The following is a 72,089-nucleotide window of genomic DNA, read 5'->3' as shown; positions in this document are numbered from 1 at the left end:
AGAAAAAGGCACAAGAACAAGGAACACAAGGAATAGAGGAGAAACCAATAGAGACTTACACACCTAAGGCTCCCTTTCCTAGTAGACTACAAGACTCAAGAAAAAAATCTCAGTACGATGAAATCATGGAAGTCTTTAAAAATGTTCAAATAAATTTACCCTTCCTAGATGCCATCAGACAGATCCCCTCTTATACAAAATTCTTAAAAGACCTAACCACGGTGAAAAGGAAAACCAGTATTCCTAGGCAAGCTGTGATGGCGGCACAAGCCTCATCTCTTATTCAACAACAGATTGCCCCAAAATACAAGGACCCTGGTTGCCCCACTGTTAAAATTAAAATAGGAAACACCATCATTCGGAGAGCCCTACTAGACTTAGGAGCAAGTGTAAACCTATTACCCTATTCTGTCTACACCGAACTAGGTTTGGGGGAATTAAAGTCCACAAACATTACCTTGTCATTAGCAGATAGGACTGTTAAGTATCCCAAAGAAATTGTGGAGGATGTGATTGTAAAAGTTAATGAATTCTACTACCCTGTGGATTTTGTAGTCCTTGAAACTGAACCAGTAAAAAATCCAGAAAGTCACATCCCGGTGATCCTAGGTAGACCATTTTTGGCCACTTCAAATGCTGTGATTAGTTGCCGAAATGGAATAATGACTCTAGCCTTTGGGAACATGACTGTCCAGCTCAATGTTTTTCATAGTAGTAGTCAGTCAACTGAGATGGACGATTTGGAAGAAATTCACATGATTGAGAATATAATTAGCAGTTCTTTTGAAGAGTCGAGTTATTCTGACCTATTAGAAAGATGTTTGGCTAATTTTGGTCAAGATTGTGAGTCAAGTCAAGAGGTTAATGCATTGTTAGATTCCATTCCTGTGATGGATACTAGCAGATGGGCCACCAAGTTTGAATCATTGCCTATTTTGGAATCTCAGCTAGTGTCATCCAATATCAAACCTCCACAACTAGAACTCAAAGACCTTTCCGAAAACTTGAAGTATGCATTTCTTGGAGAAAATAAGACCTTACCTATTATAATTGCATCGAATCTAACTAAAGAACAGGAAGAGAAGCTGTTAAGTATCCTTCGGAAGAATCAGGAAGCTATCGGTTGGTCTATAGCTGATATTAAGGAGATTAGTCCTTCTGTGGTCCAACATAAAATCCATCTAGAAGAAGATGCAAAAATTTCTAGAGAACCACAAAGGCGACTTAATCCAATCATGAAGGACGTAGTTCGAGCCGAGGTCATCAAGCTTTTAGATGCAGGGATTATATATCCTATTTTTGATAGTCAGTGGGTAAGCCCAGTTCAAGTCGTACCTAAAAAGTCTGGCATCACTGTGGTGAAAAATGATCACAATGAGTTAGTCCCTACTCAAGTCCAAACGGGATGGCGAGTATGCATCGACTATAGGAAGCTTAATGCCATGACTAGGAAAGACCACTTTCCTCTACCCTTCATCGATCAAATGCTAGAACGGCTAGCTGGCCACTCCCATTACTGTTTCCTCGATGGTTATTCTGGATATAACCAAGTCCCTATCGCACGTGAGGATCAAGAGAAAACCACATTCACCTGTCCTTATGGCACTTTTGCCTATCGTCGCATGCCTTTTGGGCTATGCAATGCACCAGCTACATTCCAACGGTGTATGATAAGTATTTTCTCCGACATGGTGGAGAAATTTTTAGAAGTTTTCATGGATGATTTTTCTGTATTTGGATCCAATTTTGAGGAATGCCTACACCACTTGACACTTGTTGTAGAACGCTGTAAACAGAAAAACTTAGTTCTTAACTGGGAGAAGTGTCATTTCATGGTAGAATCAGGTATTGTTTTAGGACACATTGTGTCACAAAGGGGAATTGAGGTGGATAAGGCCAAAGTAGAATTAATTGCTAAATTGCCACCTTCCAAAACTGTTAGGAAAGTCAGATCCTTTTTAGGGCATGCGAGTTTTTACCGCCGCTTTATCAAGGATTTCAGTAAATTGTCGAAACCCTTATGCGATTTGTTGGCGAAAGATGCTACTTTTAATTTTTCGCCAATTTGTATAACTGCTTTCGAAAGACTAAAGTCTGAACTAACTTCAGCACCCATCATAAGGAGTCCTGATTGGAGTCGTCCTTTTGAAATCATGTGTGATGCATCCGATTATGCCATAGGTGTTGTCTTAGGTCAGCGAGTAGAGAAGCTTCCCCATGTTATTCATTATGCAAGCAAAACTCCAAATGACGCCCAACTCAACTATTCGACCACTGAAAAAGAATTGTTCGCAGTTGTTTTTGCTCTAGATAACTTCCGCCCCTACCTGATAGGATCTAAGGTTCTTATTTATTCTGATCATGCCGCCCTTAAGTACCTTCTCACAAAGAAGGATGCTAAGACAAGGCTCATTCGTTGGATCCTATTGCTCCAAGAATTTGATCTCGAAATTCGAGACAAAAAGGGATCTGAAAATGTAGTAGCTGACCACTTGTCCAGACTAATTGTTGAGTCATCTGCAGAATCATTACCTGTATCCGAAACTTTTTCGGATGAACAACTAATGATGATTTCCCATACCAATGTTCCATGGTATGCTGACATAGTCAACTACCTCGTTACTGAACAAATGCCTAGCTCTTGGACCAAACAGGAGCAATGTCGCTTCCTAGCTCGTGTGAAGTGGTATTTTTGGGATGAACCATACCTATTTAAATATTGCCCTGATCAGATCATCCGACGGTGTATTCCTGTATACGAACAAAGGAAAGTCCTTTCCTTTTGTCATGACCATGCTTGTGGTGGTCATTTCAGTGGTAAAAAGACGGCTGCAAAGGTTTTGTAGTGCGGATTCTGTTGGCTCACACTATTTCATGACTCAGGCAAATCATGTGACCGATGTCAAAGACTAGAAAAAATTTCAAGAAAAAATGAGATGCCCCTGAACCCGATCTTAATTGTAGAAATCTTTGATGTTTGGGGTATTGATTTTATGGGTCCTTTTCCTATGTCATTTGGGCACCAGTACATACTCCTAGCTGTTGACTATGTGTCCAAGTGGATTGAGGCTGTCGCATGTAAGACCAATGATCACAAAGTAGTGATCAAGTTTCTTAAGGAGTCTGTCTTCGCTCGCTTTGTGATAAGTGCTAAATACTGCATAAATTCATATCTTATTCATAGCATTTATCATTATTTTAATTCACATATTTTGTAAATTTAACTAAAAAAATGTGTTACCCTCATCATTGTATTTTAATAAATTAATTCGAGTTTGATTTAGTTATTTATTAATTGAGCCTAATGTATGCAGGTCGAATCTAATATATGCAGGTCGAGTCAAACTTATTTCGGATGATCCCTGAACCCGAATGACACGCACCCCGTTCATCCCAACTCTATTGTTTCTTTCACATCCAATTGAGCTCGACTTTTCATGTTCTATCATTTTGTCCCAAAATCCCCCACGTTGCAATGTTTAAGCCCATATCACGTTCATTAGACTTTATCCCGGTTGAAACCAGCCATTCCAGTCATCTCTTCATTACACGTCATCATGCAAATCCCCTTCATTCCATCTCAACTTTGTGGATTTTCCTCCACGTCCTTCCCAACTCCCGTATTCCAAAGTCCACAGCCAGAACAGAGCCAAGACCCACGGACCAGCATTTCGCATCTCCCCTTGCATCCCGACTTGGCCACACCCTCAACGTCTTCCGCTAGATCCCAGTCAAAATAAGCTTTCCAGATTTCCTATCATCCTTATCCAAAGCCGAGACCCTTCCCTGTTTCTGGATCATCTCCCAACTGGATCCCCAACTCCACACTCCCTACAAATCCAACCAAACTCCCAGCCGAGATCTTCTCAGCTCCCCCTCGCGCCTGTGCCCATAAGCCACGTCTTCTTTCGGATCGATCTCACATCCTTATCCCTTCCGTGTTCAAAGCTCCAGCTTATCTATGCTTCAGCCGATAACCAAACGCATCCTCCCAGCATCCTCTTCCTTCGAAACAGAGTACCAGCCATCAGCCGAATCCAGCTCCTCCCAACATCCAAGATCTTCTTCTGGACTCCCAGCTTCAACCGTGTTCATCTTCCCATCGCCCGCTCACTCCTAACCATTTCATCTCAGCTTTCTCTCTTCCATCCTTATCCATCATCTAAGATTCCTTTCCAACATCCATGCAACCTCCTCCGGATTCCTTTCACGGACATCTCCCAGCAAATCAGCTCATCTTCCCTTCTCCGAACATCCCAGCTCATGAATTCATTTCCTCTTCCCGTTCGGAATTGGTTCCATCTCCACGGGATAAGATCAAATCCCAGCTCACGGCTCTTCACTCCTTCCCAGCCATCAACCGAATCCAAACTCCCCTACTCCACGTCCGCAGCCTCCCTCCCCTGTTCGGCGTGTCCCTTCCCTTCCGGATTCCTCCCATCCGCGTGTCTTCCCTCTTCCGAACCAAACCATCTAACAGCTATATCCAACGTTCCCAAGCTTCATCCCAACAGCTTCCGGATCACTTCACAGCCATTCCCAAGCTTCCTTTCTTCCGGATTGAATCCAGTATCCACTGATAGCTTCAAATCCCAGCGAATCCTATCTTCCCAGAATTTCTTCCAACCGGGAACGTCATCCGAACCTTATCATCCCCTGCTTCAAGATCAGCTCAAATCCGCACCAGCCGCATCCAAGATCCTCTCTACGTTGAAGCCACATCACCACCATTTCGGATTACATCCATCCTCAACCATGAGCACTGTTCCAGCAATCATCCAGCGCCCGGATCAGCTCCCGTCTTCATCCTTATCGGAACAACTAAAGAGGAAGAGAGAGAGGGGATGCTGAGCCTATAAAAGGCCCAGGCGTGAACCGAGAAAGGCATTCCTCCTCTTCCCCACCAGGGGAGGGGACTGCTCCCTTTCTTCCTTCTTCTCCCACCGATCTCTTCTCAGGAGGGAATACCAGAGAAATAAAAAATAAGCAGAGGAGGAAGGGAGGAAGGAATCAGGAAAGGAAGGGAGGAAGAAGATGGAAGCTCTTCGTGCTGCTGCTATCGTCCACAACTATATGCAGGGCTGATCTCCTCTCTAGGGCTGGATGCAGCCCTAACAAAGGGACACGGATTTTATATTTGATTTTATATTCTTGGGGTTGTATGAACTTATTGTTTTTAATGGGAATCTTCTTTTGAATCATATTTAATTTCTGTGATTTTAAGTATGATGTTCGTACAACTGTTCTTCATGATCACTAAGTAAATATAAGATAGTCCATGCTTAGGGAAGATGCGATGTGCTGCCACCTTAGATTAGGGTAGACATTTCATGCCTACTGAAGATGGATTATGCCCAAATTACTTTTGTGAATTTTTATTTAAATGCTTATTAGGCTTGTAGCCAATTTGCATGTTAATCCAAGAACGAAATAAAATATAAATAACCCTTGTTCTGATGTTAGTGGTGAATTCCTTGTCCTAGGTTCTCCAACTGATATCCTTTTAATTGCATTTTCTTTTATTAAATTCCTTAATTTAATTTTCTTCACAAATTCATCCTTTTAAATATTTTTATTTTTAAGAAAAACAACTATACCCCAATCTCTGTGGATCGATACCCGTAATCACTATCCTACTAGATACGTGCTATTGCGTGGTCTTTAAAGTTGACTATCACTTTGGCACCCCTCGTGCTATCATTAGTGATGGGGGAAAATATTTTTGCAATAGAATTTTTAAAGCCCTTGCTAGAAAATACAATATCACCCACAAGGTCGGTACACCATATCATCCACAAACAAGTGGACAAGTTGAGATTTCCAACAGAGAAATCAAGACCATCCTTGAAAAAATTGTCAATCCATCTCGAAAGGATTGGTCCCTTAGGTTAACAGATGCATTGTGGGCATATCGTACGGTCTACAAAACACCAATTGGAATGTCCCCATATAGGATTGTTTATGGCAAGGCTTGCCATTTACCTGTCGAGTTAGAACACAAGGCCTATTGAGCAATCAAACGCCTAAATTTCGACCTCGACAAGACGGGAGAACATAGAAAGCTTCAGCTCGACGAGCTTGAAGAAATTAGGAACGATGCTTACGAGTGTGTTAAAAAGTACAAGGATCGCATGAAAGTCATGCATGATAAAATGATTACTCGTAAAGAGTTTTACCAAGGACAAAAAGTTCTCTTATATGACTCTCGATTACATCTATTCCCTGGAAAACTTAAATCTCGCTGGACTGGCCCATACACAGTAGAGAAAGTACACCCGCATGGTGCAGTAGTAATATGCAATACCAAGGATGGTAGGTCCTTTCAAGTCAATGGACATCGTTTAAAACCATACCTTGAGTATCTGAGTCCAGAAGTCGAGGAGACACTTCTGACCGACCCTGTCTATCATGAATAAATTAGAATTGTCTGGCTGAAGATATAAAACTTAGCGCTCTTGGGAGGCAACCCAACATATAAATATCTTCTATAAAAAATAAAAAAAAAAATACTAACATGCAGGTTTGGGAGATTTTGCCCCAATTTTCAATTTACCCACCCATATCAGGTAACCTCTCCTCTGTCCTCTTACTGCTTTAAATTTTCTTTAACATTGAGGACAATGTTAGATTTAGGTTTGGGGGTATTTTTAAGCATTTGAAATTTTATATATATATAAAAAAATAAATTTTTTTTTTAAAAAAAAAATTTACAACACACAAGGTATATAAAATCTAAGAGCCCAATGACTAGTTGAAAGTAGTGCAAAGTGAGTTCTTTTTATTAAGTTCCTTTTAGTGAGTTGTAAGCTAATTAGTGCTTTGAATTTCACAACATATCTGGCTTGCATTTTCTAAGGTATAGGTTCGACATTGTATTGAGAATATGGTAGCAACCTCGAATCCTGATGAACCATCTTTTTCTGATCAAAAAAAAAAAAAACTATTTGGTGGATTTAGTCAGGTACATCGAAAAGGGCTACCTATTGTCAAAGGTCAGCGGGCTTGTGATGAGGAACCCGAGCATAGGTCCGTAGGGGAGTCTTGATGCCCGACACCTCATGCCAACTAGTGTGAGAATTGTCGACTAATTGCTCGCTACATGGAGGAATCATCACAGGAGTAAAAGTGCACAATATAAACATTTTCATGTTTCAAAAAAATAAATAAATAAATAAATATATATTGTATTTTGACCTTAAGAAAGACAATAGTGTGAAAGCCGTCGTTGCAAAAAATCGAGTAAACTGGAATATTACAGATAAAGCCCATGAGGTATTAAAGTAAACATCCACAACTCTCGAAATCCTGCAGAAAAGATGATTTTGAATCAGCAAATAGGTCTTGTCCGACCAATTCTTGGAAACTACTAATATTAGTGATATTTTGGAGATCCAAAACCTTAGCTTGTGCATGGTCCAAACTTCACTGAGCACTCAAGTATAAATAAGTCTTATAACTTCCTAACGGAAAACTTAATGACTTCAACTTAAATTGCATACTAACCTAGAATTTGGGCTACTTAGTAATTAAAACCTTGTGTGCTTTTGAAATTCTTATCAGTTATGTACTTGAAATTAGACCTTCATTTCACAAACTAAATTTTATTTTGGCATTGAAGTTTGTGGGTAACTTCACTGCAAACCCTCACGAGACAACACTCGTCCACTAGGGTAACCTAGGGGTTTAACGGCTTGTTGCACGTGCTAAGTGCAGTCATAATGCTCTACGAAAATGAGTATTTATCTTAATATATTTATATAATAAATTACACTTTTGCACTCTTATTTTATCATTTTCGCACTAAATTGCTAGAGACTAGCAATAAGCTAGTTGGGGGGTATGATGAGAGCACAAAAGTGCGACCTACATGTCACCTAAATTAGTATTATTGCTAACCGATAATGATAAATTCACTGGATTAATATTATATTTGGGTTTGACACAGATTTTCATAAATTGAAAATAAAATGCACATTGAGTATAAATTTGACTTAAGAAGGATCCCTTCCCAGATCCGACTCAGTTGAAGATCGGGTCAGATCCGAATCGGGTCTAATTTTTTTATGCTTTTGGAAAAGAATTTTGGGTAAATCTAATTTGGCCATATCATAACTATGAGGTACTGGGTGACCCATGACTTGAAAGACTTGCAATTGACCTCCAGTCAGAACAGATGACCCTACAAGCCAAATTTCATATCATACTATTTTTTTATCTATATGACTAATTGGACGGAACTTGGTGTCTCCCAGCTCCCGATTCATCTTCCGCTCCAGCCATCCGCAGTGCATCACCGCCCTCTCCTTCCTCCCGAGATCCAAGCGCGCCTCTCATCCATGATCCCGACGAAATCTCAGCGTCCACGGCATCCTCCCATCGATCCCGGATCGCCTTCCATTCCATGTGCGATCCCGGATGATCGCCTCCTTCTAATCCGGCACCCAAAGAAGGGAAGAGCACCCCAGCATCCCTCCTCCTCCACGATTCACCCTAGCTCCTCCTCAGCCCGCGTTCTTCACGCGGTGAACATCCCGTGATCAGCTCCTTCGTCTTCAGCGCATTCCTAGTTTCCGGATCAGCGTCTCCTCCGTGATCAAGTCTCCCGTGATGCATGCAGAGATCCAGCCCGTCCCAGCCTCCTCTGGCCTTCCACGTGTGTCTCGCATTCATCCTTCCGCATCCCGGACGACCCTCTTCCCCGATTCTAGCAATCCCGCGCCCATCAAGCATGCTGTGATCAAGCGGCCGTCCTCTTCTTTCCCCATTTCAAAAATCCTCCCGAGATCTCGCACCTATTCCATGCTCGGGTGATCTATAAAAAGGGGAGGAGGAGAGGAGGAGCGGAAGGAGGGGAGCTCGGTTGGGGTCGGGTCCAAAGAAGAAGAAGGAAGAAGGAGGGGAGCTCGGCTGGGTGGTTGGTTCCAAAGAACAGAGGAAAGAGGCCGGCGGGTCCAAGGAAACAGGGGAGCTCTTTTGGGAAGAAGAAGAAAAAAAAAAAGAGAAATGCTCTGTTTTGGTTTGAAAGAAAGAATAAAAAAATAGAGGAGGGGAGAAAGAGGAGTTTTCTAATTTCTTTTATTCCTTCCTTTGTTTTTTTTATGTTTTATTTTGTAGAAGGAGGAGGCACTAGGCTTCCAAACTTCATTTTATTTCTTTTGTAATTATCCTTTTTATGCAATCAGTACATTTATTATCATGCAATCCTTGTTCTAGGTTCAAGTTAATTTCTGTTTTTTTTAATGCAATCTTTTAATTCTTCTTTGATGCAATACATTAAATTTTCTTTGATGCAATTTATGTTCTAGGCTTTTGATCTTCTTAGCACTTGTCTTCATCCATTTTAATTTATGCAAAATTTTTCCTTTGAATAGTTAAACATTTCATGAATTCATAAATACTCTTTGATTTCTAAGTACTTGTCTTTTTATTATTTTTAAATAAAAATATATTCTCCGGTAGACTAGAGAATCCATCAACATCCTCAAAATAATGTTTTTCTTTTATCATTCAAAAATCGATTTCAAATCCGAGTGAACGTTCTAATTTTTATGCAACTCCAATCGCCTCCCTGTGGATCGACCTCTTACAACCTGATAGTCAACTTTAAAGACCACGCAATAGCACGTATCTGGTAGGATAGTGATTACGGATATCGATCCACAGAGATTGGGTACAGTTATTTTTCTTAAAAATAAAAATATTTAAAAGGAAGAGTTTGTGAAGAAAATTAAACTAAGAAATTTAATAAAAGAAAATGCAATTAAAAGGATATCAGTTTAGAGAACCTAGGGCAAGGAATTCACCACTAACATCGGAACAAAAGGGTTATTTATATTTTATTTCGTTCTTGGATTAACATGCAAATTGGCTACAAGCCTAATAAACATTTAAATAAAAATTCACAAAAGTAATTTGGGCATAATCCATCTTCAGTTGGCATGAAATGTCTACCTAATCTAAGGTGGCAGCACATCGCATCTTTCCTAAGCATGGACTATCTTATATTTACTTAGTGATCATGAAGAACAGTTGTACGAACATCATACTTAAAATCACAGAAATTAAATATGATTCAAAAGAAGATATCATTAAAAACAATAAGTTCATACAACCCCAAGAATATAAAATAAAATATAAAAACCCGTATCCCTTTGTTAGGGTTGCATCCTGCCCTAGTGAGGAATTTAAGCTTCCATGCAGTGGAGGATGGCAGCAGCAGTGGCACAGCAGCGGGCTCCCATCATGGCTACCTCCATCTCTTCGACGTCTCCTTCCGGCGTAGCTTCTACTGAAAACGGCTCCCTCTCAGCTCTTCTGAGAAATCATTCCCAGAATACCCAAAAATAATCTCTCTCTTGACTTCATGGGATTCGGCTTACTCCAAGCTCGATGGGGGAAGAAGAATGGAACGGAAGAGAATGGGTGGGAAGAATGCCTCTTCTGCTCACGCCTGACCACTTTTATAGGCTGCCATCTCCCCCTCTCTCCTCTGTTTTGCTTCACGTGCGATTGGAAAGATAAGGACTCAGAATATCTTCGAGATAAGAGCTGATCGCGCGGATATTTGGATGCCGGTTGGATGTTCTGTTCCTCAGAGATTGATCCGTGAAGCTTTGAAATCGAACAAACGAGAGGAAAAGCGGATGGCTGGGAACAACTAGATGCTGGGATTTGAAGTGTATCCAGTTGACGTGGAAGCAATCGATGAGAGGAAGAAACCGAGCTTCTTCAACGTGGTAGAAGATCTTGGACGCGGCTGGGATGCTGATTCGTTCTGCAGATGGGAGCTGCTGGATTTGCTGGATTCGTGAGGTGATCCCAAAAACATTGTAGATCTGATTCCTGGATCCTTGGAGAAGCTCTTGCTTGCTGGCTTGCGTGGACGACGCGGAAGAAGTTGTGAATGCGTTGAGCAGTTGCGGAAGCAGGGAAGCTGATCTAGAAGAAGCAGAGACGTGGACGTTGATCGTAGAGGATGGACGCCTGGATTTGAGGTTGAGCTGGGAGCTGAGGCCCTGATTCGTGATGAAGAGGAGATGGTTGAGAAGATCCCGGCTTTGTTCCGAAGCAATGGAAGACCGTGGACGTTGGGAGGATCTCATGCGAATGGGCGAACGTGGGAGGATTTCAAAATGTTGAGAGGAGGATCTCGGCTGGGAGGAAGATCTTTGGAAGAATCCTTCGGCTAGGAACAAGGGAGCTGGGACGTGATCCACGGATGGCCGAACGTGGGATGCTTGGATTGGTTTGAGTCAATCTGGCATGCCGGCTGGGAGTGGTTCCGAAACAGGGGATTCCGTGGAGCTCGGGATGCACTTGGGATGTTGATTCATTCCGTGGTGACGTGGAGATACAGATGCTGGGAAGAGAATGGAGTGAAGGAGGGGAGTTGGGATGAAGTTTGGTAACGAACATGATCCGGAGGGAGGCTGGGACGGGCTCTGGATTTGGCTTGTGATGACCCAAAGATTGATTCATAGATTGATTTTGATGATCACAAAACCTTGAAGTATAGATACTAATGTTTATGTTGCAAGGAGAAAGATATTTATTTTGCAAGGAACATAGCAAGTTGGGAGAACACAAGAAGGCCTCCAAAGCTCTCAAGTTGGAAGAAAGCTACAATTTATTGGCCCAAGCTTAAAGTTCAAAGGATTCAAATTGGAGGAGTAAAATCAAAGGAAAAATTCAAAAGAATAGCCTTCGAGTCGACTCCTGAGGAATTCGAGTCGACTCCAATGTTTATCGAGTCGACTCCAGTGGCACGCGAGTCGACTCCAATGGTTGGCAAGTCGACTCCAAAGAAAGCATGAGTCGACTCTAAGCGGAACACAAAGAAAAAGTCAGAGAGCATTTTTGGGACTCTGAGATTCGAGTCGACTCCCACATTGCACGAGTCGACTCCGAGACTCCGCGACCATCAACAGACAGAAGACCAGGTTACTGCCTCTGAGATTCGAGTCGACTCCCAGACAGCTCGAGTCGACTCCAAGACAGCTTCACATCAAAAGGCAGAAGACCAAGTTTCGGAAACTGAGAGCCGAGTCGACTCCGAGGAAGTTCGAGTCGACTCCAAGACTGGACGAGCCAAAAGACAGAGGATCGGGAGTTCGGGCTCTGAGATTCGAGTCGACTCCCAGGACAGTCGAGTCGACTCGAGTGGATCAAATTCAAAATTGGATCCACGGACTTCAGTGGATGAGCCGACTCCGAAATTACCAAGTCAGCTCCAGAAGTTGGCGAGTCGACTCCAGGTTAAGTCGAGTCGACTCCCAGTCGAGGCAAGCACATTAATTCAAATTTGGAACAGTGGCCGAGTCGTCTCCGGTAAAACACGAGCCGACTCCTGCAACAGGCGAGCCGACTCCTGATCGCGCGAGTCGACTCCGATCCCAACGGTCATATTGTCGGAGGTGCAGACTGGTTCCAACGGCTCTATTTTTGTCTCTAACGGCTATATTCTTGTTTCCACGTTATCAAAAGCTATAAAAACAAGAAGAGAGCTAGGAGAGAACTAATGAAAGTGGGAGAAAACATTTAGGGAAGAGATTCCAAGAGAAATCTCCCATAAGCACAATAAGGGCCATTCAAAGTGAAATAGAGAGAAGAAGAGCTTCCAAGTGTATCCCAAAGCTTCCTCTCCATCCGTGTGCTGCCGCGGTGATCCTCTACTTCGTGCCAAATCAGAAGAGGGTCAAGTAAAGAAGAAGTCGAGCTCCTCCATCTTCAAAACTCGTTTGAGGGCTTCTCTTTACTCTATTTGTTTATATTGTTATATTTGCTTGTTTAAGAAGCTTTGATTTGTTTTTATTCTTTGTTTTAATATCTTGTAACTTGATTCAATCAAGGGATTGAATCAAGGGGTTAAAGGTTTGTTGGTGAGCCAAAGGGAAAACCAACGGTGTAAGGTTTGTTGGTGAGCCAAAGGGAAAACCAACGGGGGGTTTAGGTTTGTTGGTGAACCGAGGGTAAAACCAACGTGTAAGGGTTCGATTGTGATCCCGGAAAAACAATCGGGGGTGGTTCTAGTCGGTGAGCCTGGGAAAACCGACCGAGTTCGTTGTGACCTCGTAAAACAACAAGTTGGGTTGTGAGCTTGTAAAACAACCGGCTGTAATCTGTAGGATTATAGTGAAATTCCCAAGAGGTCTTGGGGAGTGGATGTAGGTGCTGGGATGCACCGAACCACTATATTTTTGTTGTGTTTGTGATGCTCTTTGTTGACTGACCTCCTCACTCACTTACTTAGATATTAAGCTTGCTTAACTCTTCTTCGTGCATCCGTTAGTTGCAAGCATAATCAATTTACTCAATCATTAAATTGAATAGCATACTAGGGCAAAATTAGACTAATCTTTTATTGAACCCGCTGCTTAATAGTTGATTAGATTAGAATCATACTCTTGCTAAGGTTAAGCTTCACTAAGCATCCATACGACTTAGCATAATTAATCTAAAAGATTAGAAGTAGTTTAAAAGTTTTTAAAAGATCCAATTCACCCCCCCCCCTCTTGGGTTGTCACCTTGGGCAACAAGTGGTATCAGAGCGGGTGCTCAAATATTATTTGTAGTCTTAACCAACTAGAGCCAAAGATCATGACAACTCAAATAGATAGTTTTCTAGGAGAAGGACAATCAATTGATACACCTCCACTATTTAATGGCATAAACTATACACAATGGAAAATACGCATGCGCATTTTTATTCAATCACAAAACTATTATTTATGGAAAATCATAACAAATGACCTTCACACACTCTCACAAACTATTAATGAAAAGGACTTAGCACAATTGAACGCTAATGCTATGAACATGTTATATTATGCTATTCATGAAATGAAGTTTAATGAAATTTCTGCATGCTTATCTGCTAAGGAGATCTGGGATACTTTAGAAAATATTTATGATAAATCTCAGACTAGCTCACATGTGCTTCAAATATATACTAACAATGAGACTGCAGAAAAGGGTGTTGAATCTCCCTCAGTCGAGTCGACTCCAAGTATCTCAGAGTCGACTCTCAAGTTCACCGAGTCGACTCCAATAAGGTCCGAGTCGACTCCGAGGCAAATCAGCTTCCTAAAGACAAGGAAAAAGAGGAAGCAAGAAGAAAGGAAGAAAGAGATAAAAAGGAAGAAAGTCTTGACCAAGAAAGAGTCAAGCCAAAAAATAAAGGTTAGGAGCAACAATGATGATATTAGCTCCAAGAAACTACAAGAAGTAACTGACTTGTGCTTTATGGCACAAGAAGACAAGGTAAAATCTGAATCTACTCTTACCTCAAATGATTTTCAAGAAGAATTCTCTTATGATGAATTATTAAATGCTTTTCATGAGTTGTATAGTGAATGTAGAAAATTAACTGTAAAGAATAAAAATCTTAAGAAACTAAATTCTGAAAATGAAAGCTTAAGGTCATTTTTAGAAGAATTGATTCAGAAAAATCATAGCTTAATTAAAGAAAATCAAAACTTAAGTAAAGAAATTAATCAATTAAAATCTTTTATTAACAAATTCACCGTAAGTTCAGAACGATTAAAAATGATGTTTGAAAGCCAATATGTTACTTATGATAAATCAAAACTTGGCTTGACTTCTTTACTTAACAATAAATCTCTAGAGAAAAAGGTTATTAATTCACCAAACAAACCATTAAATAAGATAACTTATTTCAGAAACGAAAAGAATGGGCATAACAACTTTACCTATCGTTCTGACACAATTAAATCAAATGGTAAAGTTATTAATATTAAACAGATATGGGTTCCAAAAGGAACCATATGTCCTAACTCTCAAGGACCCAAGCAAGCTTGGGTACCCAAAATGAGAAAATGAGGATGAACACATACGTGTACCAAGATACCCATGGAACAAAAGAAACTTAAAATATACTTATGAAAAGTTATTAACAAAAATCAGTAATCCTTGCATCTCATCATTATTTTTGCTTAGTATTTGATATAAATTGCTAGTAGTGATCAATTTTGTGATATAGAAAATACTGTTGGAAATATAATCAAATCATTTCATTTATAGTATACTTTACTCACTATTGGATAAGTTGCTAAATGATTAATCAATTTATTAAGAATAACTCTATGAATTCTCTATATGCTTGATTGATAGTTATTATCCATGGCATTATTGTTTATTGATCATAGATATGATAATGTGTACTTGGTATGCTTTTGAATATATGCACTATGAATACCAAGATTAAAGAAACCATATTTGGCATATGAAATCAGCTCATGCTAGTATGTACTTAATCTCAAAAGACCTTGCCATAGGCTCACTTAGATTATCCTCTTAAAGGTCAAAGTTTTACTATGCATGCTAACTAAGGAAACAAACAAAAATAATTTCTAAATCTAGAGATGTTGTTTCCAACACTAATTTTTCAAAAGTCTACATTAGCCTTGTTCTTGGCACTCAAATTGAAATATTTTCTGTATTGGCACAAACTCACAAAAAGCGATTAAATGATAAAGGTTTGCAAACTATGAATCACGGCATAGTTTTGAAAACCAATTTTTGTGTTAAGTTGTGCACAGAAAATAATATTGAATACAATTGTTTCTGCACCAAGAACACTATAAGTAAAATAGGATTAATAGAATCTTTGAAGAATTGAAAAAGGCAATGTTGTATGATAGCCATCTACTTAAATGCCTTTTAAAAGCTATCATCAATAATTGTCATACATATGACTTCTATTAGATCTATTTTTGATGAAAACTTCTTTTGATCTTCTGAAAAATAAAAAAAAAAAGAACTATTGCGTATCTCTCATATTTTTCAGTCGTACATGTTATGCTTGATATGTTCTCTTGAAAAGTAATGCCAAATCTAATAAAGATATTTCTATCCTTGGATACCATTCATCAAGCAATGCATATAGAACATTCATGAAAAATTCTAGTTGTAGAAGTATCAATTCATTTTATTCTTTATGAGACTAATGATTTGTTATCAAAATACTAAAATCAAATTATATGGTTAATCTTTTACATATACACTTAATGAAGAAAAATTGATGACTACTAAAAGATTAAATCAAGAAAAGATGAAATAGATCTTGATAAGATTCTTGCATGATTAGAAGTAAAAATCACCATTATCATTTGTTTGCTTTATGAACGTTATATTTTATCAAATGAGTGTGTAGAATGGACTCCTATGTGCTTACTTTATAACCACCATATTTGAAAACACTCATTACAAATATGATAAAGCAATATATGATTTGGAACAAGCATCAACAGCATGATACAAAAGCTTAAGCAACCTTTTTGATAGAAAGTAATAGTGATAAATCTTTGCATCAAAAAGAAGAATTTGTGATATCTTACTTGCTCAAAGTTTACATTGATGACATCATTTTTGGTTCTACTAATGAAGAGTTATATGAAGACTTTACTTAGCTCATGCAAGGAGAGTTTGAAATACGTATGATGAATGAATTAACATCTTCTCTCAAACTCCAAATTAAGACAAACAGGAAAGGGGATCTTCATTGACCAACGTTAGTCCACAAGAAAACTCCTATAGAAGATTGGCATGAAGAAGGTATATCTATGACCCCATCTTGTAGAATTTGAAAAGGATGAGCAAAGTAGATCTATTGTTTAAAGCTGTATTGAAGCATGATAGAATAATTATTTTATCATACAGCTAGTAGACCTGAATGTATGCTTATTATGTGACCTTATGCAAGACTTCAATCCAACTTTAATGAATCATATTTTGAAAGAAACAACCGTTTAAGATAAGTTGATTAGAACCTAGCTAACATATCCTTTTGACAATTATCTTAAGCAAATAGAATCTAAACTAAATTGATTTTGGAAATAAGAAATTGATTTGACCTTGATAAATCTTTCCATTGCCTCACATGCTTGTCCTTGAACTATCTTGGTTAATAAAACTATTTCTTTAGTTCAAGTGATATGTGCTTGCTTATATTTAGGCAATCTCTTGAGTAAAGTGACTCAATATTCAACTATTATCTTTTCTTAAATTGAGTCATCTAGTTAGAAATATGTTGGATGAATGGGTTGTATCTTAAAGAAACTAAAGACTTTCTTTCAAGAAAGAAAAGGAGTTTGGTAATAATGCTGAATCCATGAGCATAATGAAAATGTTGTTTGCATGATATACATCTATATGATACATAAGATTATTTCTTTATTCTGCTCTTTCATGTAAATTACTTGGGAATAACAAAAAGAGAGAGAGATAAAGAAAAGAAAGTGGACATTATTCAAGAGATGAAAAATCTAAGCAAGGCAAGTACTCCAATCTTAAGGAAAAGCAAAACAAACATAATATATTCGGCACACTTATGAGACTTGGGTGAGCACTCTTTTGGAAGGGATAAAATCCATAATTAATTACACTTAAACAGGGAGAGTTTGAAGTAAACATTTTAAACTTTCTATATTGCTCATCATAGAGATGGTGCCAATGGGGAGGCTAGTGGTAGTACCCGGCACTATTTGACCCAACTATTCGGTGTAGGGCATATTAGGGACAGCACAAGAGGGAGGCTAGTGGTAGTACCTCGTGCCCCTTCCAACTCCACCGGATAGGGAGCAAATAGAGTATAGAGCATAAGAAAGTAAAAATGAAGGACAAAGTTAATGAAATTATATAAGAAGAATCAAGTCAAATTTATTAATCACTTGAAAACACACTTTAAGGATGAAATCATTGCAAGTTAATACTTAAACAGGGGGAGTTTATTTGAAAAGAATTGATTTTGATCCTTGATATGCTTGTTCTTATTATTTTAATGCATGACTTAACGCATAATATATCTTGCATGTGGCATGATGTCTTGAATTATGGGTTCTCAATATTTTGTAATGCTTCATGCTTGGACAATTTGATTGATTGTTTGAAATACTACATAAAATTTTTTGTTTGGTAAGAAAATTCAGATTTGTCATTCACAATCATCGTTAAAATGTGAAAGTTGAAATGAGAAGAGAAAGATATCTCTATTTAGGCAAAATGAATTGATCTTGATCTATCTTTCTACTTGCCTAACTTTGATACATAATATCCTAATACTTGTTAAAATATCCTCCATTTTGTATCGAAACTCAATACTAAATACAAAGATTCTGAAAGTGCTCTAATGTTATTGAAATATGTGTTTTCAATCTTAGTAATTTAAGATGAGCTACAAAGTAGAAGATACATATCTCAAATTTTGAGAGCCTTCTTGGAAATTCTTATGAAAATTCAGAATCTGATTTTGTATAAAAACTTAAACTCAATATGATTTCTAAATAAAATCTTAATTTAAGAAAAACAGAATTAATTTTGATGCCTTGGTTGATTGCTCCGATACGCATCCGAAACATATCTTTTCTTATCGTTAAAATGTACTAATATTGGTCCAAATGATGTGTCTTTCGATGATCTTGATTGCAAACAAAAATTTCTAAATATATGATCTTATTTTGATATTAAAAAGATTTATTGTGTTTCATGAATACATTGGTGAAAAACTATGATTAAGAAATTAAGTTCTATAAATATATATACCTCAATGATCATCTATATGTTTTTTCTCTCCTACATTCTTAAAGATTTCCATCAGAATATCAATAGAGTGAATGATCTTAAAACTAGAAATATTTCAGTTCACTTAAATGACTCTAAAAGAAAGAAAATGTAAATGCTTTTGAAAGAAATTGAGCTTCAATTGAATCATTTTCTGATTAATACTTTTATACATTTTCTCTAAGATTAGGAGAAAGCATAACTTGTTCTTAAAGGATTAGAAAGAGTGATTACTATAAATTCTGAATAATTCTAGATCACTCTACATTCTTGATATTACAGAATTTCAGTGTTATTCACGTTTATCACTAAAATCTGAAATTCAACAATTTAAAATGATTAAAGAAGAATGCATCTTTTGAGGGGGAGATTTAGATATTCAGTATCCTATCCCAAAGACACTTTATTTTGATGCATACTTTGAATTTTATGGATTGATTTTGATGAACCTTCTTATATTGCAAGACATGCTTTAATTTCCTTGAGATGAGTTCTATAAAGGTTGTCTTATCTCAAACCTTGAGTCTTATGAAAATAAGCTGAAATATATTTTTGAGATTGACAATTTTATTGAACATTATCTTCAAATTCTAAACTCTTAAATGGAATGATCAATAGAGGGGGAGAAAGAAAATTTCAGAAGGAGAGGTCTCACGGAACTTAATCGCGTATATCTATAACTAAAGGAGAGAGGAAGAATACAAAATGAAAAATGATCCTAATGCTCTCCAATATATATCATCTGAAATTTAATCTGAAAATCTTTATGATACACCTTGAGGCGTGTTATTTGGTTAGTATATCTTATGCATAAATCATAAACCAAATTGCAAGTTGAGCTTAAAGAGCCTCTAACTTAATGAAAAAGGGGGAGAATAACGTGTAAAATTTTCTTGAGCATCTTTTAGAAAACCTATTTTGATATTCACTAATGAGTCCTAATTGACTTGATCTTTAGAACTTAAATTGTGTGCCAATTCATATTTTTATGTATCAAATTATTTTTTTTTTTTTAGGAATAGAAGAATAAAGTCTTTAAAAGAGCTTTAAAAGAACCTTCAAAGCCTTGAACTTTATGTATACTCTAAGATATATTATAAATTGCATGAATTCATATTTTGGTATTTATGCCACAATATTTTTACACCATAAAAGAACTTTGCAATCATACTTAATATATTGTTCTTATACTCAGAAAATTAGTTAAATTGCTCTCATGTTGATAAAATACTTAATAGATTGGGCACAAGATCTTAAATGAACAAGCTTTCACACTTATTATTGAAGAGAGGTTAGATTTCCACTTCTTGAATTAACCTAAGGAAGATCCCACCTACACTTGATTAGAAAACTATCTGTGGTATCAACTTAGAAAAACTTCTTGAAAACTATCTTAATTGGCTCTGATCTGTGCTCACTAATCTGATTCCAATATTATTGCCTTAAGTTATATGATTCATATCCTTGCAATAATTTAACATTCCAATCAGAGTACAATAAGGGAAAGAAATATTTGAGTGTTCTTATCTTTGTGCTTAATGTTTTCCTATCTTTTTGATGTTGTCAAAAAGGGGGAGAAATATCTAAGTATATGCAAATATCTAAGTATATGCTCATAATGCCTTTATGCTTTGAATTGAATACAAATCAGCTTAAAATTTAAATATGTTGATTGTGTTAAGCTGATTAAATCTAAAGCATCATCATGAAGTATGTTTTTAAATATATATGTTTTCCACTTCATGCAACTTAGCTATGTATTACTTCTAGAAATCAATATCTTTTATATTGCATATACTCCAAGTTTTGTCATCATCAAAAAGGGGGAGATTGATGACCCAAAGATTGATTCATAGATTGATTTTGATGATCACAAAACCTTGTAGTATAGATACTAATGTTTATGTTGCAAGGAGAAAGATATTTATTTTGCAAGGAACATAGCAAGTTGGGAGAACACAAGAAGGCCTCCAAAGCTCTCAAGTTGGAAGAAAGCTACAATTTATTGGCCCAAGCTTAAAGTTCAAAGGATTCAAATTGGAGGAGTAAAATCAAAGGAAAAATTCAAAAGAATAGCCTTCGAGTCGACTCCTGAGGAATTCGAGTCGACTCCAATGTTTATCGAGTCGACTCCAGTGGCACGCGAGTCGACTCCAATGGTTGGCAAGTCGACTCCAAAGAAAGCATGAGCGACTCTAAGCGGAACACAAAGAAAAAGTCAGAGAGCATTTTTGGGACTCTGAGATTCGAGTCGACTTCCACATTGCACGAGTCGACTCCGAGACTCCGCGACCATCAACAGACAGAAGACCAGGTTACTGCCTCTGAGATTCGAGTCGACTCCCAGACAGCTCGAGTCGACTCCAAGACAGCTTCACATCAAAAGGCAGAAGACCAAGTTTCGGAAACTGAGAGCCGAGTCGACTCCGAGGAAGTTCGAGTCGACTCCAAGACTGGACGAGCCAAAAGACAGAGGATCGGGAGTTCGGGCTCTGAGATTCGAGTCGACTCCCAGGACAGTCGAGTCGACTCGAGTGGATCAAATTCAAAATTGGATCCACGGACTTCAGTGGATGAGCCGACTCCGAAATTGCCAAGTCAGCTCCAGAAGTTGGCGAGTCGACTCCAGGTTAAGTCGAGTCGACTCCCAGTCGAGGCAAGCACATTAATTCAAATTTGGAACAGTGGCCGAGTCGTCTCCGGTAAAACACGAGCCGACTCCTGCAACAGGCGAGCCGACTCCTGATCGCGCGAGTCGACTCCGATCCCAACGGTCATATTGTCAGGAGGTGCAGACTGGTTCCAACGGCTCTATTTTTGTCTCTAACGGCTATATTCTTGTTTCCACGTTATCAAAAGCTATAAAAACAAGAAGAGAGCTAGGAGAGAACTAATGGAAGTGGGAGAAAACATTTAGGAAAGAGATTCCAAGAGAAATCTCCCATAAGCACAATAAGGGCCATTCAAAGTGAAATAGAGAGAAGAAGAGCTTCCAAGTGTATCCCAAAGCTTTCTCTCCATCCGTATGCTGCCGCGGTGATCCTCTACTTCGTGCCAAATCAGAAGAGGGTCAAGTAAAGAAGAAGTCGAGCTCCTCCATCTTCAAAACTCGTTTGAGGGCTTCTCTTTACTCTATTTGTTTATATTGTTATATTTGCTTGTTTAAGAAGCTTTGATTTGTTTTTATTCTTTGTTTTAATATCTTGTAACTTGATTCAATCAAGGGATTGAATCAAGGGGTTAAAGGTTTGTTGGTGAGCCAAAGGGAAAACCAACGGTGTAAGGTTTGTTGGTGAGCCAAAGGGAAAACCAACGGGGGGTTTAGGTTTGTTGGTGAGCCGAGGGTAAAACCAACGTGTAAGGGTTCGATTGTGATCCCGGGAAAACAATCGGGGGTGGTTCTAGTCGGTGAGCCTGGGAAAACCGACCGAGTTCGTTGTGACCTCGTAAAACAACAAGTTGGGTTGTGAGCTTGTAAAACAACCGGCTGTAATCTGTAGGATTATAGTGAAATTCCCAAGAGGTCTTGGGGAGTGGATGTAGGTGCTGGGATGCACCGAACCACTATATTTTTGTTGTGTTTGTGATGCTCTTTGTTGACTGACCTCCTCACTCACTTACTTAGATATTAAGCTTGCTTAACTCTTCTTCGTGCATCCGTTAGTTGCAAGCATAATCAATTTACTCAATCATTAAATTGAATAGCATACTAGGGCAAAATTAGACTAATCTTTTATTGAACCCGCTGCTTAATAGTTGATTAGATTAGAATCATACTCTTGCTAAGGTTAAGCTTCACTAAGCATCCATACGACTTAGCATAATTAATCTAAAAGATTAGAAGTAGTCTAAAAGTTTTTAAAAGATCCAATTCACCCCCCCCCCCCCCCCCCCTCTTGGGTTGTCACCTTGGGCAACAGTTTGGAAGGAAGTTACGGCTGTGAGGTGGAGCATTGGTTGCGGGAAGACTCTGAGACGTTGAGAGAATCACATGTGGATGCTGCGGACGTGAAGCAGGGGAAGTGAACGCGGGGAAGAAGCGTACGGTTGCTTGGATAAGGATGGATCTAATGCGGTCGTGGGATAATGAGAATTCGGCTGAAGCTAATCCAAATGCTGGGAAGGATTCGAAGAAGACGTGGATGTGAAGTTGAGAGGGATTTACGGACGAAGAGGATCACGGGATAAGCTTGGAATCCGAGATGCAGGGGAGAGCATGAGCTGGGAGTTTATCGTGGAGGGGAGTTGCATGGCCGCGTGATTTGCTGGGTTGCGGTGGTTGCTTGGATAAAGATGGATCTCGGAACAGGGGAGTGATGCGAGACACGGGCGTTTGAGAGGATCTTGGAGGCTGGGGTCAATCCGAAAAAATGCTGGATTAGTTCGGGAGGAATGGATGATGCCGCTGGGATCAAATGCGAAGAAAAGGATCATGGCAGACGACAGGGAGGCTCGGGATTTAGCTTTATCTTGGCTGAGATCTAGCGGAGGAGGTTGGGGGGATGAGTCGGGATGCAGGGGAGAAAAGGGATGACGTGGAAGAACATGGCTGAGATATGAATGGGTGTGGTCGGCTGGGTGTTGATCTCATCGGAAGAGGAGTTCTGTCTTGAGGCAGGGAGGAAACTAGGATGCTTATCCGGCTGAGATTTGAAGAAGATAAAGGCTTTGAGATCCGTGCAACTAGATGGTATGCTTTGAGATCTGAGAAACAAATAATTGAAAAGTGTGGAAAGAGAATTAGGTGCAGATGGAAATTAATGGGAAGCACTGGATTTTGGAGGAAAGTTCTTGGAGTCGACTCCGGAGGATATAAAATGATGTAGTGTAGGTTTCGACTTTATCTTATTGAACTTGACTCGACCTGCATACATTAGGCTCAATTAATAAATAATTAAATCAAACTTAAATTAATTTATTAAAATGCAATGATGAGGGTAACACATCTTTTATGGTTAATTTTACAAAATATATATATTAAAATAATGATAAGTGCTATGAATAAGATATTAATTTATGCATTATTTAGCACTTATCACACCCTCCAACCTACATTTTGCTAGTCCTCAAGCAAAATAAAAACTAACTCACTTTCGCAGGAATCGCAATTGCATTTACCGTATGCAATAAGACTTTAAACCCCTAGGTGGCCCTAGTGGACGAGTTTTGTCTCGTGAGGGTTTCCGGCTCAGATACCCACAAACTGCTGTCCCTACCTAAAGAATTTATTTTACTGTTTTATAAAATTTGATTTCAAATACATAAGTGACAATAATTTCAAAAGCACACAAAGTTTTAATTACTAAGTCAGCCCAAATCTTAGGTCAGTATGCAACTTAAGTTGAAGTTATTAAGTTTCTGTTAGAGAGTTGTAAGATTTGTTTATACTTGGGTGCTCGGTGAAATCTGGACCATACACAAGCTAAGACTTTAGATTCCCCAAAATACTGCTAAAGCTAGTAATTTCCAAGAATTGGTCAGATAAGACCTATTCGCTGATTCAAAATCATCCTATCTTGCAGGATTTCGAGAGTTGTGGATGTTTACTTTAATACCTCATGGGCTTTATCTGTAATATTCCAGTTTACTCGGATTTTTACAACGACGGCTTTCACACTATCGTCTTTTTCGAGGTCAATATTATTTTCTCTTTTTCTCTTTTTTTTCTCTTTTCTTTTTTTTCTTCCTTTTTTTTAATTTATAAATAAATTACGCACTTTTACTCTTGTAATGATTCCTTCGTGTAGCGAGCATTCAGTCAACACTCCCACACTAGATGGCGTAAGGTATTGGGCATCAAGACTCCCCTACGGACCTATGCTCGGGTTCCTCATACAAGCCCGCTGACCTTTGGCAATAGGTAGCCCTTTTCGATGTACCTGACTAAATTCACTTCTTCTTTTTTTTTTATAATAGTGAATTAGATAGGTATGATTCATCAGGACTCAAGGTTGCTACCAGACTTAACAACATCATGTTGAACCTAACCCTTAGAAGTGCAGGCCATGTGTGTTGTGAAATTCCAAAGTAAAAATTATCGTACAACTCACTAAAAGAACTTTTAATGAAAAGAACTCAAATTGACTTACTCCTGACTAGTCATTGGGCTTATTAGATTTTATATACTTTGTGTGTTTATCATGTCAGCACTAAGGCATAGAAATTAGTTTTTTTTTTTGAGATAAACTTATTTAAAAATACGAAAATGTGAAAAATTTCTTCAAAATTTCGAATCCTATACCCCCCAACTTAGATCAGACATTGTCCTCAATGTTTATGTATTTATTTATTTATTTATTATTCTTTTAAACATATTATATTAATATATATTTTTATTATTTTTTTTTATTTTTATTTTGGATGAAAATATGATGCATATGGAGGATAGAAGCATTGTACCTTAGTTGCATCAGTAATATGAGGACACCTGAAAAAAAATGTGACAAGAAAATATGCAAAAATAATCTATGAAAATTGGGTTGCCTTCCAACAAGCGCTAAGTTTAACGTCTTCAGCCAGACGCAGTACATTCTTAATTATCCCGATAAATAGGATCCATCAATTCAAGGGATTCAATCAACTGTCCATCTGCAACACATTCTATATAAGGTTTCAGTCTCTGACCATTGACGTTCAGGACACGACCATCACTGATGTTCTGAATTTCTATCGCACCATGAGGAAAAACTTTTCTAACTAAAAATGGACCATCCCACCTAGAGCGAAGTTTACCAGGGAAGAGACGCAATTTGGAATTGAATAGCCAAACCTTTTGATTAGGCTCGAAAGACTTACGGTTAATGTATTTGTCATGGAAAGCGTTAGTCCTTGCCTTGTATATTTTGGCATTTTCATATGCTTCATTGCGTAACTCTTCAAGCTCGTTGAGTTGAAGTTTCCGGTTAGAACCAGCTACTGCCATATCAAAGTTAAACTTTTTAATGGCCCAAAAAGCTCTATGTTCGAGTTCTATGGGTAAGTGGCAAGCATTTCCAAAAATCAGTCAATAAGGAGACATGCCAATAGGAGTCTTATAGGCAGTACGATAAGCCCAGAGAGAATCGTTTAACCTCTGAGACCAATCTTTTCTATCAGGGCGTATTGTTTTCTCTAAGATATGTTTTATCTCCCTATTGAAAACTTCAACTTGCCCGCTTGTTTGGGGATGGTACGGGGTGGCAACTTTGTGGGTGATTGAGTATTTACGAACCAAAGCTTCAAAAGATCGGTTGCAGAAATGTGATCCCCCATCACTAATGATAGCTCGGGGTGTGCCAAAGCGACTAAATATATTTGTTTGTAAAAACTTAATCACAACCTTATGATCATTAGTTCTAGTGGCAACCGCTTCTACCCACTTCGAGACATAGTCAACCCCGACAAGAATATACTCAAAACCAAAAGAACGTGGGAAAGGGCCCATGAAGTCAATACCCCAGACATCAAAAATTTCTATAATTAAAATGGGGTTAAGTGGCATCATGTCTCTACGGGTGATTGTTCCCATTCGTTGACATCGCTCACAAGTCCGACAAAAATTGTGAGCATCTTTGAACAAAGAGGGCCAATAAAATTCACTTTGTAAGACTTTAGCTGCAGTTTTTCTACCCCCAAAATATCCCCCGCAGGCTTGGGTATGACAAAAATCAAGAATACTCTGAAATTCACATTCAGGCACACATCGGCGGATTACTTGATCAGGACAGTACTTGAACAGATCAGGGTCATTCCATAAGTAGAACTTAACTTGCGAAAAGAATCGATCCTTGTCCTGCTTGGACCAATGATCGAGAATTTGTCCTATGGCAAGATAGTTTACTATGTTGGCAAACCATGGTGTTTTTTCTTATTGTACCTCAAACAATTGTTTATCTGGAAAGGAGTCATGAAGTGGTGAAATGTTATGAGGAGGTTCGAGAAGGATTCTAGACAAATGGTCTGCTACAACATTTGTGGTACCTTTCTTATCACGAATTTCTAAATTGAATTCTTGTAACAACAGGATCCATTGAATTAGACGAGGCTTGGTGTCCTTTTTTGAAAGGAGGTACCGGAGAGTAGAATGATCAGTAAATACAATAACCTTGGACCCTAAGAGATAGGACCGAAACTTGTCCAGAGCAAATACTACAGCTAGTAATTCTTTCTCAATAGTGGTATAATTCAATTGCGCATCTGAGAGTGTCTTACTAGCGTATTAGATGACATGAGGTAACTTCTCTAGCCGTTGCCCTAAAACCGCCCCAATGGCATAGTCAGAAGCGTCACACATAAGTTCAAATGGAAGGGTCCAATTGGGAGGTTGTATGACAGGTGCCATAGACAACTTAGATCGGAGTTTTTCAAAGGCCTTTTTACATGCTTCATCAAAGACAAAGGGTGTATCCTTGGCAAGGAGATTGCACAAGGGCCTAGAGATTTTGCTGAAGTCTTTAATGAAGCGACGGTAAAAACCAGCATCGCCAAGAAAAGAACGGATTTGTTTCACAGATTTGGGTGGAGGAAGATTAGAAATAAGATCAACTTTTGCTTTATCTACCTCAATACCCCTTTTGGACACAATGTGTCCCAAGACTATACCCTCTTGAACCATGAAATGGCTCTTTTCCCAACTCAGCACTAGATTGGTCTCCTTACATCTTTTCAGAACCAGGGCTAAATTACTGAGACAATCATCAAATGAGGGGCCAAAAACTGAAAAATCATCCATGAATACTTCCAAAAATTTTTCTACCATGTCAGAAAAAATTGCCATCATGCATCGTTGAAATGTTGCGGGTGCATTGCAGAGTCCAAATGGCATTCTTCTATACGCAAATATCCCAAATGGACATGTGAAAGTGGTTTTCTCTTGATCATCGGGATACACGGCCACTTGGTTATATCCAGAATAACCATCTAAGAAACAGTAGAAACCCTGACCGGCTAACCTTTCCAATATTTGGTCAATAAAGGGTAAAGAAAAATGGTCCTTCCTAGTCATGGAGTTTAACTTCCTATAGTCAATGCAAACACGCCAGCTTGTGGTCGTGCGTGTGGGCATCAACTCTCCTTCTGCATTTTCAATCACAGTAATGCCCGACTTCTTTGGTACTACTTGAGTCGGACTCACCCAGTTGCTATCAGAGATAGGGTAAATGATTCCGGCATCTAGCAACTTTACTACTTCTTTCTTGACTACCTCTTTCATGTTTGGGTTGAGTCTCCTTTGCATTTCACGGGTTGGTTTTGCATCTTCTTCTAGGTGAATGCGATGCATGCAAATGGATGGGTCAATCCCCTTCAGATCAGTTACGGACCATCCAATTGCATGTTTGTGTTCTTCGAGTACACTCAAAAGTTGACTCTCCTGTTTGTCAGACAGATCAGCTGCGATGATTACAGGTAGGGTATCTTCGGGTCCTAGAAAAGCATACTTAAGGGTTACCGGAAGTGGCTTTAGCTCAAGTTTGGGAGGGGACTCGATGGAAGGGCACTGTGGCGTACTAGAAAGGGTAGGAAGAGGTTCATATCGGATACGCCAAGGATGAGAATTTATGGGAGATGGATTGTCAAGTAGGACATTGACTTCTTCTATGGCCTTGTCTAAATCAAAGTTATCAATGTCAAAATGGGCTAAACATGCTTCCAAAGGATCATCTGCCAGAATATAGGGAAGGGCTTCTTCTACAAGATCGTCCATTTTGTCAACTAGGAAGCACTCATCTTCCCTTGTAGGTTGATCAGAGGCATGGAATACATTTAGTTTAACTTTCATGTTCCCAAAAGATATATCCATCACCCCAGTTCTACAGTTAATACATGCATTGGCTGTAGCTAGGAAGGGACGATCGAGAATCATAGGGATCTGTTTCTTAAGGTTCGGCACAGGTTCCATATCAAGGACGATAAAATCAACTGGAAAATAAAATTTATCTACCTTGACTAGGACATCTTCAATTGTTCCTCGTAGTATTTTGACAGATCGATCAGCCAATTGCAGGGACACCGAAGTAGGCTTTAGTTCACCTAATCCAAACTTCTTATAGACTGAATAAGGAAGAAGATTAACACTTGCCCCTAAATCTAATAGTGCACGATCAATCGAATTGTCTCCTACCACACAAGAGATGGTAGGTGCACCAAGATCCTTGAACTTTGGAGGGGTTTTGTGCTGGAGGATGGAGCTTACTTGTTCAGTTAGGAAGACCTTTTTAGGCACATGTGTCCTAGATTTTCGTTTCTGGGTACAAAGGTCTTTGAGAAATTTGGCATACGATGGAACTTGTTTTATGGCATCAAGGAGAGGGAGGTTGATTTTGACTTGTTTGAATATCTCCATTATTTCTTCCAATGAAGTTCCTTTCATGCCAAAAGGAGAAGGTGCTTTCAGACATTGAGGAAAAGGGGCCTTCGGTGTAAAAGGTGTGGTCGATACTGGGTTCGATGGCGACCTAGAGGAGTTTGGGATCTCTTTAGGCATAGTCATACTCCTATCTTCATTTTTCTTATGTTCTTTTTCTCCAACCTTATTGTCCACTACGCGTCCGCTTCTTAAGGTAGTCATGGCATTAGCTTGTTCATGGTGAACATCATTTGGGTGAGTCTCTTGAGCCATGTAATGCCCTCTTGGGTTACTCACTGGTTGGCTTGGAAGCTTGCCTTCCTCTCTTTTATTTAGTGCACTCGCTAGCTGCCCTAGCTGGGTTTCTAATTTGGCAATAGACTGGGTATGGGAGTGCAACAATTGTGTATTGGCTTTGAGTCCTTGAAGGGCAGTCAAAACTTTTTGCTCAAAAGCCATATCTCTTTGGGGTACTGGAGGAGGGACATGTTGAAATTGTGAATAATGAGTAGGAGGACGGTTTGGATGAACATTCTGGAATGGTTGAAAGTTTTGGGAATAAGGCTGGGAGGTATTGGAAGTCTGCTGCTTCCAAGAGAAATTTGGATGGTTGCGCCACCCCGGGTTATAAGTGTTAGAATACGGATCATTACTCGGTCGGGGCTGTGCTTGGGCAGCATTTACTTGTTCTTGCACAAATTCAGGGAATTGTGCTGCCGAAGGGCACTCAAAAACAGTATGAGACGGACTAGAACAGAGAGCACACACTTGTGCTTGGGGAAAGTTTGGGAGCTGTTCTCTAGACATTAGTTGGTCCAACTTGCGGGATAGTGCATCTACTTTGTCAGATAGACCTATGGACTGGCTAACTTCATATATGGTTCCTTTTCTTTGAGAACTCGGGGGTGCTTGACGAGCGGAGGAGGCATGGTGGAGAGAATTTTTATTGAGGTTTTCAAACAACTGCCATGCCTCATACTCACTCTTAAGCATGAAAGTTCCCCCGCAAGAAGCATCAACCATTTGACGATTTCGTTCAGACAACCCGTCATAAAAGCATTGCACTAGTTGCCATTTGGGTATTTGATGATGCGGGCATTTTTGGAGTAAATCTCTAAATTTTTCCCAAGTTTAATGAAATTCTTCCCCATCAGATTGGGAGAAGCTTGTGATAGCACGCCTAAATTGGTTTGTTCTTCCTATGGGAAAATATTTCTTTAGAAATTCATGTTGCATTTGAGCCCAAGAGAGAATAGAATTGGCTTCTAATGAATGGAGCCATTGTTTAGCTCTATCCTTAAGGGAAAAAGGAAACAGCCTAAGTTTCAGAGCATCATCAGTGAAATTCTGAATTTTGACAGTAGTGCAGATCTCAAGGAACTCATCCAAATGTTTATATGGGTCTTCATTATTAAGTCCATAAAAAGAGGGAAGCATTTGGATGACACTAGACTTAATTTCAAAATATGCAGCAGTGGTGGTATCAGGTAATCGAATACAAGATGGAGAGGTATAAATGGAAGGAGTGAAGTACTCCTTTAGGAGTTTGGGTTGTTCTTCAGCCATCTCTATAAGTGGAGCAGATCCTATGATTCTATAGGTACGGATTTCAGTTCGAAGGGCCCTAATAGAACGCTCTATTTCAGAATCGAAAGGTACTAATTCAGGAGATCTGGAATGACACCCTAGCATACACTAATACTCTTCTGATCAGTTAAGTACAATCAAGCATGCATTAAAAAGAAAAACACATAAAATCCTAGTATGTCCCTAAAATCACTAGACAGCTCCTAACTGGTTTGAAGAGCGCACCTAAGCCTCCAATCCGGTCTAATGAACTGAGTTGACCAGGTAAGCTCCCAGGTAAGTGGGGGGGTCATGATGCGTTGCAAAGGTCCCACTTAAAAACCACTTGCCTCGAACAGATGAACTGTCTCCCTTAGGACAAAGCTTGCCTAGACATCAACTGAGCCACAGAGCAAAATTGGTGCAACTTTCGGTGATCTTCTTCCTATTGAGCTCGAATGTCCCTAGGGGCCAACGTCTAATTGATTTTAATTAACGTGATGGCTATGTGAGAATTGGTTCACCTAATTTGGGCAAGAATCTGGTGATGAAATCCAGTTCTTATCTTGTAGGGGTGATTGCCCTTACTATGTGCGGATTAATTGGTGTATGTGTATCAAGCATGCATTCACACTTTTGCTGAATTTAAAATCAAACAATCACCACAAAAGGGAATTTAAATAAGAAAGGTTTAGAGGTTACCAAAGAAAATTTCCCCAGCAATTTTGAAAAAAAATTTAGGCAAACCTCGACAGCATTCCTTTTCCAGCAGTTCCCTTTTTGATTGTCCCAGACGCTCTCTTTGATTCCTGATCAAATCATACAAAAAGAAAAACCCAAAAATTAGTAAGAGAGAAAAAAGGGATAAGTAAAGTAACAAAAATAGAAAATATTTTTTTTAGATATATATATATATTATTATTATTTTATTTTTATTTATTTTTTTTATATTTTTTTATGAAAAGAAAAACAACTATGCTAGCAATCCCCGGCAACGGCGCCAAAAATTGATAGTCAACTTTAAAGACCACGCAATAGCACGTATCTGGTAGAATAGTGATTACGGGTATCGATCCATAGGGATTGGGTACAGTTATTTTTCTTAAAAATAAAAATATTTAAAAGGAAGAGTTTGTGAAGAAAATTAAACTAAGAAATTTAATAAAAGAAAATGCAATTAAAAGGATATCAGTTTAGAGAACCTAGGGCAAGGAATTCACCACTAACATCGGAACAAGGGTTATTTATATTTTATTTCGTTCTTGGATTAACATGCAAATTGGCTACAAGCCTAATAAACATTTAAATAAAAATTCACAAAAGTAATTTGGGCATAATCCATCTTCAGTTGGCATGAAATGTCTACCCTAATCTAAGGTGGCAGCACATCGCATCTTTCCTAAGCATGGACTATCTTATATTTACTTAGTGATCATGAAGAACAGTTGTACGAACATCATACTTAAAATCACAGAAATTAAATATGATTCAAAAGAAGATATCCATTAAAAACAATAAGTTCATACAACCCCAAGAATATAAAATAAAATATAAAAACCCGTATCCCTTTGTTAGGGTTGCATCCTGCCCTAGTGAGGAATTTAAGCTTCCATGCAGTGGAGGACGACAGCAGTAGTGGCACAGCAGCGGGCTCCCATCATGGCTACCTCCATCTCTTCGACGTCTCCTTTCGGCGTAGCTTCTACTGAAAACGGCTCCCTCTCAGCTCTTCTGAGAAATCATTTCCAGAATACCCAAAAATAATCTCTCTCTTGACTTCATGGGATTCAGCTTACTCCAAGCTCGATGGGGGAAGAAGAATGGAACAGAAGAGAATGGGTGGGAAGAATGCCTCTTCTGCTCACGCCTGACCCCTTTTATAGGCTGCCATCTCCCTCTCTCTCCTCTGTTTTGCTTCACGTGCGATTGGAAAGATAAGGACTCAGAATATCTTCGAGATAAGAGCTGATCACGCGGATATTTGGATGCCGGTTGGATGTTCTGTTCCTCAGAGATTGATTCGTGAAGCTTTGAAATCGAACAAACGAGAGGAAAAGTGGATGGCTGGGAACAACTAGATGCTGGGATTTGAAGCGTATCCAGTTGACGTGGAAGCAATCGATGAGAGGAAGAAACCGAGCTTCTTCAACGTGGTAGAAGATCTTGGACGCGGCTGGGATGCTGATTCGTTCTACAGATGGGAGCTGCTGGATTTGCTGGATTCGTGAGGTGATCCCAAAAACGTTGTAGATCTGATTCCTGGATCCTTGGAGAAGCTCTTGCTTGCTGGCTTGCGTGGACGACACGGAAGAAGTTGTGAATGCATTGAGCAGTTGCGGAAGCAGGAAAGCTGATCTAGAAGAAGCAGAGACGTGGACGTTGATCGTAGAGGACGGATGCCTGGATTTGAGGTTGAGCTGGGAGCTGAGGCCTTGATTCGTGATGAAGAGGAGATGGTTGAGAAGATCCCGGCTTTGTTCCGAAGCAATGGAAGACCGTGGACGTTGGGAGGATCTCATGCGAATGGGCGAACGTGGGAGGATTTCAAAATGTTGAGAGGATCGGATCTCGGCTGGGAGGAAGATCTTTGGAAGAATCCTTCGGCTAGGAACAAGGGAGCTGGGACGTGATCCACGGATGGCCGAACGTGGGATGCTTGGATTGGTTTGAGTCAATCTGGCATGCCAGTTGGGAGTGGTTCCGAAACAGGGAATTCCGTGGAGCTCGGGATGCACTTGGGATGTTGATTCATTCCGTGGTGACGTGGAGATACAGATGCTGGGAAGAGAATGGAGTGAAGGAGGGGAGTTGGTTTGAAGTTTGGTAACGAACATGATCCGAAGGGAGGCTGGGACGGGCTCTGGATTTGGCTTGGAAGGAAGTTACGGCTGTGATGTGGAGCATTGGTTGTGGGAAGACTCTGAGACGTTGAGAGAATCACATGTGGATGCTGCGGACGTGAAGCAGGGGAAGTGAACGCGGGGAAGACGCGTACGGTTGCTTGGATAAGGATGGATCTAATGCGGTCGTGGGATAATGAGAATTCGGCTGAAGCTTAATCCAAATGCTGGGAAGGATTCGAAGAAGACGTGGATGTGAAGTTGAGAGGGATTTACGGACGAAGAGGATCACGGGATAAGCTTGGAATCCGAGATGCAGGGGAGAGCATGAGCTGGGAGTTTATCGTGGAGGGGAGTTGCATGGCCGCGTGATTTGCTAGGTTGTGGTGGTTGCTTGGATAAAGATGGATCTCGGAACAGGGGAGTGATGCGAGACGCGGGCGTTTGAGAGGATCTTGGAGGCTGGGGTCAATCCGAAAAAATGCTGGATTAGTTCAAGAGGAATGGATGATGCCGCTGGGATCAAATGCGAAGAAAAGGATCATGGCAGACGACTCGGAGGCTCGGGATTTAGCTTTATCTTGGCTGAGATCTAGCGGAGGAGGTTGGGGAGATGAGTCGGGATGCAGGGGAGAAAAGGGATGACGTGGAAGAACATGGCTGAGATATGAATGTGTGTGGTCGGCTGGGTGTTGATCTCATCGGAAGAGGAGTTCTGTCTTGAGGCAGGGAGGAAACTAGGATGCTTATCCGGCTGAGATTTGAAGAAGATAAAGGCTTTGAGATCCGTGCAACTAGATGGTATGCTTTGAGATCTGAGAAACAAATAATTGAAAAGTGTGGAAAGAGAATTAGGTGCAGATGGGAATTAATGGGAAGCACTGGGTTTTGGGGAAAAGTTCTTGGAGTCGACTCCGGAGGATGTAAAATGATGTAGTGTAGGTTTCGACTTTATCTTATTGAACTTGACTCGACCTGCATACATTAGGCTCAATTAATAAATAATTAAATCAAACTCAAATTAATTTATTAAAATGCAATGATGAGGGTAACACATCTTTTATGGTTAATTTTACAAAATATATATATTAAAATAATGATAAGTGCTATGAATAAGATATTAATTTATGCATTATTTAGCACTTATCACAACCGCTATTCTTCGAGTAGGAAAGGTAAGAGTAGAATTAAATTTAAACTTTTGTTCGTTGGTTCTAACAACGATCTGTCTAGCATATTTTTAGGTAGACAGGAAAGGACGAACAAGCAGAAGGGCTGGCAGCATTAATCACTACACAGAAGCATATTTTATTAGATTTGGAGAGATCAGGGATTGAGATACGGCTACATGATCCTAAGGTACATTTGGCTACCCTCACAGTGCAGCCTACTCTGATTGAAAGGATCAAGATGTCTCAGAGAGAGGATCCAGAATTACAGAAGATCAGAGAAACAGTAGAGTCAGATGTGCAGTCAGAATTCCGAGTGCATGAAGATGGCTCTTTAAGATTCGGGAACAGGGTATGTGTGCCAAAAGTACCAGAAATGAAGAAAGAGATTCTTGATGAGGCCCATAACTCAGCTTATACAGTGCACCCAGGAGGTACTAAAATGTACCAGAACTTGAAGAAAAATTTTTGGTGGAGTGGCATGAAGCGAGATATAGCTCAGTATGTGGCTCAGTGCTTAGTGTGTCAGCAAGTGAAAGCTGAGCATCAGAGGTCTGCTGGACCATTACAGTCTCTTCTCATTCCTCAGTGGAAGTAGGAACATGTCACCATGGATTTTGTGACTGCTTTGCCTAAGACTTCTCGGGGTAATGATGCAGTGTGGGTGATTGTTGACCGACTGACCAAGTCAGCACATTTCTTGCTTTTTAGAGTTGGCTTTTCTTTGGAGAAATTGGCAAGTATGTACATAGAGCAAATTGTGAGGCTGCACGGGATTCCAGTTTCAATTGTGTCTGACAGAGATACTAGATTTGTGTCACAATTTTGGAAGAGCCTTCATAAAGCTCTTGGTACAAGACTGGACTTCAGTACAGCTTTTCATCCACAAACTGATGGACAGTCGGAGCGCACTATTCAAATCTTGGAGGATATGTTAAGGGCTTATGTCATGGATTTGGGTGGTGCATGGGATAGTCATTTGTCACTGGTTGAGTTTGCCTACAACAATAGTTATCAGGCCAGCATTCAGATGGCTCCTTTTGAGGCACTGTATAGCAGGAAATGCCGATCTCCAATTTGTTAGGATGATGTGGGAGAAAGAAAAGTATTGGGTCCAGAGATAGTACAGCAAACTATGGATAAGATACAGGTGATCAGAGAACGGCTCCTTATAGCTCAGAGTAGACAAAAGAGTTATGCTGACAATAGGAGAAGAGAACTGGAGTTTCAGGTTGGTGATCATGTTTTCTTGAAAATATCTCCTACTAAAGGTGTGATGAGGTTTCGGGATTCGTGGCAAATTGAGCCCTAGGTATGTTGGTCCGTTCGAGATCTTGGACAGAGTTGGAGAAGTGGCATATCATTTGGCTTTACCACCAGCTTTATCAAGTGTGCATAATGTATTTCATGTTTCAATGCTGAGGAAATATATTCTGGACCCGAACCATGTGGTAGATTCTAAGCCAATAAGTCTGCATGAGGATCTGACTTATGAAGAGTACCCGGTACGGATTGTGGATAGAAAGGATCAAGTGTTGCGACGTCGGACCATTCCTTATGTAAAGGTGCAATGGAGCAACCACTCCGAAAAAGAGGTCACTTGGGAGCTCGAGGAAGAAATAAAAGCCAAACACCCTCAACTCTTTGGTATTCTAGGTACGTTAATTTCGCGGACGAAATTCTTTTTTAGGAGGGGAGAATGTAAAAACCCAGGAAAAAAAAAGAGAGGGATAACGGGCTGGCCCGAAAAGACCGGGCCCGTCTCCCTTTTACGATCGTGCCCTAGGCACGATCGTGGAAGAGGAGGTTGCAAAGGGAGGAGGCGGCGGCGTGAGGGGAGGCCGGTCGTCGGGGGAGGCGACTCGCTGGAGGAGACCGAGATCCGGCCGGCCAGGGGGGAAGATCCAAGCCTCTTTTCTCTTCGGTGAAAACCCCCACAAAAAGCTTGGGATCCGAGGGTTTTAATCCGGTTTACTCGCGGTTCCTCCTCCGATTTCGCGCCGGAAAGATCGTCGGAACACCCCGTCGGGCTGAGGTAAGCATGGCTCCTTCCCTTGCATTTCATTTGCTAGATTTTTGGGTCAAGTTGGTGGGGTTTTGGCCGGTGGAGCCGTCGGAAAGGGATCCAAAACAGGGTACCCCTGTTTCGGCCTCTCTCTTCCGGATTCCGCCGCCGCCAGCCGTCGAGTTGGCCGGGATCCATGGCGGTGGGGTTGGTCGGGTTTGTGTGAGGGTCGGAGATGGATTTCTAGGGCTTTGGTTGGTGATGGGGGATGGTGGATCCGAGATCTTCTTCCTCGTGATCCCGTCCCTTCCTCCTCTTCCTCTCGCGTGGGTTGGCCACTGGCAGTGACGACGGCGGTCGGGGGGGAGGCTGCTTGGGTTGCCGTCGGGTGAGGGGGGAGAGGCCGAGCCACCATGAGGAGGGCCTTCGGCTGATGAAGGGAGAAGAAGAGGGGAGGACTTCGGTTGACAATGGAGGAAGGGGGAGGGGGCAGTGTTGGTTTGGGGGGAAGAAGAAGAAAAAGGAGAAGAAAATTCTTCTTCTCTCCCTCTCTTGGTCGGCCACCATCGCCGGTGACAGCAACAGTGGCAGCCGGCGACGGTCCGACCAGTGGTGGCCGAGGGTTGGGCAGGTGGCGGCTGCTGCCCTTGGACCAAAGAAAATGAAGGAGGGGAGGTGTACTCCCAACCATGAAGAGAGAGGGATTTTTCCTTCTTTTGGTCCTTTCATCGAGACCGGCCATCGTCGCCGGCGTGGCTGCGGCCGCGGCTGGCGACGACATAGGCCGGTGGTACGAGGGTGGGAGTCGGACCACCCCGACTGCCCTAGATCTAGAAGGATTGAGATGTTTGGAGACCTGGTGATGGACCCCATAATAAATGTGAATTATGGTTTAGAATATTTAAATATTAAATAATTTAGTTTGTGATTGGTAACTGATGTTGTAGGGGAGGAGTCAGCGGAGCCAGGAGGTTTTGATCAGGGGACTCAGCACCCCAGCTCGTAGGTTGTGATCGGGATCCGTATTTGAGTCGGTCCACAAATTTCTGTAAGAATCCCTACATCTGAGCACCTCTATTTATGCATTTGTTGGATTTATCGTTGGATATATTTTTATAATTATGTTGTTATTTGTTTTATGAGCTGATATGACACATATGAGATGTGCATTTTGTTATGAAAATATTGAAATAATTAAATTGGGAAGAATTGACATATTTTTGAGAATTTAAGAAAATATGTGATGTGATTGAAATTTGATTAAACATGTAAAACTGGACATGTAGAATGGGTTGGACTAACCTTGTCATGAGATAGCCTCTACGAGCTTATGCGTAGGATAGCTGCCATGAGCTTATGCGTGGGATAGCCTCTACGAGCTTATGCGTAGGATAGCCTCCACGGGCTTACGCGTGGGATAGCCTCTACGAGCTTATGCGTAGGATAGCCTCCACGGGCTTACGCGTGGGATAGCTGCCACGAGCTTATGCGTGGGATTTGTGCAGCCTTAGACTGGGTCATGAACTTGGTTAGTTTAAAGCCAGAAGTGAAAAACTTTGAAACTTGGGAATCAGAGTAATATGTGAATGGATCACATAATGTGAAAGAGGATTTATGTATATGTACTGATATATACACTTGTTGTTTGTTGAGCTTTTTGAATGATGAAATAGCATTTATTTGATGCTTGATTTATTTTATTATTATTCTGTGTGTGGCTGTTGGGATTTTTACTGGGCTGGAAAAGCTCATATTACACTTACTTCCTTTTTCAGAGGCACTGGATTTGTAGAGACCATTGGGTGGGACGAGAAATAAGATCAGCATGGAGTCTGATTGCTGGATAGATAGAAGTTAATCTATCTTTTATTTATGGACATTTGAAAATATGTAATAAATCAGTACATTTTAGTTGAATTTGATTGAATTACATTAATCTTTGATTTTGGCATTTATGGAATTATTGGAATTATTTGTTTATCTTAGGCCTTGCATGATCTTTAGGGCACTGCTCTAGGGCTCATGCGGCCGGTCGCGTACCGGACCCGGGTGATGGGGTCGGGGCATGACAAATAGTGATCAGGTTCCCATATTGATGAGAGCACAAAAGTGCGATTTACACATCACTTAAATTAATATTATTGCTAATAAATAATGATAAAAGTGTTGCATTAATATTATATTTTTGTGGTGCAAAGGTTATTGTAAATCAAGAGTTTAAATGCGCATTTTGTATAGTTTGGGATAAGGCATGGCTCCAAGCCTAATAATGTTAGGAGCATAATTGAACCTGGCCAAGCACATTTGCACCGGAGCTACACATGTCTACATGCCATAGCCTCTTTCCCGTGACACATGCCAAAGATCCTGCTGCAGCCCTCATCCATTACCATCTTCAGCATACCGCGAGCTCCCGGATTCGTGATTTGATCTCAGAGGCTTCCCAGCGTCCGCTCCTCCTCGAGTCCATTCACAACCCGATCAACGCTCCCATGCTTCAGCCCGTAATCAGCTCCCGAGCATCTCTGTGCATCCATTTGAAGAAGATAGGGATTCATGCCAAGCCTCCACACCTCAGTCTACTCCGGCCATCCGCGATCACCGCCCAGCCGTCCGCCTCCTCCACAGCATCCGCGACTTCAACCTTCCAACCTCACGCGCCCGAGATCAGCGTCCATGATCCTCTCACAACGATCTCCCAGCATCCGCGATCAGCTCCCGAGCATCTCTGTGCATCCATTTGAAGAAGATTGGGATTCATGCCAAGCCTCCACACCTCAGTCTCCTCCGGCCATCCGCGATCACCGCCCAGCCGTCCGCCTCCTCCACAGCATCCGCGACTTCATCCTTCCAACCTCACGCGCCCAAGATCAGCCGTTCGCATTGATTTCCAGCGCATCCCCAAGATCCATAGAGGGGGGAGATGAGTATAAGAGGGGCTGGGATTGGGAAGAGAAGGGGGGAGCTCCGATTCCGATTTGAAGAAGAAAACAGAGGAGCCTGGCTGCTGCAGTAGTAAGAAAAAGAGAAAAAAAAAATAGAAAGAAACAGGGGATGCCCTGTTTCTGTTATTAAAAAAAAAAGAGTGAGAAAGAGAGAGGAAGATGGAGGGCTGATATCCTAGGTGATGGGTGAAGGGAGATCATTTGGTATACCAAATTCATGATGTAAATTCTAATCCTTTGCTTTATACGATTTATCTTTTGATTATGCCATGATTCTTATATGTTGAAAATTCTTTTATGATTTATGCTTATTGATACATGTCTTCCTCGATTATTTGATTCATCGTTGACGTTATAAGGCACGTTGAATGCTTAACAAAAGAATTCATGTTATCAAGAACATACTCCATAATTAAATTTTCTGCTTATAATTCTTAAAGAAAACAAAAGAATCATAGAATTTATCGCATGAATTTGATATTATCAAAGGAGATTCTGGATCCCTGCACCATCTTAATCTATCCTAACTTCGATTCTCTATTTATTCGATTTATTTTCTATCTGCAAAACATCATCTTAACCCACGAATTTATTGAATTAATTAATCTGAAATTACGCTAATAATCCATATTTCGTTTCCAGAGGAATCGACCTCGGACTTCCGAGTTATACTACTTGTGCGATTCTCCTGCACTTGAGAGAACAATTTTATTTTTGCCCCAAGTTTTTGGCGCCGTTGCCGGGGAACGGCTGAGTTATTAGTATAATTTTAGATTTAATTTTTACCTTAGTAGTTAGTATTTTTCTTTTGAAAAAAAAAAATTACTACTATTTTTAATTCACTGCACAGTCTGCATCAAACTCTGTATCATAGAAATTAGCCGTCTGATTGGACTAAAATTTGGTCAGCTAGTGCAAGACACATTGTTAGATAATCTGAACGGTCTACTTTAAACCTTGCTGCTTTCTACTTTAAATTTTCAGCATTTATTTTTTTTAGAATCAGAATTTTATCATTATCATATCTCATTAACCCTTGTTGCTAATTGAAAATTTAAGAAAAAAAAACTTTAAGAAAAGATCAAGGGTGATTATTCAAAACTAAAAAAAAAGAAAAGAAAAAAAAACCTAAAATTTCAAATTTCAAATTTCAAATTTCAGAATTCAAATTTCAAACGTCAACTCATAAAATTTAAAAAAAAATAATTAATTTGCTTGATCACCTATTCAATGAAATTTAATGTCATGTCATAAAATATTAAAAAAAAATCTCTTGATTGTTGCATATAGTATAAGGCATCAGCATAAAATATTCTAAGGGCTGAACCCATTTAAAAAGATAAGGTCGGAATTTCATCACTCGTCCTTAGCCCAAAAATTACCCCAGTGCATAAATATCCTAAGCTTAACTAAAATCAACTAGACGTTGGCCCCTAAGGACATTCGAGCTCAATAGGACGAAGACCACCGAAAGTTGCACCAATTTCGCTCTGTGGCTTAGTTGATGTCTAGGCAAGCTTTGTCCCTATAAGGGAGACAGTTCATCTGTTCGAGGCAAGTGGGTTTTAAGTGGGACCTTTGCGAACGCATCGTGACCCCTCCACTTACCTGGGAGCTTACCTGGTCAACTCGGTTCATTAGACCGGATTGGAGGCTTAGGTGTCCTCTTCAAACCAGTTAGGAGCTGTCTAGAAATTTAAGAAAAATATTAGAAATTGAGGTGTAATGTTTTGTTGCATGTTTGATTGTGAATAAAATTTTTGTTTTAGGATATCGTTTTAGGGTAACTTTAGTTGGTACTTATATTTATTTTTTATTTTCTTTTATTTTTTTTAAAAAAAGAAAAAGAAAAAAAAAGAGGGAAATATTTTGCATGCTAAAGTGGAATAGGGACGACACCGGTCGATTAAGTCGTACAACTTTAGATCATCCCTTAGGACATACCCCTGAAATTCCTTCGCAGTATCTCACACCTTGTGAGATGGCTGATTTAAATGAAGATGTGGGGAGTCACCACAATCGAGAACGAGAACCCCATGTTATGATTCCAAGACAATACCTACAACCGGCTAGGACTAGTCAGCCTTCATGCATAATTTTTTCTGATAATGTAGGACATTTTGACATCAAACCCGGGGTAATTCAATTGCTGCCTAAGTTCCACGGGTTAGAGTCCGAGAGTCCGTATCTTCATTTAAAGGATTTTGAAGAATTGAGCATTACATTTAGAGTGCCAAACGTCACCGAGGATGTCCTCAAGCTGACATTGTTTCCTTTCTCTCTAAAGGATAAGGCCAAAACATGGCTAAACTCTTTGCGACCTAGATCAATAAGAAATTGGCAAGATATGCAGAGAAAATTTTTAAAGAAGTTCTTCCCCACACAAAGGACTAACTTTTTGAAAAGACATATCAGCAATTTCCAACAAAAAGATAATGAAACATTTTATGAATGTTGGGAAAGATTTAAAGACCTTCTTCTCTCATGCCCTCATCACGGATTCGAAACTTGGAGAACCATTAGCTTCTTTTATGAAGGTTTATCTCCACAGTTGAAACAATTTGTAGAGACCATGTGCAATGGTAGATTTTTAGAAAAACAACCTGATGAGGCATGGGAGTATTTGGATTCCCTTGCTGAGACTGCCCAACTTTGGGATAACGGGGATAGAAGCAACAAGTCTTTGCCTAAGCCTACTAGCTCTGTACATGGAGGCCTTTACAACCTCAGAACTAAGGATGATCTTCACGCTAAAATGGCAACCCTCACTAGGAAGGTAGAAGAAATTGAGCTTAGGAAGGTTGAGCCTGTCAAGACTATAGAGCTTAGAAACGAGTGTTGTGGTATCTGCGATATGTCGGGTCATACTACTACTGATTGTCCCACCATACCGGCATTCAAAGAAGTCTTGCACGATCAAGCAAATGCTATGAACTCCTACCAAAAGCCTTATAACGATCCATACTCGAATACCTATAACCCTGATTGGAAGAATCATCCAAACTTTAGGTGGAGAAACGATCATCCTCAACAGTCACACCATTCAGCTCCTCCACCTGCACATCCTACTTATGCACCATCACCTTCTCAAAAGCCAAATATCGAGGATACCTTGCAATCCATACAAACTTTTCTACAAGGTCAAGCTAATATCAATGCTCAAAATACTCAAAATTTTGAAGACATAAGGAACCAATTGTCAATGTTGACTACCGTCCTAAGTACCCAAGAGAAGGGTAAGCTTCCAGCTCAACCCCAACCTAACCCACAAGTGCACGGTAGTAATAATACGGCTCCTAGTTCGCATACAGAACATGCAAAGAGCATCATGACTTTGCGTAATGGGAAAGTCATTGATCAAACCGTCCCATTGAGACCGCAGGTCACTTCTAATGCTGATGCCCCCAAAGTCGATGAAAGGAACAAAGAAGAAGTTGAGGTCCCAACTTCTACCAAGAAAGTTAAATGTCCTTTTCCTCCACCTTTTCCACAACGGTTAAAGCCGTTGCAAAAGCTCGAACCTAATTCTGAAATTTTTGAACTTTTTAAACAAGTAAAGATCAACATACCTCTTCTTGATGCAATCAAACAAGTACCCTCATATGCCAAATTTTTGAAGAACTTGTGTACTGTCAAACGTCGATTAAATATTAAGAAGAAGGCATTTTTAACTGAAAATGTGAGTGCTATTTTGCAGCACAACATTCTCCCTAAATATAAAGATCCAGGTTGCCCAACCATCTCATGCATCATAGGTGACTTTAGGATAGAGCGAGGATTGTTAGATTTAGGGGCGAGTGTGAATTTATTGCCATATTCTGTATATGACCAACTTGGTTTAGGTGAGTTGAAGCCAACCTCCGTCACTTTGCAATTAGCTGACAGGTCAGTTAAAATTCCAAGGGGGATTATCGAGGATGTATTAGTCCAAGTAGACAAGTTCTACTTTCCTGTCGATTTTATTGTATTGGACACACATCCGGCTTCGAACTCACAATCTCAGATTCCGGTCATTTTAGGACGTCCGTTCCTTGCAACTTCTAATGCATTGATTAATTGTAGGAATAGCGTCATGAAGCTTTCTTTCGGTAATATGACCTTAGAACTGAACATTTTTAATGTGTGCAAACAACCCAATGATTCCGAAGAGAGTAAGGAGGTTGATTGGGTTGAAACCATCGCAGAAGATTATTTGTTAGCTAAAGCAATTAACGACCCATTCAATGATAGCTTAATTGATTGGTGTCCTAATGGAACCAATGGTAATAATTTGTCAGTCACACCTATTGTGGATAATCTAGATATCAAGATGGTCAATGGGTGGAGACCAAAAGAAGGAGAATTTGAGAGATTGTCGCCTCGAGAGGTGAAAATAGAACCATCCCATGAGCAAGCACCCAAGCTCGAATTGAAACCCTTACCAAAGGAACTTAAGTATGCTTTTCTTGGACCCGAAAAAACTTTTTCTGTAATCATCTCGTCTGGACTTGATCATAACCAAGAAGGAAAATTAATTGATGTTTTAAAGAATCATAAAGGAGCCTTAGGGTGGTCTATTGCCGATTTGAAGGAAATTAGCCCCTTAATTTGCACGCACCGGATATATTTGGAGGACAATGCCAAAACCACAAGGCAAATGCAACGAAGGTTAAATCCTACAATGAGAGATGTGGTTAAGGCAGAAGTCCTCAAGTTGCTTGACGTGGGTATTATTTACCCAATTTCCGACAGCAAGTGGGTAAGCCCTACTCAAGTCGTTTCTAAAAAATCGGGTTTGACGGTAGTAGAAAATGAACAAGGTGAACTAGTTCCAACTCGTGTCCCGACGAGTTGGCGCATGTGTGTTGACTACCGAAAGCTGAATTTGGTCACACGAAAGGATCACTTTCCTCTACCCTTCTTAGACCAAGTATTGGAGAGGGTTGCAGGGCATGATTTCTATTGTTTTCTCGATGGCTATTCGGGATATTATCAAATTGAAATTTCACCGGAAGATCAAGAGAAGACTACCTTCACTTGTCCTTTTGGCACATTTGCTTTCCGACGAATGCTATTCGGGTTGTGTAATGCACCTACAACATTCCAAAGATGCATGCTCAGCATCTTTGAAGACATGAACGAGAAATTTTTGGAAGTGTTCATGGACGACTTCTCCGTTTTTGGCGACACATTTGATGATTGCCTGTCACATTTACAAGCTGTCTTAGCTCGATGTATGGAAAAGAATTTGATACTGAATTGGGAGAAATGCCAGTTCATGGTGCCAAAGGGAATTGTCTTAGGACATATTGTTTCATCGAAGGGCATGAAAGTAGATAGAGCTAAGACTGATTTAATTGCTAAGCTACCTACACCCAAGACGATTAGAGATGTTAGATCATTTTTGGGTCATGCCGGATTCTATAGGAGGTTCATCAAGGACTTTAGTATCATAGCTCGACCATTATGTAACCTCCTATCCCTTGATACACCGTTCAATTGGACTGAAACCTGTCAGGAGGCATTCGAAAAGTTAAAGTCTATGCTTAGCACTGCACCCATCGTTCGACCACCCGATTGGTCATTACCTTTTGAGATTATGTGCGACGCTAGCGACTATGCAATAGGAGCTGTCTTAGGACAACGCGAGGATAATAAGCCATATGTCATTTACTATGCAAGCAAAACCTTAAACGATGCTCAAATGAATTACACTACAACCGAGAAGGAATTGCTTGTAGTAGTATTTGCCTTAGATAAATTTCGCTCTTATATCCTTGGTGCTCCTATTGTTATCTTCACGGACCATGCGGCACTAAAATATTTGTTGGATAAGAAAGAGGCCAAACCACGCTTAATACGATGGATACTTCTACTCCAAGAATTTGACATCACTATCAAAGATAAAAAAGGAGTAGAGAATGTGGTTGCTGACCATTTATCACGATTAGTTTTTCATGATTCAGTGCCACAATTTTCCATCAAGGACTCATTCCCTGAAGAGCAGTTGTTTGCACTTTCTAGTATACCATGGTATGCAGATATTGTAAATTTTCTTGTTACAAGCCGGATGCCGGAGCATTGGGGGTCGACAGATAGAAAAATTTTCTTGCGCGAAGTAAAGAATTATTACTATGACGAACTCTATTTATTTAAATATTGCAATGATCAAATCTTTAGACGATGCATACCGGATCATGATATACAAAGCGTACTCTCTTTCTGCCGTACTGATGCTTGTGGTGGACACTTTGCCTCTAAGAAAACTGTTGCAAAGGTCTTGCAATGTGGTTTCTATTGGCCTACTATGTTCAAAGATGCCCACGAGTTCTGCAGAACATGTGATCCATGTCAACGTATTGGAAGTCTAACTCGTAGGCAAATGATGCATCTTCAACCCATTACTATTATCGAAATTTTCGATTGTTGGGGCATCGATTTTATGGGCCCATTCCCACCATCTTTTGGATATGAGTACATTTTAGTCGATGTCGAATATGTGTCCAAATGGGTAGAATCTGTTGCTTGTAAGACCAATGATCACAAACCTGTCCTGAAGTTTTTAAAAGAAAATATTTTTTCACGATTTGGGATGCCTAAAATCATAATTAGTGACGGTGGAAAACACTTTTGTAATAAGCCTTTCGAAACCTTATTGAAAAAATATGGTGTCACCCATAGAATTGCTACCCCATATCATCCGCAAACCAGTGGCCAGGTAGAGTTAGCCAATCGAGAGATCAAACGTATTTTAGAGAAAACGGTGAACCCATCACGGAAAGATTGGTCCTTGAAACTATCAGATGCATTATGGGCTTATCGTACTGCATACAAAACCAATCTTGGCATGTCTCCCCACCGGCTAGTCTACGGAAAAGCGTGTCATTTGTCCGTAGAAATAGAACATAAATCGTATTGGGCAATTAGAAAATTGAATTTTGATTTACAAGATGCCGGTCTAGCTAGAAAATTGCAATTAAACGAGCTTAATGAGATTCGCAGAGATGCTTATGACAATGCTAAAATTTGCAAAGAACGAATGAAGATCTTACGTGATAAATCAATTTTAAAAAAATCTTTTGAACCTTTGCAAAATGTTCTTTTATATGATTACCGCTTACATCTGTTTCCTGGTAAGTTGCGATCGAGATGGACAGGTCCTTACATTATAAAAACTGTTTTTCCACATGGGGCGGTTGAGATTGAGAATCCACGGGATGGTAGAATTTTTAAGGTAAATGGACACAGACTTAAACCTTTTCTTGAGAATTTTGCAGATGAAGAAGACTCCTTTTTCTTGGGGGAGCCTTCTTATGACTGAACATGAAGGCAAAGGTATGTGTATATTAGTTAGGATTATTTTTCTAGTTTTGTAGGTTTCATTTTCTGGATATCAACAGCTCAAGGTATTCCTCTTCTCTCCAATGTTATTTTCTCTACTGTCTTTCATTATAATTTTCTTGTATCTATTACATTGAGGACAATGCAATGTTTAAGTTGGGGGGAGGGAACTATTTTGCAAAAAAAAAAAAAATTATTTTTGCATTCTTTTTAGCAAATGCACATATATTTTCATATTGAGTTTGTGCAACTATTAAGGCAAGGAATACATACATACTATGACTGATTAGAGACCTATTATTAGATCCCCACACACGTATTTAATGATTATAGGAAGGCCTCAGGAGTTCACATTTGTTTAATGCATTTTTATTGAGCTATATCTGTAAAAGAAGTACGAGTATCCTTGTCCGTACTATAAGGTTCTTGATTTGGTTTTCACATAAAGATCGAGGTTGAATACCCCGGCTAGATCATCTAAGTGCCTTATGTTTCGATCTTGGTTGACCTATAGTCACGTTGCAGTCACATTATATGGTTCAGTTTACCTTCTCTATTTTGAAAAAAAAAAATTAAATAAATAAATAAATGAGGAGATGACAAGTCTAACCTCGTGGCGTAGTTTGGTTCGAGTAATTAAGCCCGAGGGGTGTTTACACCTAATGCCTTGAGCCAACTGGATCAAGAGTCATTGGCCGAAAACTCGCTACATGGACCTTGCTAGAGCCTAAGGGGGTTGGACTATTGTAATCACCATATGTGTTTCCAATATATATATATATATATATATATATATATATATATATATATATATAAAAGCATGAATAGGGTTGGTCGGGCTGAACCCAGTGACATGTGGTAATGGCTGGTTTGACTCCATTGTATTGGACCTTTGTGTACTTTGGATATTTAGTTGGGATTAATAGCTCTTTCTTTACATACGAACCATTCTTGACGAATGTAGACAACATGTGATATTCTGAAAATTTGATAGATCAGGTTCTAATAAACTGTAGTAAACACTTGCGAACTTGAGTAGTGCACCTAAAATTCAAGCGGTATCATGTTGTGGTGGAGGTATTAGTGCTCTAAGAAAGTCATTCTGTTTATGCATACTACACTTTAGTATTCCCCTTGCTTTGATAGTTGCCAAGCTTGAGAAAAATATATATATCACGTGTGTATTAACCTAGATTTCATTATATAGTATTTTATGAATTATGTTTGTGGGTAACATCACTGCAAACCCTCACGAGACAACACTCGTCCACTAGGATAACCTAGGGGTTTAACGGCTTGTTGCACGTGCTAAGTGCAATCGTGATTCCTACGAAAGTGAGTACTTAACTTAATTTTATACAATTAGTTCTAATAAAACATCAAAGGGTCAACCGACACTTTTTGTACTCTCATGTTATTAATTACTCTGAATTGCTAGAGACTAGCAATAAGCTAGTTGGGGGGTGTGATGAGAGCACAAAAGTGCGATTTACACATCACTTAAATTAATATTATTGCTAATAAATAATGATAAAAGTGTTGCATTAATATTATATTTTTGTGGTGCAAAGGTTATTATAAATCAAGAGTTTAAATGCGCATTTTGTATAGTTTGGGATAAGGCATGGCTCCAAGCCTAATGATGTTAGGAGCATAGTTGAACCTGGCCAAGCACATTTGCACCGGAGCTACACATGTCTACATGCCATAGCCTCTTCCCGTGACACATGCCAAAGATCCTGCTGCAGCCCTCATCCATTACCATCTTCAGCATACTGCGAGCTCCCGGATTCGTGATTTGATCTCAGAGGCTTCCCAGCGTCCGCTCCTCCTCGAGTCCATTCACAACCCGATCAACGCTCCCATGCTTCAGCCCGTAATCAGCTCCCGAGCATCTCTGTGCATCCATTTGAAGAAGATTGGGATTCATGCCAAGCCTCCACACCTCAGTCTCCTCCGGCCATCCGCGATCACCGCCCAGCCGTCCGCCTCCTCCACAGCATCCGCAACTTCATCCTTCCAACCTCACGCGCCCGAGATCAGCGTCCATGATCCTCTCACAACGATCTCCCAGCATCCGCGATCAACTCCCAAGCATCTCTGTGCATCCATTTGAAGAAGATTGGGATTCATGCCAAGCCTCCACACCTCAGTCTCCTCCGGCCATCCGCGATCACCGCCCAGCCGTCCGCCTCCTCCACAGCATCCGCGACTTCATCCTTCCAACCTCACGCGCCCAAGATCAGCCGTTCGCATTGATTTCCAGTGCATCCCCAAGATCCATAGAGGGGGGAGATGAGTATAAGAGGGGCTGGGATTGGGAAGAGAAGGGGGGAGCTCCGATTCCGATTTGAAGAAGAAAACAGAGGAGCCTGGCTGCTGCAGTAGTAAGAAAAAGAGAAAAAAAATATAGAAAGAAACAGGGGATGCCCTGTTTCTGTTATTAAAAGAAAAAAGAGTGAGAAAGAGAGAGGAAGATGGAGGGCTGATATCCTAGGTGATGGGTGAAGGGAGATCATTTGGTATACCAAATTCATGATGTAAATTCTAATCCTTTGCTTTATACGATTTATCTTTTGATTATGCCATGATTCTTATATGTTGAAAATTCTTTTATGATTTATGCTTATTGATACATGTCTTCCTCGATTATTTGATTCATCGTTGACGTTATAAGGCACGTTGAATGCTTAACAAAAGAATTCATGTTATCAAGAACATACTCCATAATTAAATTTTCTGCTTATAATTCTTAAAGAAAACAAAAGAATCATAGAATTTATCGCATGAATTTGATATTATCAAAGGAGATTCTGGATCCCTGCACCATCTTAATCTATCCTAACTTCGATTCTCTATTTATTCGATTTATTTTCTATCTGCAAAACATCATCTTAACCCACGAATTTATTGAATTAATTAATCTGAAATTACGCTAATAATCCATATTTCGTTCCCTGAGGAATCGACCTCGGACTTCCGAGTTATACTACTTGTGCGATTCTCCTGCACTTGGGAGAACAATTTTATTTTTGCACCACATATGTTGGAGGCTGGATTTGAGCTATATCAGACATGGCAACTTCTTTAAACAATTGCTCGCGAATAGCTAGGATCTGGCATCGCCAATGAAAATTATTCGTTGGCCCTGTCAATTTGTAATCTGTAAGAAACCGGTTTCGACGCCGCACCATCGGTGATTAGAATAGTAGTATTTGGATACCGTTGCGACCGGTGGTTAATAATAGTAGTTTTTGGCACTTTGTACAATCAATGTCACTGAGTTACGTGGCCATAGCCTATTGATGTTAAGATCCTAATATTGGTTTTTATGAAAATACTTAATAAAGTTTATAAAAAATATGTTTATTTTTGATTTATTTTTTAGTCATTATTTTATATTTTAATTAAATATCTGGCATGCTTTGACCCCAATCTGAGGTATTATATTGCTCACTGAAAATACATACATACAAAACATATTTTTCATAATTTACCAGTCACATTTTGCAGATTTCATAACATATACATAATTTTAAAATAATTATTAACATGCCTGCCCATTCTACTAAGTACAAAACAAAATATCAGTATTTAATCAACTAATTATTATTTTATCAAAGAATTTAGAAAATACACTTTGAAGTATTAAGTTACTTAGCACTTTCCGCTTTAAATCCTACTTTAGGCAGATGTGTCAGATAGACCTTTTTAATATCATTAAAAAATTATAAATTTTAATATAATTTGAAAAGTCAAAAATGAACACTACTGTCTAATGCCCCCAGATCAAGTTGGTTGGGTGATAGTGCCCAACTGCTCAGGTCAGTCTGAGCTAGGAGGATTCAATAGGTTAGATAAAAGTCAAATCTAGTTGGGGCTAAAGTAATGGTTGGTCAACCGCCTAGGTACCAGGCTGTTCGGGGTTTTCAAATTGAGTCAACTTAGATCCGAGCTACAAGAAGAATAGGGCTTATACTATGATCCCCAAGCTTGTCTAGAGAAAAAAAAGGAGGAGAGAGAATCTCAGCTCGAGTCTGAATTTAGTCTGATCCTAGTCTTAGGCTCGGTCCGAGTGGTTTGGATCAACCATTAAGGAAAAGGTCTAGATCTAGTCAGAATGTGGGCTTGCTGAGAAAGAGATACATGATCTAAGGCTAGTTTAGCTTTTGGGCCTGATCCACCTAATTAGGTCCAATTATAAGCTTGGCCTATTTAGTCCGATTTGACCAAAATAAGAAAAGAGAGATTTTGCCTGGGTCAACCTAAATCAATCAATGTATCTGGTCTAAAATGAACGGACTAAGCCTACAATAGATGAGCAGGGCCCAAAATCACTGATCAAGGCCCAAAATAAACACAACTACAATGGGTGAACAAGGCCCAAAATAAATACGTTCCACAATAAACACGTCCCACAATAGGTGAACAAGGCCCAAAATGAATATGACCCATAATGGACACGGCCCCAATAGGGTGAACAGGGACCGAACTCGGCCTACAATGGACACGACCCAACATGGTGAACAGGGCCACCACGACCCAAAAGGTACACGACCTACAATTGACATGGCCCAACAGAATAAACAGGGCCCGAACTAGGCCCACGATGGATATGCCAACAAGGACCAAAATGACTGAACTGGGCCTAAATTTGGCCCATAATATGCGCGGCCCAATAGAGCCTAAAATTGCTGACTCGGGCCAAGTTTGGCCCACAATGGCAATGCCAAGCAGGCCCAGTGAACCGGCCCGAATTGGATGAACATGGGCCAATGACGGCCCAATGATGTTTTTCATCCCGTGAACTAAGAAGCAGGGAGAAGGGGAAGAGAAGGAGGAGAGAGAGGTGATGCCGGAAGGTCCGGCACGGTGTAGCCGGCGACGGAAGCGGCGGCGACCGCGGTGGCGGCCGGCGGAAGTGGCAAATGGCCGACGGGGGAAGAAGACCAAGAGCATTCTCGGTTTGGTCCAGAATAGATTATCTAAGAAAATAAAAACAAGGAGAAGGGGAGCTCGCCAGCGAGTCGACGGAGGGGAGGATCTCGGCCGAGGGTGGCTCGGTCCGGCGGTCAAGCGGCGGAGGCGGCGGCGCTTCCGGCGACGAGGGGAAATCAAAGAAAACAGGGCACTCGGACGGCGTAGAGCGAGAAGAGGGAGTTTTGGGCGGCGGTTCTCGGTCGGGATGGCACGCCCACCACCGGTGAAGGAGGAGGAGGGAGGTGAAGGGGCGGCGGTGGATCGATGGGGCTGGAGTCGGCTGCGACTGCCGACTTCAGCCCATTCGGGCCCTATTCTGACTTTGCTAGTAGCCTTCTCTTTGGTTGGACGAGTGCCTGTGTTCTTGTGATCTCTACTTGTAACTGAACGCTACTGCATCCGCATCAACAGAACGCTCTTTTCCACTTTTAGGTTGGTGTCCTAATTGTGCACTTTCAGCTATCACACTTGGGCTATTATCAACTACAAGGTTATCCCGCTTCCAAAATAACATTATGCTGTGAAACTAGCTCAACACTAATGATTTCAGTTGTAGAAAATTGCACTTTAACATCTTCTTTTCGATGAACTTGATTAGATACATGAGTCTGAACATTTTCTATTTCATGAACTTGGACAAAATCACCTTTTTTGGGAAGGTAATGCTGAGATTTCTATCTTTTCCTCATTGAAAATTAACTACTTCTCTAACCAACAGATTAGGTTGGAAGACTCCTTGTTGAGATGATATGGTCATCGTAGAATGAAGATGAAAGAGAAGCACATGCTCTGGTAACATACTGATAGTGTAGAATTAAAACGAACACAGATCCAATCTTGTTTAATAAGGAAAGAAAATACCCATGTTGAATGATCTTATTTGTAAAATAATCAGCAAAGATCGGAATTGAGTTATATAGATGCAGATACCGACCAGATGATTTTAGCTTTGCCTGTCACTTGAATGAATCGATGTCCATAGGTCAGTGTTATCAGGCATCACCAATGAAACGGAGAATATTCAATAAACAACATTAATGCATCGTCATATCTTTGATCATATGCTAATCATTTTTTTTGACTCTTTGAGTTTGGTTATTACTCTAGAATATTGCAACTGAAGTATATTTGTTTCTTCAGAGTTTATAAGCTTTGTTTGTTCATAGATGCATTCAATTTTATGCTTGCATTCATTTAAATATCTCAAGACACGGTTTAAGATTCAAAGACTCTCCATGGAGTCTAAATGTCACCAATGCACCACAGTAAGGAATCTATGCTGAGGAAACTACTTGAAGCATTACAAGGCAGAAGAGTGTAAATCTGTAATACCGAGGGGCCACATATTGAAGGTGCCAATGAAGATGCCAAAATAAATAAATAAATAAATAAAGTTGAATGCTGTGATAACCTGGAAAAAAAACCACCTCTTGAATTAACAGACAGTTAATAAGTACATTATATATTGATAAGAATGCAGAGGGCATGCTACGTACAAGTGGATCTTTGAACATGCAGAACCTTTTGAGAAGAAAAATGTTTTTGTTCTGTTTAAGTATCAAATGGTAGCTGATGTCATGATGATGTTTCTTACCTAGTTTGTTGTATTCAGGGTGTACGGCAAGATAATTTGGTCCAAGTCTTTCTTCTTATACAAATTTACTCTGACAAACTACATAATAATATAAATTTAAAATCTTGAGAATAGAAGTTCATCAGCTAATCACTGACATGTGAAGGAAAAAGCAAAAGACAATGCTGATTTAGTTGAAAAATAGCAAGAGAAAAGGTCTGCACATACGAGGGACAACATTTTCTACTGACATGTGTCACTCCATTGAGACTTTGTGTATCAACGACATGTCTATAGGTTTTCTAAAGATAAATTAACTGCTACATTCTGTTTTGAGTCCTTTTTCCTTTGTCATGTACTGTTTAGTGAGTTTGAGGAAAGTGATATACAAGTCACTTAACTGGATTATTATCATTTCAACAGTTTTTTTTTTCTTTTTTCTTTCACTCAATGTGATTTTTACACCGATTCTCTGATAGGTATACCAAACTAAAATATTCGTGCTGATAATGTTCTGTCGTCTTTTTTCCTGAAAAAATTGAAAATTTTTGACCATATCTCTTGTGTTGTTATAATCCAATGTCAATTAATTTGGGTTTCCTTTTCCTTTTATGCGCATATGGGCAGCATCGAAATGCATATTTATGTTGAATCAGTTACAATATGATGCCCACACGCATTAATTTGTTCTTGTGTGCCGACACTAAATCGATGTTCCACATTTGAATATTCTAACCAGTGTGAAACAAGAATATCTGGAGATCCAAACGCTTAAGCGTCTATCTCATCACCCTCCTTTAAATGATTTTTCTGGAATGCTAACTTTGATCTCCCTTGGTCAACAAAGGATAGATTAACAGCAATTCAAACTGAGGTCATGCAATCCACCTAACTTCCAATGGAATGTTTCCTACCTACAAGTCTCTCGTGACATCTTACACTGTACCTTAATCAAGAAAATTTTGGAAGTGGATGAGGTATGGTCATAATGATAGATTGGCGGCCGACGACCACACGCTTATACAAAAAGTCGTCAAATTCTTGAGGCGGCCATGGAGGACGTAGTTGATAGTTTACTTGGACCAGAACTCCAGAAGTATGACTGATGAATTATTTTTCTATAAAAGCACATTCTGATATGCAGAATTCTATCAGTACATAATTGAAAGTTCTTAGAGGCACACTGTTTGTGTTGAGAATTTCCATCCTAATTCATACTTACAAAGTAGTCTTGATGGAAAAATCAAAATCCAACATCAATCTAATACAGGCCCCAACGTATGGGAATCTGATAACCATTCTAAGCATTGATGGAGGAGGAATTAGAGGAATTATTCCTGCTGTCATCCTCAGCTTCTTAGAGTCGGAACTTCAGGTATGATGTACTTCGAGCTGCAATAGAAGTACTTGCCTTGATTCTCCATTGGATGTTTCAGCTTGTTTAGACATTTAAATTAGGTCACATCTGTTATTACCGTTTCTGTTTCTTCCTTACAACTATGACTCAGGAGGCCTTTATCATTGATTTGTGCAGAAACTTGATGGCGAGGATGCAAGGATTGCCGACTATTTTGATGTGATTGCAGGAACGAGCACCGGTGGTCTTGTGACAGCAATGTTAACTGCACCAGATGAAGATAATCGCCCACTCTTCGCAGCAAAAGACATAGAATCCTTCTACCTAGCAGAAAGCCCAAAAATATTTCCACAATATGGGTAAGTATATTACAACTAGTAAGGATATTTCCGCACAATCTTTTTTTCAGCAATTGATAGAATTTTCCAGTTAATACTTCATAAATTTCGGGTTCAAATCCCACTTCTGACAAAAAAAAAACCTTCATAAATTTCTTATTTTAGAGGAATTTTGGCTCCAATAACGAGAATGGTTAGAGCTCTATGGGGTCCCAGGTACAATGGAAAATATCTTCATAAACTTATCAGGGAAAATCTGGGAAGCATGCGACTGCACCAAACCTTAACTAACGTGGTTATTCCAACTTTTGACATCAAGCGGCTCCACCCTACCATTTTCTCCAGCTATGAGGTGCGATCCTTCTTTAATCCTGTATATCTTATTTTCTCTATCTACATTCCCATGCTTCTGCTTACAGCACAGAGGACGACAGATACTAATATATGATTGGGAGCTAAAAGTGTAAACCATCTGACTGTGACATAGTAGCTGAAGGGGTCCATCACCTTCTTTCCCTTCAAAAAATAGTCGAAAGGATTCATGGCGGAAAGCAGATGAAATTTTGTGAACAATTCTTTAACCTGATGTGGACTCTCTAATCATCAGGCCAAAAGAGAGTCAAAGTCAAAAAGAAGCCACAGTTGCCCTGTAATTATAAGAAGAATTGATATAAGGTTAAAGTAATAGGGATTTACTATTGACTATATATTTTATTCTAGAGAACTTCATGAACCCTGAAATGGGCTAAAACTGTCGCATACTTAGCTTTTCGTAGCAAATCAGATTTAGCAGTGTTATTTAAAATATATTAGTTACTCTTTTTATATCAACAATCATAATGACCAGTATATATATAACTGCCAAACTCCAAAGTGCTTGAAGGGTAGCTGACAATGTGCATATCTTGCTTTCCATCTGTAGGTCAGATAAAATGTTCAGAACAAAATGAGAAAAGCTAGGCCAACTGATAACAAAGTAGATAAGCCCTATCTCTTATCATTTTGGTTGGTTATCCATTAATCTTATGCATCCAGCTGAAATTTTGCAGGTGAAGCGTAAGAGCATTCTGAATGCACAGCTCTCGGACATCTGCATTGGAACTACTGCAGCACCCACGTACCTCCCAGCCCATTACTTTGAAACCAAGGATGCCAAAGGGAACGTGAGAGAGTTCCACCTTATTGATGGAGGAGTTGCTGCTAATAATCCAGTATGTACGCATCAAACCATGATGATGAAATTTGATTATGATTTATGGATTGATGGTGCTAAGCTCTCTAATTGTGAACTTTCAGGCATTGATTGCGATTCGAGAAGTAACGAAGGAGGTGCACAAAGGGAACCCAGATTACTTCCCCTACAGACCTATGGACTATCGCAAACTTCTACTTATATCATTAGGAACCGGTTCAGCAAAGGTTGAAGAAAGGTACACAGCAAAACGTGCTAGCAAATGGGGAGTTCTGGGGTGGTTGCTGAGTGGCGGATCCACGCCATTGGTGGATGTGTTTATGCAATCAAGTGCTGATATGGTTGACATACACATTTCAGTGGTCTTTCAGGCCCTCCGGTCTGAATCAAATTATCTTCGGATTGAGGTATGAACATGTGATCAGGAAAGCATTAAAAAAAAGAAAAAAAAAAAAACTGGTGGCTTGTTTTGTTATAAATGAGGCCTTATATGTCATGGTTTCTCTTGAATGGAAACGTAGGATGATACTTTGAACGGGACTGTATCTTCTGTTGATGTCTCCACGAAGGACAACTTACAGGATCTCGTTAAGAGGGGTGAGCAGTTGTTGAAGAAACCAGTCTCAAGGGTGAACCTGGAGACTGGTGTATTTGAAACAGTAGGGAATGGAGAAGGAACAAACAAAGATGCTCTTAGAAGGTAGAGAGAATCATTTCTGTTTGTTGCTACCTTCTTTTAACAATTTAGATTTGTGACAAAAAGATTAGTTGAACTTAATTGGTGTATATTCGCAGGTTTGCTAAACTCCTTTCACATGAAAGAGGACTCCGTGAGTCAAGATCCCCGCATGTGAAAATGCCCAGAAAACATTAATGTGCGTCGCTCGGTGTAACTCCATGAAATTTTTCCTTTCTTGACGGGAGAAGAAGCCAATTGTACACTGTATGCAAGCAATATACGAATTCATATATGGTGGATGAAGTTAATTCATGCAATTCAAGAAATAATAGCATTGTGACACTGCAGGCAAATTTGCCAGAAGGAAAGTTCTGTAGATTAGTACATTTTAAAAAGGCAATATAATTCATTCATTCTATTCTAAAAGTCCTGTGTAAGTATTAATGATTGTTTTGGTGAAGCTGGACTCTCTCTCTCTCTCTCTCTCTCTCACTCTCACTCACTCTCACTCTCTCTCACTCATATGCGTTTGAGGTGAAGACCTAAACTCCATGGAAGATACAAATTAAAAGCTCTCTCTTGATTTAACCAATTAAATGAATATAGACATATAATCAGGCTAGCTAAAAAAGGTGTCCGTATATAAAATATTCAATTTTCTGAAATGTAATGAGTTTGCAATACAAAACAATTTAACACTCCTTGAAGTTTAAGAAATGCAATCCATCTTCAAATCTCCCGTCTTTAAAACTAACTGCAAGTTTGACAACTATATCACTTGGATGATATTGGTTTGGTTCTCTGTATTGCTAACGAAGTTGTCAAAAAGAAGAACAAAGAATCGATAGAATATGCCTTGACGAAGAGATCTTCAAAATAAAAAAGAAAAAGATAGAAAAAACCAAGTATCTTGAGAATCAAATCCAAATATGTGAGACACGGGGCTGAAGTCGGCAGCCCTCGCCGACTTCAGCCCCGATTCATTTAGGGAAGGAGCCGGAACAGAGGATCGCGTGGGCGATCCTCTCCGGCTCCTCCGGAGGGGTAAACAAGGCAAGGGCGCCGCGAGATCCCCGCGGCGCCCCTCCTAGTCCATCCACGGCCGATTCACGGCCGTGAATCGGCCGTGGATCTCGCTTGACCGCCGCGATTTTCGCGGCGGAGAACCGTTACGATGGGGCTATAAAGCCCCATCTACTCCTTCCCCTAGGGCATCCCGAGCTCCTCCTCCTCCTCCTCCTCCTCTTCTTCCTTTCCTCCTCCTCCTCTCCGACCGGTGTACCCTCCCGACCGAGCGCCGCCGGATCCCCCTCGCGGCCACCCCCTGTTCTGAGACCCATCTCCTTGGGTTCAAGCGTCGCCGCCGCCGCCTGACACCGGATCGATCTTCCCTTGGCCGAGACCCACCACCTCCGTCGACTGCCGGTGAGCTTTCCTCCTTCTTGCCTTCGTTTTCATGCCCAATAACATGATGTTTCTTTCCCTGTTTTGGCCCCATGAACCGAGACCATTCTCGATTGTTTTCTTCACGCCGGGAGCCGCAGCGGCCGTCGGCCGCCACCATGATCGGCCGGCCATCAATCGGGCGACGGCCCCCAGCCGCCTAGGCCGGCCACCCAGGCCGACCACCCCGTTTTTCCCCCTTCCTCTCTCGGTTTCCATCTCCCCTGTCCATGGGGAGTTTGGGGGAAGAAGGAGGCCCATCACGGGCCAAACTGGGCCCGTTGGGCCCTGTCCATTTCAGGCCCAACTTGGGCCCAGTCTAGCCCAGTTAGGCCCAGTTGGGCCATACCCTATATGGGCCCAATTTGGGTCTATTTGAAATCCGAACCCGAAATCCAGTTCAACGCCGAATCCGAACCCGAACCCGAACCCGAAACCCAATAGTATTATTTTTGGATTTTCGCTTAGCTCTGAAATTTACAAAGAAATTAATTAAATGTTAACAGGTGAACCTGATCCGCCTGCCTGAAGTAGGAATTAAGCGAGAAGAGGTAAGTGACTTAATACTTCAAGTGTGATTTTCAAATAAATATATTAAATTCTGAAATATGTTTTGTATTTAGTAAAATGGGTCTGGCATTTCATTTGAAAATTTTGCTCTGAAATCCGTAAACTATGACTGAAAAATTTATGAAATCTGTTTTTATATATATATATTCTCAGCATGGCTATGATCTGTTCTGTTCTGTTCTGGCCCCGCCAATGGGGATTATACGTTGGACCTGTCGACTTGTATTCTGTGAGGAACCGGTTTCGACACCGCGCCACCGGTGATTAGAATAGTGGTTTCTGGACACCGTTTCCACCGGTGACTAATAATAGTGGTTTCTGGCACTCTGTGCAACCCATGCCGCTGGGTTACGTGGCCGTAGCCTATCATGTTGAGATTATGATATCAGAGTTTTATAAAAACAAAAATGATATTATTTGTGATTTGTTTCAAACATTATCCTGTATTTTGATCTGATATGCTCTGACCCCACTCTGGGGTATTTTGTTGCTTACTGGGCTAGTGTAGCTCATTATTCTGTATTCTCCATTTTTCAGATCTAGAGGCTTGATCGCACGGGATTGGGGAGTGCGTTAGAGATTTCGATGATTCTTCAGTTATTGGCATTTTAGTTAGTTTAGTTTGGACATTTGAATTATGTTGGCATATGTTATTTTGGAATTTTGTAAGACTGCTTTTGAATGATTTTAAGTATTTTGTCAATTTTAAGCATCTGCTATTAATCCTTAAATAAAGTCTTGAACATCTGTATTTGCTTTGATGTAATCCGATGCCTTGCACGTCTACGCGGCCCGCCGTGCGGGCGTGCGGCGTCTGCCGCGCCTCGGGCTCGGGGCGTGACAAAATATGAGAAGGAAATTATTGGTCTTCTTAGCTTCAAACATGTGCAGAAGATATACATGTTAACTGTTTCATGCAAAACTAACTGGACCTAGAAAACCAAATAGCACTTGAAGATTATCAGGACAACTGCTTGATGAATGCAAGTAATAGAAAACTTGCACAAAGATCCTAAAACTAATACAGATGGTTGCATAAAGATCCTTCTACATTATGTTCACATCTTAATTTTCTGATTTTTTTTTTTAATACATAAAGAAGAAATCTGCAGATTACGTTTAACAGCGTGAGGCTGAAAACTAAAACCCAATTATGAAATTTACCGTCGTATACGGCCATGTCATATTCCGAATCTGGGGGGTGTAACAAAATCAACATATGATTTATTTATTGATGATAATAAATTTTCAGAAAATCATATTCTAGATAAACAAAAATTTAGAAGACAAGAATTTGCTAGGTAAAGTGATTATGGCTGTTTTCAGGTTTACTTTTTGCATGCTTTAGGTTTAACTGTAGACTCAATTTATAGAAGTAGTGGTATTCAGATATTTCAGTACGTTACCATTCTCCATCTTAAAGAAAATTAGAAAACATTAGATCACTTGACTGTGAACAAGTACCTTCCATACTAAATTTTACCATTAATAAAGTGTAGAGATCAAAACCCACATTAAAGGTAGTTGTTAAGTTTCAGCTTAGCAATGTCATTAAATGAAAGTAAAGTATGCTTCGTATGATGTTTATCATTCTGAAGGCCTAATATAATCAAATAAAAGGGCTTCTTTCAATTGTAATTTGTATTTATGCCCTCATTTGGAACATTCTTAATTCTGTTTCGATCAACTATTGAAAGATTTTAGAATTCAGCACAACATAGCCACCTAACAATTAATATCGTTTCTCTCACCAACAATTCTCTAAAAGAGTTAATCCAATTGTTCTATTCTATGCAATGAATCATTGTACGTCCTTTGACGAGCCACCTTCGCATATTGAATCATTCAACGGCGGCATGTCATATGACCACATGCTGATTTCCAATTATCAAAGTACGTATATCATCTTCGATGTTGGACTAGCACTCCAAAGAAGAATATTAGGAACCGTCTCATGTATGCCGAAGTCTATTTAGACATCTACCTTATAGCTACTTGGATCACTTAAATTTTTTGTTTGTCCCCAAAGTAGTTCCCTTATTGTTGATCAGCAACAGCTCAACAATCATGCAAAAATCAAAATCCATCAGTCAGATACAGGCCCCAACCTATGGAAACGTAGTCACTATTCTCAGCATTGATGGAGGAGGAATTAAAGGAATCATTCCTGCAACTATTCTTACATCTCTAGAATCAGAACTTCAGGTGCTCATAGATAATTTTATTAAATCTTCAGTTTCCTAGAAATTAAGATACAACTAATAATTAGACAATTGTTGCTGATTCATCATTTCTTTCTTCTTTTCTGCTTTCCTTGTTTCTTAGATCTAGTTATCCATTTGTTATGCTAGTGTTAGATTTTAGACAGTTTTCCTAATTTTTCTATAGTTTTTCTGTTTTATGATTATATTTTTCTAGTTTAAAAATTTTATATATGCCAAAGATACTTCTATGATATTCATAGATCAGTTGAACATGTTATACACAGATCATCTTTTTCAAGCAGGAATTTTTCCTTATTAAAAATTGAGAACATTTCTAATTTTTCTAACTTCGAGTCAAAGTTTTTCTTAAATGTCCTCTTCGTTACTGAAGCATATTTTTAACAGTGTCAAAACAAAAATTAGTGCTCAGGAGATTATGTTCATATATTAGAATATTTGTTCTTGTCGTAATGATTGCTCAGTTTGCAGCTTAAGTGAGAAATCTTTTAGCTGGAGGAGCTAACATGCACCAGCATCGTATGGCTTTTTCCTTCTCTTCGATGCTTATAAATGCATAGAAAACTGTAAATGGTTGAAATTTCTTCTTATGATCCAACATGTAAATTATGTGATTTCCATGAACTTGAGAATTCAAGATCTATTTTCAGTCACACGTTCTTTATTCATCATTTTGCACCTTTTATTCTTTTTCTGCCAAAATGTCTCATTATAATTAACTAACTGTTCTCTCTAAAATATTTTGATTGATTTTTTTTCCTTAGAAAAAGGGCGGGAAAAAAGATTCTGATGGACAAAATAAATCAAATTATAACCATCCTCGTCACAATCCACAAGTAGATTCCTGTCTGACGTTTCAACTAAATTTCATGCAAACTCACCTAACATTCAACATTGTACGTTTTACCTAGAAATGTTAAAAAAAGAAAAAATTTTCATGATTCATTATCCTGACAGAAGTTAGTGGATCATATATTACCAACCAATTGTCAAACATTGGTATGAAGAGATTGTTCAAGGAATTGTTCTTTCATATCAACAGCACACAGCGAAGAATCATGTTTAAGAAATCAAATAGCAAGTGATCATTCTCCTTAGTTGCTTGTACCATCTCTTTGTATGTGTTTTTTTTTTGGTGCGATCAGTTAGATATCTCATTTCTAATATATTTTTCTTTTTTTCATGAGTTTTGAGAAGAAACTGGAAGGCGAAGATTCTAGGCTTTCAGAATACTGTGATGTGACTACCATGTTCACTGCACCAAACGAACAAAATCACCCCATGTTCGCTGCAAAGGATATCAAGGACTTGTACACGAAACATCCCCCAAGATCTTCCCACAATGCGGGTCAGTAATCATGTAACAACTCAGGATCTCACCCAAAATGGCTAGCCAGAAGGTATTATTTGGGTTCCTTGATCCTGTATAAATACCCAAGATCTACCCAGCGAATAACCGATGTGGGACTAAACACACGCCCGCACGGATCCTCACATACTCCCCCCGTTCAAGCCCTGACGTCCTTGTCAGGCTAAGGGTTCATATCTATTCAAATCTAATCACAAACACCACGATTGGCCCGTAGTCAGCCCCAATAGATTCGTGCTGCAGTGTCTCCTAGTCCACATAGGTTATGGGCCGGGTCCGCTCTGATACCATTCGTAACAACTCAGGATCTCACCCAAAATGGCTAGCCGGAAGGTATTATTTGGATTCCTTGATCCCGTATAAGTACCCAAGATCTACCCAGCGAATAACCGATGTGGGACTAAACACACGCCCGCATAGGTCCTCACATACTCCCCCCGTTCAAGCCCTGACGTCCTCGTCAGGCTAAGGGTTTAAATCCATTCAAATCTAATCACAAACACCACGATCGGTCCGTGGTCAACCCCAATGAATCCGTGCTGCAGTGTCCCCTAGTCCACATAAGTTATGCACCGGATCCGATCTGATACCATTTGTAACAACCCAGGACCTCACCCAAAATGGCTAGCCGGAAGTTATTATTTGGGTTCCTTGATTCTGTATAAGTACCCAAGATCTATCCAACGAATAACCGATGTGGGACTAAATACACGCCCGCATGGATCCTTACATACTCCTCCTGTTCAAGCCCTGATGTCCTCGTCAGGCTAAGGGTTCAAATTTAATCACAAACATAATGATTGGCCCATGGTCAGCCCCAATGGATCCGTGCTGCAGTGTCCCCTAGTCCACATAGGTTATGCGCTGGGTCCGCTCTGATACCATTTGTAACAACTCAGGATCTCACCCAAAATGGCTAGCTGGAAGGTATTATTTGGGTTCCTTGATCCTGTATAAGTACCCAAGCAAATAACCGATGTGGGACTAAACACACGCCCGCACGGGTCCTCACATACTCCCCTCGTTCAAGCCCTGACGTTCTCGTCAGGCTAAGGGTTCATATCTATTCAAATCTAATCACAAATACCACGATTGGCCCGTAGTCAGCCCCAATAGATCCGTGCTGCAGTGTCCCCTAGTCCACATAGGTTATGGGCCGGGTCCGTTCTGATACCATTTGTAACAACTCAGGATCTCACCCAAAATGGCTAGCCGGAAGGTATTATTTGGGTTCCTTGATCCTGTATAAGTACCCAAGATCTACCCCGCGAATAACCGATGTGGGACTAAACACATGCCCGCACGGGTCCTCACATACTCCCTCCGTTCAAGCCCTGACGTCCTCGTCAGGCTAAGGGTTCATATCTATTCAAATCTAATCACAAACACCACGATTGGCCCGTAGTCAGCCCCAATAGATCCGTGCTGCAGTGTCCCCTAGTCCACATAGGTTATGGGCCGGGTCCGCTCTGATACCATTCGTAACAACTCAGGATCTCACCCAAAATGGCTAGCCGGAAGGTATTATTTGGGTTTCTTGATCCCGTATAAGTACCCCTAGTCCACATAAGTTATGCGCCAGGTCCGCTCGGATACCATTTGTTACAACCCAGGACCTCACCCAAAATGGCTAGCCGGAAGTTATTATTTGGGTTTCTTGATCCTGTATAAGTACCCAAGATCTACCCAGCGAATAACCGATGTGGGACTAAATACACGCCCGCATGGATCCTCACAAATCATATCGCGTAATTTTGGGTAACTTTGGACATGCTTGAAAGCTTAAAGGAACTATTTCTTGAAATGATCGGTTTTCTCTCGTTTCTCTTTTCTTGGAATTCTTAGAGGGCCATTAGGCAAAGCAGCAAAGATACTGCGAGCTATCTCAGGGCCTCGGTATAATGGAAAGTACCTTCATGAGCTTGTGCGGAGAAAACTAGGGAATACCAAGCTTCATCAGACATTGACCAATGTGGTCATCCCAACATTCAATGTCAAGAGGCTCCAGCCAACCATATTCTCTCTCTCTCTCTCTCTCATGCTTTTGACACCGAAAAACTTCTCTGCTATGCGATAGTCAACTTTAAAGACCATGCAATAGCACGTATCTTGTAGGATAGTGATTACAAATATCGATCCATAGGGACTGGGGTACAGTTGTTTTCTTAAAAATATGTGAAAAAGTGTTTGTGAAGAAGATTAAACTACGATAATCTAATAAGAAATACAATTTGAAAATAATATGATTAGAAGAACCTAGGGGAAGGAATTCATCACTAATATAGCAACAATAATTAATTATATTTTACTTCGTTCTTGGATTAACATGCAAATTGGCTACAAGCCTAATAAGCATTCAAATAGAAATTCATAAAAGTAATTTAGGAATAATCTATCTTCAGTTGGCATGAGATGTCTACCCTAATCTAAGGTGGCAGCACACCGCATCTTTCTTAAGCATGGACTATCTTATATTTACTTAGTGATCATGAAGAATGTTGCCCAAGATAATAACCCAAGAGGGGGGGTGGGTGAATTGGGTTTTCTAAAATTTTAGAACTTTAATTTTTATTTATAAATGAACAATTTGACTTAAGTGAAATGAATAAGTGCAATAGAAGTAAACTTAGTTAAGCTTTAGTTAAGCACGCTTAAATTACTTTTAGAGATCAAGCTAGAGCAATTATGCAATATAACAAAAGGAATAAGGCAAAAAGCACAAAATGAGCACAATACAAACACAAGCAAGTATAGTAGTTCGGTGCACCCCAAGAAACTTACGTCCACTTCCTAAGCGTCCCCGTGGGAATTCATTATAACCCCTCAGATTACAGTTGGATTGTTTTTCCGGACTCACAATTCAAAACTCTACAATTGGTTTTATGGGATTACCAATTAAAGTTAACTGTTGGTTTTATGGGCTCACCAACAATCTACACCGTTGGTTTTATAGGCTCACCAACAAACCTTACAAGGAATAAGAGATCAAAGGTTTAAAACTCCTAAATGAGCAAATAAAACAAGTATGCACTCAAAGAAGAGATGAGAAAATAATTATTGCTTTGTAGATTGCTCTTCTCTTCTTTGCCAAAGTTGCTTCACTCCTCAAGGGGTTGGTAGAGCTCTTGAAGTCACTTGAAATCTGCTCAACCACATTCTTTTAGATTTTGGAATGAAACAATGAATGAAGCTCACTTGAATTCCCTTTTCTCTTGAATGCTCACTTGTAATTTCACAAAAGATCATTTCCCTGATAAATAGTGGCTCTTAATACTTTTCCAATCCCTAAAAATCAGTTTCTAGCCATTGGATTGAAGAAACTAGCCGTTTATAGCCGTTGGAGCCTTAAAAAGTACTTCTGCAGAGCTAGCCATTATGTTGTCAGTTGTGCTCGGGTCGACTCGGATTTTGCTGGGGTCGAGTCGAGCTACAGTGCTAATATCTAGGGTCGACTCGAGATTCCTTGGGGTCGACTCTGATAGAAAATTCTAGAGAGCAGTTTCTATTGTTGCAATTTGGGGTCGACTCAAATTTTTCTAGGGTCGACTCGAGCTTGGCTGGGGTCGACTCTAACAGAAAATACAGAGAGCAATTTTTGATGATAACTTGTTAGGGTCGACTCGAGCTACAATGCCATTTTTTGGGGTCGACCCAAACCTTGTGCCACGCGTGCCATGATGTGCCAAACGTGCCAGAGTTGGCTCCAATCTTTCTGGGGTCGACTCTAGGTTTGTGCCAAATGTGCCAAAGCATGCTAAGGTGTGCCAAAATGTGCCATATGTACCAGAGTCGACTCCAAACTTTCTGGGGTCGACTCTAACTCTGATTTTCTGCATCTTAAGGTTAGTTTAGCACATGAAACTAATAAAATCATTGCAAATAATTTAAGATGCTTGGCACAGAAAAGTTTCATCCCTTTGACTATGAAAAAGACAGAATTGCTCTTTAACAAGGAGACTTCACTCTTAACTTTGTCAAACTGAAATTTAGGTTTTTTCTCAAATTCTTCTAATAAATTTGTTCTTAGATGAATTCTTGAGAGTTGTTTTAAACATATATGAAGAGTGAATCCAGAATGTATCGAGAATGTATCCTTTCTTTCTTCCTTAAGTGTTTATATGCTTGATTAATTGAGTTAATAGCATTAGTGCATCCATATAACCTCAATGGCTTTGTAAGCATCAAAATATCACTAGGATCCTCAATCTCTCCCTTTTTGATGACCACAAAACATTGAGTATAATCAAATTAGCATTCATATGAAAAATTAGGTTTAACATTCATCAAGTGCTTTTGGTTCAAGAGTTTCAAAATAGTCCAATTTAGAATTTGTATCAATGAACTAAGAGCTCCCCCTATCTTATCCAAGTAGATGCCAAATCAATTTTAGCTATGCTCCCCCTTACCCTTGTATTTCATTAAGTCAAAATTTTCAAAAATTTGGGTCAAAGCAAGAGTTTTAAGTTATGTATCGAGGCAAGAAAAATTTCTATGATTGTATGCCAAATGCTTATGTATCATGCCTTCTTATATATTTGGACTTATGTATCGTGAATTTTTATGTATCATGAATTCTCATGTATCAAGACTTTAAAATTCAGATTTTCTCTTTGTCAAAATTCAGATTTTTTTTTGTCAAAATTCATTTTTTTTTTGTCAAAATTCAGATTGTCATTTTGTCAAAATGTCTCCCCCTTAAGTATATAGGATTAACACTTATATTTTCTCCTATTCAATCTTTCTTGTAGAAATTCTCTCTTATATTTTCTCTCTCTTTTTGTCATCATCAAAAAGAATGAATAACAAGAAAATGAATAGCATTGTAATGACAATCACAAAGATCATAACTCGAAAAAAGAAATTGTATTTCATCTATGCCAAAATTACAATGTTCTAGAAATGAAAGGTACCACAAAAGATAACATTGCTTTCAATCACTTTAAAGTAGCTCATCAACAAAAGATAAAATACATATAAGAACTAGAAAAACTCTAGGCACTAATCTAGATGTGCTCTTGTAGTACTATCACTAGGCCTAGATGGATCTAATGGCTATGATCGAGCTCTAGATCTCCTAGTGTAGGTGGTGAGGGGAGGTCTAGTTTGATGAGAGTGGGACGGTCTATGAGCCCTGTGGACTAGCTAGCTCTATGCTGAAACCTCGGAATCAGTTGCTCGAGATGCGATGGGACCGTGTAGCTCTCTCTTAATAGTAGTCATCCGATCTGAGAGACTTGTCACCTATGTCGATGCTCCCCTGATCTGTGCTGAGATGCTCTCTAGCTGACTCGTCAGCCTATCTAAAAGTCTCATCACCTGAGTCGATACCATATCAGCTATCCTACTTATCTGCTCATCTGTGAAACTAGTAGGTGCCGATGATGAGGGTCCTACCTCTGTATGTGAAGAAGGACGCTTGGTAGGTATCTCAGGCTCTGGGACAAAATCTCCGGGCTCTGGTAAATCAAGCTCAGCTGTATGTCTCTCCGGCACTAGCCCTGCATCTCTGCATACCCAATGACCCTCCAACTTCTGGTACCCCATATGATGAAGTGACCGTGCGTTGTAGGTGTCAGTGTGCAACAATGCTCTGGAGATCTCTCCCTCTAGACAGATCTAGTACTCTCTAAAAATCAATGTAAGTACCATATCGTAGGGTAAAGAGGCCTTCGCCCTAGACACGGCCTCACACATCTGTCTCATCATCATCAGCGGGAGATTCAGAGAAATGCCCTGAATGACATACTCCATAATCACTAGATCTCGCTCAGATACATAGTCAAATCTTCTGCTCTTCGGAAATAATATCCGTCCTATGGAGTTATGAAGGAGCCTCATCTCCACTGATAGTGAGCTAGCAATCAGATCATCAAAATAGTTTAACTCATCTCCCTCCAAGACCATCCATAAGGCTCTAATCCTATCCTCAGATCTGTCGGGTAGAGCATCCTCACAAGGTAGATGCAGTAGGTGACCGAGACTCCGCTCAGTAAGAATAATCCAGATCCCACGAATCTTGGACTCAAGCCCTCTCGAACCAACCCGTAGTGATGCATATAACTTATAAACTAATCTGGGATAGGTCGGTACATCCAAAGAGCAGAGGTACTCCCATCCCTGCTGCTGTATCCATCCACTCAATCTAAACCCTTCTTGATCCAAAAATTTAAAATCTATTTTTCTACCGGTGGTGAACGGTCTTCCCGCATATCTTGCAAGCAATACCGAAGGGGAAGGAGGTTGGCAAAGCTATACACGTGCTTCGGCTTGTGGAGGAACATCATTGATGATCCAAAGATTGATTTAAAGATTGATTTTGATGATCACAAAACCTTGAAGTATAAATACTAATGTTTGTGTTGCAAGAAGAAAGATAATTTGTTTTGCAAGGAACATAGCAAGTTGGAAAAATACAAGAAGGCCTCAAAAGCTCTCAAAAAAAGTTGGAAGAAAGCTACACTTTATTGACCCAAGTTTTAAGTTCAAATGATTCAAGTTAGAGGAGCAAATTCAAAGAAAGATTCAAAAGAATAGTCCTCGAGTCGACTCCTGTAAGTTTAGAGTCGATTCTGGGACTCTGGAGTTTCAAGAAACAGTGCTCGAGTCGACTCCGATACTCTACGAGTCGACTCCGACTGAGAACAAACAAAAAGACAGAGAGTTGATTTTCAGCGCTACAGTGCTCGAGTCGACTCCTACTTCAGCGCTATAGTGCTCGAGTCGACTCCTACTTCAGTGCTACAGTGCTCGAGTCGACTCCTACTTCAGCGCTACAGTGCGGAGTCGACCCCCAGCTACAGTGCCGACAGACTACTATTCACAAGTGACTCCTGTTTCAGCCGAGTCGACTCCTACTTCAGCCGAGTCGACTCCAGCACGTTGGGAGGCATAACGGCTAGTTTTTTCTTGATTCCAACGGCTCTATTTTTGTCTCTAACGGCTAGATTTTTGTTTCCACTCCCTCTAAAGCTATAAAATCAAGAGGAGAGCTAGAAAAGAAGGTATGGAAGTAGGAGATAACACTTAGGAAAGAGATCTCAAAGAAAAATCTCCCAAAAGCACAAAAGGGCCATTCAAAGCAAAATAGAGAGAAGAAGAACATCCGAGTGAATCCCAAAGCTTCTTCTCCAACTGTGTGCTGCCTCAGTGATCCTCTACCTCGTGCGAAATCAGAAGAGGGTCAGTAAAGAAGAAGCCGAGTTTCCTCATCTACACAACTTGTTTGAGGGCTTCTCTTTACCTATTTGTTTATATTGTTATATTTGCTTGTTTAAGAAGCTTTGATTTGTTTTAAATTCGTGTTCTAATATCTTGTAACTTGATTCAATCAAGGGATTGAATCAAGGGGTTAAGGTTTGTTGGTGAGCCAAAGGAAAAACCAACATTGTAAGGTTGTGGTTGGTGAGCCTTTGGAAAAACCAACTGGGTTGATTGTGAACCCGGAAAACAATCGTTGTAAGGTTGTAGTTGGTGAGCCTTTGGAAAAACCAACTGGGTTTGATTGTGAACCCGGAAAAACAATCGGTTGGTTCTAGTCGGTGAGCCTGTGAAAACCGACCGAGTTCGTTGTAATCTCGCAAAACAACAAGTTGGGTTGTGAGCTTGTAAAACAACCGGCTGTAATCTGGAGGATTATAGTGAAATTTCCAAGAGGTCTTGGGAAGTGGATGTAGGTGCTGGGGTGCACCGAACCACTATACATCTTTGTATTTGTGATGCCTTATCTCTTGTATTTCATGCCTTACATTCATACTTGATTGTGTAATATCTCTAGCTTTGTTTTCTATAGAGTTCTAAGTGATTGTTTAGAATTTGCTTAGCTTCCTCTCCATTCTTACCATACACATAGATAAAATTGATCATACAACTATAAGTTAATTTTAGATCAATTGCACCCTAAAGCCATAGTATAATTGCTCTAGCTTAATTTTTCACTACTTTACTAAGTAATTGCCTAGAGCTTAAGTAAATAACATCTTATCATTCCGCTGCATTCAATTCAAAGTAAAGAAATTAGAGAACATAATTTTTAGAAAACCCAATTCACCCCCCCTCTTGGGTTGTCACCTTGGGCAACAAGTGGTATCAGAGCAGGTGCTCTTCTATTAATTATAGTCTTAACCGACTAGAGCCAAAGATTATGACAACCCCACATAATACATTATTTGCCGAGGGACTTTCTATAAACAGACCTCCACCTTTTGATTGAACTTACTATATTCAATGAAAAGCTAGAATGAAAATTTTTGTTCAATCACAAAACTATAAAATATGGAATATCATTATAAATGGCCCTCACACACTCTCTCAAGCTGTCAATGAAAAAGACTTAGCGCAATTGAATGCTAATGCTATGAACATTCTATATTGTGCTATCCATGAATCTATATTTCATAATATTTCTGCATGCTTATCTGCTAAAGAAATTTGGGATACTTTAAGAAATATTTATGATAAATCTCAGATTAGCTCACATGTGCTTCAATTGCATACTAACAATGAGACTACAGAATCTTCCACATTATCCGAGTCGACTCCCAGTTTGTCCGAGTCGACTCCTAGAGAAAAATAGTCTGAAAGGCAGAGACTCAGTCTTGGAGATTCTATGAACGAGTCGACTCCAAGTATTTCAGAGTCGACTTCCAAGTTAGCCGAGTCGACTCCAACAAGGCCCGAGTCGACTCCGAGGCAGAACAGTTCAAAAGACAGAGAATCATCTTTTAGGCCTCTGAGAGCGAGACGTCTTCCGAAGATCTCGAGTCGACTCTCAAGTCAGTCGAGTCGACTCCAAGTAAACCCGAGTCGACTCGAGGAAGAAAGAATAACAAAAAAATTCAAAGCTTCCTAAAGACAAAGAAGAAGAGGAAGCTAGATGAAAGAAAGAAAGAGATAAAAAGGAAGAAAGCCTTGACCAAGAAAGAGTCAAACAAGAAAATGAAAGCTAGGAGCAACAATGATGATATTAGCTCCAAAGAACTACAAGAGGTAACTAACTTGTGCTTCATGGCACAAGAAGATAAGGTAAAATCTGAATCTATCTTTACATCAATTGATTTTCAAGAAGAATTTCCTTATGATGAATTATTAAATGCTTTTCATGATTTGTATGGTGAATGTAGAAAATTAGCTATGAAGAATAAAAATCTTAAGAAACTAAATCTGAAAATTTCAAAAGAAAGAAATTCTAGTGATGAAATACAAGATAAACAAAATTCTGAAAATGAAAGCTTAAGGTTAAATTTAGAACAATTGATTCAAAAAAATCAGAGTTTAATTAAAGAAAATCAAAACTTAAGTAAAGAAATTAACCAATTAAAATCTTTTATTAACGAATTCACTGTAAGTTTAGAAAGATTAAAAATGATGTTTGAAAGCCAATATGTTGCTTATGATAAATCAAAACTTGGCTTGACACCTTTACTTAACAATAAATCTCTAGAAAAAAAGGTTATCAATTCACCAAGCAAACCATTAAATAAGATAACTTATTTTAAACATGAAAAGAATGGGCATAACAACTTTACCTATCGTTCTAACATAATTAAATCAAATGGTAAAGTTATTACAATTAAACAAATTTGGGTTCCAAAAGGAACTATATGTCCTAACTCTCAAGGACCC

The 72,089-nt window shown here is 39.8% G+C and overlaps 1 protein-coding gene and 1 non-coding gene across 2 annotated transcripts; one reads left to right on the top strand and one right to left on the bottom strand.

Annotated features, from left to right (window-relative positions):
* Positions 1-41,818: 41,818 nt before the first annotated feature.
* Positions 41,819-41,927, bottom strand: LOC120107743. Its single transcript, XR_005509405.1, has one exon. It is a non-coding gene; the product is annotated as a small nucleolar RNA R71 (small nucleolar RNA).
* A 9,648-nt stretch (positions 41,928-51,575) lies between these two features.
* On the top strand, positions 51,576-57,305 carry LOC103724291 (patatin-like protein 2). Its single transcript, XM_039121170.1, has 7 exons — positions 51,576-54,673; positions 54,833-55,014; positions 55,159-55,345; positions 56,043-56,204; positions 56,290-56,592; positions 56,707-56,885; positions 56,981-57,305. The coding sequence occupies exons 1-7, from the start codon at positions 54,533-54,535 to the stop codon at positions 57,057-57,059; spliced, it is 1,233 nt and encodes a 410-aa protein (XP_038977098.1). The 5' UTR covers positions 51,576-54,532; the 3' UTR covers positions 57,060-57,305.
* Positions 57,306-72,089: the final 14,784 nt, after the last annotated feature.

The sequence above is a fragment of the Phoenix dactylifera genome, unplaced genomic scaffold (assembly GCF_009389715.1).
Source record: "Phoenix dactylifera cultivar Barhee BC4 unplaced genomic scaffold, palm_55x_up_171113_PBpolish2nd_filt_p 000999F, whole genome shotgun sequence".
In the NCBI taxonomy this organism is placed as follows: domain Eukaryota; kingdom Viridiplantae; phylum Streptophyta; class Magnoliopsida; order Arecales; family Arecaceae; genus Phoenix; species Phoenix dactylifera.
This window is presented reverse-complemented; position numbering and strand designations above follow the sequence as displayed.

What these genes read in the sequence shown, in the direction of transcription:
- LOC103724291 (XM_039121170.1), top strand. Translation starts at nt 54,533, where the DNA reads ATGGAAAAATCAAAATCCAACATCAATCTAATACAGGCCCCAACGTAT. An exon ending in GAGTTGCTGCTAATAATCCA is followed by an intron (nt 56,205 to 56,289) that starts GTATGTACGCAT and finishes GTGAACTTTCAG; the next exon opens with GCATTGATTGCGATTCGAGA. An exon ending in AACAAAGATGCTCTTAGAAG is followed by an intron (nt 56,886 to 56,980) that starts GTAGAGAGAATC and finishes GTATATTCGCAG; the next exon opens with GTTTGCTAAACTCCTTTCAC.